This window comes from Nicotiana tomentosiformis, chromosome 1 (assembly GCF_000390325.3).
Source record: "Nicotiana tomentosiformis chromosome 1, ASM39032v3, whole genome shotgun sequence".
NCBI lineage: Eukaryota > Viridiplantae > Streptophyta > Magnoliopsida > Solanales > Solanaceae > Nicotiana > Nicotiana tomentosiformis.
In genome coordinates this window covers 144,289,745-144,361,833 of record NC_090812.1, presented here as the reverse complement: position 1 = coordinate 144,361,833, position 72,089 = coordinate 144,289,745, and the positions used below count along the sequence as shown (strand labels likewise).

The 72,089-nt window shown below is 38.4% G+C and overlaps 3 protein-coding genes across 3 annotated transcripts; 2 read left to right on the top strand and 1 right to left on the bottom strand.

Annotated features, from left to right (window-relative positions):
• Nucleotides 1-14,633: 14,633 nt before the first annotated feature.
• Nucleotides 14,634-22,950, bottom strand: LOC104105460 (NADH dehydrogenase [ubiquinone] 1 alpha subcomplex subunit 6-like). The gene is made up of 3 exons (XM_009613771.4): nt 22,816-22,950; nt 22,478-22,738; nt 14,634-15,011 (listed from the first exon to the last, which is right to left on the bottom strand). Exons 2-3 carry the CDS (start codon nt 22,688-22,690, stop codon nt 14,826-14,828), a joined length of 399 nt encoding a protein of 132 aa, XP_009612066.1. The 5' UTR covers nt 22,691-22,738; nt 22,816-22,950; the 3' UTR covers nt 14,634-14,825.
• Nucleotides 22,951-31,166: 8,216 nt separating this feature from the next.
• On the top strand, nt 31,167-32,378 carry LOC138910787 (uncharacterized). The gene is made up of 2 exons (XM_070202010.1): nt 31,167-31,331; nt 31,974-32,378. The coding sequence occupies exons 1-2, from the start codon at nt 31,167-31,169 to the stop codon at nt 32,376-32,378; spliced, it is 570 nt and encodes a 189-aa protein (XP_070058111.1).
• Nucleotides 32,379-33,586: 1,208 nt separating this feature from the next.
• LOC138910786 (uncharacterized) lies at nt 33,587-59,247 on the top strand. Its single transcript, XM_070202006.1, has 2 exons — nt 33,587-34,038; nt 59,049-59,247. The coding sequence occupies exons 1-2, from the start codon at nt 33,587-33,589 to the stop codon at nt 59,245-59,247; spliced, it is 651 nt and encodes a 216-aa protein (XP_070058107.1).
• The last annotated feature ends 12,842 nt before the right edge of the window (nt 59,248-72,089 follow it).

Sequence of the window (72,089 nt, the reverse complement as noted above, 5' to 3'; positions counted from 1 at the left end):
TGTTGAGTCAGTTATAAAAACTTTTCGCTGGGTTTGCAGATTAGTCCTTTATCTTTCTTTATTTGTTTCTTTATTTACCTTTTAGTCCTCTAATTTTGGGGTATATCAGCTTTATACGAGTCATTTGGTAAGGTATGAATGAGAATAGTTATCTTTTTTGTTGCTTAGATCTTCTTCTTTCTGCATTTTCTTCTAGTGTTCTTCCTTCAATCATTCGATTGTGTATCATGATTATACATGGAGGTCAAGAAATGCTGCAATCTCTTGAAAGAAAAAAAAATTACAAGCACTGCCACATGAATTAGAGGAGGTGCTAAATGTAATTATGATGGAAGGTGCAAAATGGAAGATGTGAGGACAAAAGTATTACACAAAGGAGTACGGAGGGAAAGACGTGATTCCTCTATTCTTAACCAAAGGTTGTTGGGAAAATAAATATATCCCGCCGAGAAATAATATTTACGTCAAATAATAACAACACAAGAGAGTAATAATAACACCAAATCTTTTAACGGGGTAAAATACAATACTCGAGCGGAGCAATATTACCACTATAATATTACAACTTAGTAGTATCAAGAGACTACTACAACTTCGAAAGAAATAACACTCTTTATTTAAAAACACATCACTACAATAATATTGTCACTCACTATTTATCTCACATACAACAATCTTTGGATTACTCTTACTGCTTTGCTTTCTACTTATCTTCTCTTTGTTTTTAGTATGTTTCAAAAGAGAAATGGAGCCTGCTATTTATAGAAAATACTTGTCTATCATTAGACCAATCAGAATTGTTTATTCTTTGCAATTTGCAGTGCAAATTGTCATCGGTTGAAACACATTTTTGTGACTTGGCCACCCAACTTGCCAATCTTTTTCCAGCCACCCAACTTGCAACTTTTTCTAACTTTTTCTTTATTTCTTTTAGATTGGTCCCACAAATCTCCCCCTTAATTTTGAATTTTCTTGGTCATTCCAAGTCTTGATCTCAACCTTTGAAAATCTTCAAACTTGAGAGGCTTTGTGAAGATATCTGCAACTTGATCATGAGATCTCACATACTTGAGCTCGACTTCTTTCTTGGCAATGCATTCTCTGATGAAGTGATATCTTGTATCTATATGCTTGCTTCGATCATGATACACTGGATTCTTAACAAGTGCTTGTGCGGATTTGTTGTCAATACAAATCTTTATAGCTTCAATTTGTGGCAAATTGAGCTCCTTCAATAATCTTCTCAGACAAATAGCATGACACGTACAAGATGTTGCTGCTATATATTCAGTTTCACAAGTTGAGAGAGTAACAATTGATTATTTTTTTGAACTCCAAGAAATAACAGAATCACCCAAGAAAAACACAAAACCAGTTGTACTTTTTCTATCATCAATATCTCCCGCATAATCACTATCACAAAATCTCATAAGGTTGAAATTACTAGAAGAAGAATAAAAAAGCCCAAAGTCAATTATACCTTTTAGGTAACGAAGAATTATTCTAGTGACTTTCAAATGGGTTGAGGTAGGAGCTTCCATGAAGCGGCTTACTACTCTAACTGTAAAGAGTATATCTGATTTGGTACACGTCAAGTACCTCAAACTTCCCATAAGACTCATCAAACTTGGACAATTTTGTCCCACTCTCCATCGGTGTGTTCACGGGGTTGCAATCGAGCATGTTGAACTTCTTCAAGATCTCCTTCGTATATCTTGCTTGAGAGATGAAAATTCCATCCTCCATCTGCTTCAATTCTAGGCCCATGTAGTATGGCATGAGTCCTACGTCTGTCATCTCGAACTCACGGGACATATCTTTCTTAAAAACTTCAAACAAACTTGGGTTATTACCCATAAAAATAAGATCATCAACATAAAGACAAACAAGCAAGATATCTCAATTAATATGAACTTTAAGGTAAAGAGCATATTCATGGAGACAACGAGTAAATCCATTGTCTTGAAAATACTTGTCGATGCAACTATTTCAAGCTCGTGGGGATTGCTTTAATCCATATAAAGTTTTTTTCAACTGCAACACTTTATCTTCATGGTTTTTGACCACTAAGCCCAATGGTTGTTCAACATAGACTTCTTCTTCAAGATAGTCATTCAAGAAGGCGCACTTGACGTCCAGTTGATGGATCTTCCACTTCATTTGCGCCGCCAAAGAGATCAGCAAACGAGTCATCTCCATGCGGGCAATAGGTGCATAGACTTCTTCATAGTCAATGCCTTGACTTTGCTTGTATCCTTTAGCCACAAGTCGTGCCGTGTATCTCTCTACATCTCCATCAGCATTCTTGTCTTGTATACCCATTTTACTCCAATTGCGCGATGACCCTTGGGAAGAGTTGTTAACTCCCAAGTGTTGTTCTTCTCTATTTACTCGATCTCCTCCTCCATGGCTTGTCTCCACCTTTTTTCTGTAACAGCTTCATCAAAGCTCATTGGTTCATTATCAGCAAAGAGACAATATAAAAAATCAAAATTAGTAACTTCTTCCGTGCCATCATAGAGCTCTTGAATACTCCTTGTATGTTGCAGTTGTTCATTTAAACTTTGTGGAGAAGAAAGAGATGCAACATTGGTTAGAGAAGGAGGTGGAGTTGTATCATGCACAAGTTCCACGGTCTCTGGTTCTTATTCATCGCCAAAGCATGGAAGAAAATCATATGAAGTTTCTTTCTGAGCTTCCCAATTCCATGCCAATTCTTCATCAAATTCAACATCACGACTCACCACCGTCTTACCGCTACTTGGGTTGTATAGCTTGTAGCCTTTTGAACTCGTATCATAGCCAACAAACACATGCTTGACACTTCGATCGTCAAGCTTCGATCTCTCTTGATGTGGCACTTGAGCATATGATATGCTCCTAAAGATTCTCAAGTACTTAACACTTGGCTTTCTTCCACTCTATGCTTCTTGAGGGGTTTGATCTGTAACATTCCTTGTTGGAGACTTGTTGTTCAAATAAATTGTACAAGATACAGCTTCTGCCCAAAATTCCTTGGGCATACTTTTAGCTTGTAACATACATAGCCATATTAAGAATCTTTCGATTCTTTCTCTCTGCAACTCCATGTTGTTGGGAAAAATAAGGTACCGTTAAAGGGCGACGAATTCTATAATATTGACAAAAGTCATTAAATTCTTTTGAAGTGAATTTGCCTCCTCTATCGGACCTTAAACTTTTATTTCATAGCAACTTTCTTTTTCTACAAGTACTTTGAAAATTTTAAAAGCAGCAAAAGCTTCAGATTTTTGGTTCAAGAGAAAAACCCAAGTCTTTCTACTAAAGTCATCAATGAAGAGTAGAAAGTATTTACTTTTACCAAATGAAGGTGGATTGATTGGCCCACATACATCAGTGTGAACATGCTGGAGCAGTTTGGTTGATCTTGACATGGACTCCTTTGGAAAACTCCTCCTTGCATGTTTTTCAAAAAGGCAAGCTTCACACAATTGATTGGGATGGTTGATTAATGGTATCCCATGCACCATGTTCTTTTCTCCCATTGATTTGAGCGCTTCAAAATTCAAGTGCCCAAATCGCATGTGCCAATACCATGATTCATCTTGAACATTAGCCTTCAAACACTTTGCATCAATTGATTTAAGATTCAGAGAAAATAATCTATTCCTTACCATATGGACTTTAGAAATTAGAATTCCACCTGAATCTCTAAGCCAAAGATGCATATTTTTCATGTGGATGTCATATTACTTTTCAAGAAGTTGGCCCAAACTCAAAATATTACTTTTTAATTTTGGCACATAATAAACATCTTGAATTAGCTTGTGACTACCATCTTTACGAGATATCAGAATCGTACATATCCCTTCGATTTAAATCCTTGAGTCATCTCCAAAGGACACATTACCTCTCACCGTGTTATTGATCTCCACGAATTTCTCTTTGCATCCACACATATGATTGCTTGCTCCATTGTCCAAATACCACGAGTTACAATCATCCATGTCTTCTTCCTTGAGTGTCATCAATAACGTTGACTCATATTCTTCTTTCTTATCGTCAACAAGGTTAGCTTTTTCTTCAACATTGCTACGACATTCCCAAGAGTAATGGCCAAATTTATGACAATTATAACACTCAATTTTTGATTTGTCATACCTTTGTCCATTATTTTCTTGGTAGTAGCCACGTCCTCTTCCTCATCTATGTCCACGACCACGACCTCTGAATGTCTGGTGGGTTTTAACTTCATTGTTGAAGTTGTTACCGTTACTTCTTCATCTTCCATGACCTCCACGGCCTCGTCCCCGTCCATTCCCTCGATAACTCTTTTCACCTCCATAATCCTTGAAGGATGCCTCAATTTTAAGAAGTTGCTCCAACGGCACTTGTTATCTCCTTTTGATCTTTTCTTCGTGGGCCTGTAAAGATCCCTCCAATTGCTCTACCATCATAGAGTCTAAATCTTTAGACTCCTCAATAGCGCACACCACAAAATCAAATTTAGGTGTTAAAGTGCGAAGGATCTTTTCTACTACACGGACATCTTCAATGTCCTCCCTGTATCTTCTTAGTTGATTTACAACAGCCTTCACTTTTAAACAATAAGACGAAATACATTCGGATTCTTTCATTTTTAAAACTTCAAAATCAACCCTTAGAGTTTGAAGTTTTACCTTCCTCACCTTGTCAACTCCTTGAAGAGAATTTTATAAAATCCCCCAAGCTTCCTTTGAGGTGGTAGCATCTGTCACCTTCTCAAATATGGCATCATCCAAATATTGGTGGATGAGCGTTAGGGCTTGTTGATCTTTCTTCCTCGTCTTTGCCAAGACCTCTTTTTTATTTTGAGGCAGAGCTTCCTCATTACCGGGTTTTGCATACCCTCTGTCTGCGATTTTTCATACATCCTGAGAGCCAAGAATGGCTTTCATATGTAGACACCACTTCTCATAATTATCTTTTGTGAGACGGGGATACTGAAAAGACAGCGTACCATTATTTGTCATGGCTCTGATACCACGTTATTGGGAAAATAAATATATCCCGCCGAGAAATGATATCTACATCAAATAATAATAACACAAGAGAGTAATAATAACACCAAATCTTTTAACAGGGTAAAATACAATACCCGAGCGGAGCAATATTATCACTATAATATTACAACTTAGTAGTGACAAGAAACTACTACAACTTCGAAAGAAATAACACTCTTTATTTTAAAACACCTCACTACAATTATACTGTCACTCACTATTTATCTCACAGACAACAATCTGTGGATTACTCTCACTGTTTTGCTTTCTACTTAGCTTCTCTTTATTTTTGGTGTGTTTCAAAAGAGAAATGGAGCCTACTATTTATAGAAAACACTTGCCTACCATTAGACCAATCATAATGGTTTATTCTTTACAATTTGCAGTGCAAATTGCCATCGGTTGAAACACGTTTTGTGACTTGGCCGCCCAACTTGCCAATCTTTTTACAGCCACCCAACTTGCAACTTTTTCCAACTTTTTCTTTATTTCTTTTAGATGGATCCCACAGAGGTCTCGAGCTTTAAAAATAGAGAAACCCTGGTAGGGAGTGCTTTCCTCAATGGATCCTATGCGGCGCAAATCTAAATTAGTCAGATCAGTTTGTTCCTAAAATCAGATAGTTTAAACCCAAATGGATCCTACGCGGCGCAAATCTAAATTATAAGGAATACTAATGAGCTGCCCCATATTGCTTGAAACAAGAAAAAATTACTGAGCAAAAGCCAAAGCACTAGTTTTCTAATGGTTTCCTCCGTGTGCAGGTAAATATATTCTATGTTAGGTTTCTGTTATTATTCAGGGAAGCAAATAAAGTTGCTCACAATCTTTTGATGCACACAACCACTCTGCCTAATAGTTAAGAAAGATGTTCCACAACTACAACTCACTCCTTGGCAACACTGAATCTTGGCTTATACAAACCACTGAAGTGACAGTCCAAAAATGAAAGTCTAACATTCTGAAACATTCATGAACATCAAAACAAAAATATTAAAACATTTATAGCACCGATGTAAATAAGTAGCGGTGCAGAAGCTACAAAATAGAGTTAGATAGAATATAGAATAACGATATACAAACAAGAATTCAAACCAAATAACTAAGAAGCTGCATAAAGGCGACAAGTTAGAAGACACTCGACAAGATTGAGATCTTGCCAGGCCTTTTCACAGCCACCTTACGAAAAGAGGCTGTACATGTGTTATAAGTGATCTGCACTGTGTATTGATTAAGAAATAATTTTAGCATCATAGAGTAAAAAAAGATTATCACTCAATCACACGGCGTGGGAAAAATAAATAAAGATCACGTCATATTCAAAATGAACTGTACTTAAGGTTACTAGTCCCAAAGAATTGTCGAGGAAACTAAACTTTCGACGTGCAAAAGTGAAACTCCGTGAATTCCGTTCATGGGAACTTCGTCCAGGCAATAGTCTGTGGCTTCATCTTTCCGCACATTGTACTCGATCAAATGATAACCATCATTATCAACCATTTTGTATAGTATATTGCCGTTGGCCTTGAGAAATATGAAGTCACCCCACGTGGGCTTTCCAATCAATGATCCCAAAGTTGGAATCTTCGTGATGTTATTCCATGTCAAGCCAGTTTTCCCATCTTCCTCTAATGCCCAAATTGAAATTTTCCCTTCGACCATCCAGGAAATGCAAACACGATTAGCAAACGTACGCAATTTCAGTATGTTAGGATCGGGTTATCGAATAGTGCGGAATTCAGCCAAACAACGTTATAATGACAATAACAATGATAATGTAAGTTGATAATAACGGCAATTAAAGAAGATAAAGAAGACACAAATTTAACATGGTTCGGTCAAGGTGACCTACGTCCACAAGCGGAGAGGAGCAATTTTACTATACCAACAAGAGTACAAAATTAGAGTAAATACTCTAATTAATCCCAAATACCCCAAGAGAATAACCTCACAAGATCACTCCAAAGAAAGGGTTCACACAAGTGCTTCCCAACACTCACTCTCTTACAAAATACTCTATAATGAAATAAAGGAGGAGAAAGAAAGGCAAGAGTGAAAAGTTCTTGAATTGGTGTGTTTACAAATGAGGAGAAGCTCCTCTATTTATAGCAAGAAATCCTTGGCCTAATAGTGAATATTATGTCATGGCAAATGTCATGAAAATTTGGCCCCCACTTAAGAAGAAGCCAAATTAATGGTCATATTACAAATCTCCACCTTGGTCTAATTTCGGCTTATATATAGTAAATTTGCTCCACCTTCTCCGCAAAAACCCCAATGGGCAAAATCATTCTTCATAAATGCCAATCAAGTTCAAGCTTTCTTGGACACTGGAAGTGGTTTTGTGAATATGTCGGCAGGATTGTCTCTAGTGTTGATCTTCTGAACATAGACTTTTCCTTCGGCAATGGTTTCTCTGATGAAATGATACTTTATATCAATGGGTTTCGTCCTCTCATGATACATATGATCTTTAATCAAGTGAATGGCACTTTGACTATCACAGAAAATGGTAAGACCATATTGGTGTGAACCGAGTTCCGCAAATAGACCCTTCAACCATAAGGCTTCTTTGATTGCCTCGGTCACTGCCATATATTTTGCTTCGGTAGTATATAAAGCTACTACATGTTGTAATGTAGCTTTCCAACTAATAGCGCAACCACCAATGGAAAATACATAGCCTGTCAGTGATCTTCTTTTGTCAAGATCGCCTGTATAATCTGAGTCTACAAAACAAACCAAAGTGTTAGTATTTATCCCAAACTCCAAACGTGTGTTTGAAATATCTCGCAAGTATCTGAGAATCCATTTCACAGCCTGCCAATGTGCTTTACTAGGGCAAGCCATATACCGACTTACCACGCTCACTGCTTGTGAAATGTCTGGACGTGTACAAACCATTGTATACATAATACTGCCGACTGCACTGGAATAAGGAACTTGTTCCATGTACCTCTCTTCTTCCTCTGAATGCGAGGACTGAGCAACTGATAACTTAAAATGAGCAACAAGAGGGGTACTAACTGGTTTAGTATCTTTCATGCCAAACCTCTTCAAGACTTTCTCCAAGTACTTCTTCTAGGTCAAGAATAGCCTGTTGGCTTTTCGATCTATTTTGATCTCCATGCCAAGGATTTTCTTAGCTGCTCCCAAATCTTTCATCTCAAATTCACTTTTCAACTAACTTTTCAAATTGTGAATTTCTGTTAAATTCTTAGCAGCAATGAGCATGTCATCAACATAAAGTAATAAGTACACAAATGCACCATCATTTAACTTCCGGAAGTAAACGCAACTATCATACATGCTCCTCGAATAACCATGACCCAACATAAAGGAATCAAACCTTTTGTACCATTGTCTTAGAGACTGCTTTAATCCACACAAGGATATCTTCAACAAGCAAGCATGATCTTCTTTTCCTTCAACTTCAAATCCTTCGGGTTGATGCATGTATATTTGTTCCTCAAGTTCGCCATGTAAGAAAGTTATCTTAACATCAAGTTGTTCTAATTCCAAATCATATATGGCAACGAAGGCAGGTGAGACACGAATAGATCTATGTTTAACAACAGGTGAGAAAATATCATTAAAATCAACTCCTTGTACCTGACTATAGCCCTTTGCAACTAATTGTGCCTTATACCTCGCATCTTCAACCCCTGGAATGCCATCCTTTTTCTTGAAGACCCATTTGCAACCAACAATTCTTTTTCCTGATGGCGGCTTCACAAGAGACCAAGTACCATTCTTGTGGAGAGACTCAATTTCTTCATTCATTGCAATCAGCCACTTAGCTGAGTCAGCACCAGAAACTGCTTCTGAATATTTTGATGGTTCTCCAATTTTTTCAGTTTCATGTGCAACTGAAAAAGCAAATGCAACATAATCTCCAAACCTTAATGGTTGTTTACCTTCTCTTCTTGGTCTATGTTTGGCTATAGAATACTCCTCTTCTTCTGGTTCAACTTCAGGAGTCTCAACTTCAGGAATTTCAGCTTCTGTCTCAGCTTCAAGAGTTTCAACTTTATTTTGCTCCAAAGTTGATGAGCTTGGCTCAGAAGGAATGCCAATCTCAATCTCCACCTATTCTGTGCACTCTTTCCTTTATCTGTATTACAAGAACTAGAAGACTCTTTTCTAGAATGTAACATTGAGGATTCATCAAAGGTTACATCTCTGCCAATTATAAATTTTGGTGTCGTGAGATCAGGATACCATAGTCGGTATCCTTTCACCCCCAGATGCATACCCAAGGAAAATGCACTTTTTAGCCCTTGGCTCTAATTTTCCATCATTTACATGCATGTATGCAGGGCAACCAAATATCTTTAAATCAGAATAATTAGCAAGAGTATCTGACCACATTTTCTCTGGAGTCTTAAAGTTCAAAGGTGCAGAAGGAGTTCAGTTGACAACATAACAAGCTGTAGAGATAGCTTCTGCCCAAAAGACGTTTGTCAACCCAGCATTTGAAATCATGCAACGAACCCTTTAAAAGAGTTCTATTTATCCTTTCTGCCACACCATTTTGCTGAGGTGTCATTCTCACAGTACGATGTCGAGCAATTCCTTCATTCTTGCAAAATTCGTTGAATTCATCATTACAAAATTCCAAGCCATTATCTGTTCTAAGCCGCTTAACTTATTTTCCTGTTTGCTTCTCAATCAAAAATTTCCATTGTTTTAAATTTAAGAAAACATCACTTTTATTTTTCAGAAAATAAACCCAAATTTTTCTTGAATAATCATCAATGAAAGTTAACATATACCTGGCACCACCTTTTGATGGGGTACGTGAAGGACACCAAAGATCTGAATGAATGTAATCCAAAGTACCTTTTGTTCTATGAATCGCTGGAGATTTGAAGCTGACTCTTTTCTGCTTCCCGAACACACAATGTTCACAAAACTCCATATTTCTGGTACTTTGGCTGCATAAGAGATCTCTTTTACTGAGGATGGAAAGACCTTTTTCACTCATATACCCCAATCGCATATGCCACAATTTGGTGATGTCAGAATCTGATTTATCTGATATTGAAACTGCAGCAGCACCTGTAACAGTATATCCCAAAAGAGTATACAACGTACCAGATCTGTGTGCTTTTATGATCACAAGAGCACCATGAAAAATTTTCAGAACTCCACCTTCACCTGTGTACTTGCACCCAAGAGATTCTAGAGTGCCCAAAGAGATGAGATTTTTCTTCAAGTCAGGAACATGTCTAACATCGGTGAGAGTTCTCACCACACCATCGTGCATTTTGATTCAGACTGTACCTTTTTCAAAATCTTTGCAGGCAGCATTGTTGCCCATCAAGACAACTCTACCCCCAATAGATTCAGATGTGGTAAATAAATTCCGACTGGGACACATATGATAAGAACAACGCGAATCTAAAATCCACTCATTATTATATCTGAAACTATTATTAGTTGCTAAAAAAATAATTCCCTCAGTCTCATTAGAAGCTACATTTGCTTCGGCAGTGTCAGTATTTTTGTGCTCATTTTTCTTTTCTGTATGTTTTTCTTTGTTTTTCAATTTAAAGCATTCAGAAATAATGTGACATTTCTTATGATAATATTTGCACATGACATTTCTGTATCTGGATTTTGACCTTGATTTAGGTTTCTCACTACTTGAATCTTTCTTATTTGATCTACCTCTTATGAATAAGCCTTCCCCTTGGTTCCCACTAGTTTTCCCAGTAATATCTCTATTTATTTGTTCTTTTGATTTCAAAATAGATTTGATATCTTTATAAGAGATATTATCCTTTCCATAAAGCATATTATTTCTTATATGTTTAAACGATTGGGGTAAGAAAACAAGCAATAACACAGCTTGATCCTCACCTTTGATTTCAGCATCTATATTACTTAAATCCATAAGAAAAGAATCAAAAGTATCAAGATGTGTAAGTATAGAGGTACCTTCAGCCATACGAAAAGTGTAGAGTTTTTGCTTTAGGCAAAGCCTGTTTTCTACTGTTCTTTTCATATATATGGTTTTAAGTTTTTTCCATATGCCTTTGGCTGAGCTTTCTGCTGCAACTTCACGCAAAACCTCATTTGAAAGATTTTAAATAATACCTGCTTTTGCCTTTTTGTCTATGACGGCAAACTCCTCGTCCGTCATTTTATCCGGCATTTTCTCCTTTCCTTGCAGTACCAAATCTAAGCCATCCTGATTTAGGATTGCTTCCATATTTAATTGCCACATTCTGAATTTTACACTTCGGTCAAATTTCTCGACATAAGACTTTGTTAGAGTCATTTTGGCTATTTAAACTAACTCGGTTAGATCTGGCTCTGATACCAATTTGTTAGGATCGGGTTACCGAGTAGTGCGGAATTTAGCCAAACAATGTTATAATGACAATAACAAAGACAATACAAGTTGATAATAATGACAATTAAAGAAGATAAAGAAGACACAAATTTAACGTGGTTCGGTCAAGGTGACCTACGTCCGCAAGCGGAGAGGAGCAATTTTACTATACCAACAAGAGTACAAAAACGAATACAAAATTAGAGTAAATACTCTAATTAATCCCAAATACCCCAAGAGAATAACCTCACAAGATCACTCCAAAGAAAGGGTTCACACAAGTATTTCTCAACACTCACTCTCTTACAAAATACTCTATAGTGAAATAAAGGAGGAGATTTAGAAAGACAAGAGTGAAAAGCTCTTGAATTGGTATGTTTACAAATGAGGAGAAGCTCCTCTATTTATAGCAAGAAATCCTTGGCCTAATAGTGTCATGGCAAATGTCATAAAAATTTGGGCCCCCTGTTGAGGTTTTTTGTTTATAAGATGAAATAGTCTTAAAATGAGGGTGAATGGGAAATGGAGGGAAAATAAAATTTTTGAGTAAAATTTTAAGTTTCCCCCTCTTGACAATGAGACATTGTCCCATATTGGAAGAGGAAAAGATTTTTAGTGGGTATATATATAATTGTTCTTCTTGTAGCTCTTAAAGAGTTAAGAAGAAAGCAAGCCTCGCGCCGTCGTCGTCGCTCGCTCGGCTCGGCTTCGGCTTCGGCTTCGGCTTCGGCTTCGGATTTGAATTTGGTCAAATGATTGATTGATTAATTTTTTGGACCAAATTTATTTGTTAATAGTAAATATTAACGTAAGATTATCCGCATTTGTAACGGATATTTTTTAATCCGTGTATTGACCACCAGCTGCAATAGCAGCCGCCTAATGCTCTTCCCACCATGAATAAGTGCTTGCTCCACAAACAAGCTAATGCTTGCTCCACCATGGAGGGTGGACGATTGTTCTTCTTCAACACTGGCTGCTATATATATATATATGTGCAGCAGCTGTTGAAGAAAGACACACACAATACACAAGACTGAAATCGCTCAACAGATTTGGCTATACATTGCACTCCTTCCTCTCAGCATTTCCATATGATTTTTTGAGTTTCTACTCCTTCGTTCTGCATTGTTTTTAACTTCAAACAAAGCAACTGTAAGTGTGATTTGCTACCGAACTTTGTGTTCGCTGAAACACTGGGGTTTGAAGTACCGCTACACCAGTGTGTGATTCGTTCTATCCTGGGAGGAAATAATCTATTACCTTGGGTACTAGGAGGGGATTAAATTCCTTGAGGAAACACTGTGAATTCAGTGGGCTCGAATTAATTACTGTTTCATTACGATAACTTATATTTTGCATAATTATTATTTACAAATACAGTAATATTGGCGGGACTAACACCCCCTTGAGAAGAAGCCAAATTAATGGCCATATTACACCGTATATCCCTATGCTTACCTGGAACTGGCGTTATAGCGAATTTTTCATCTGCTAAGTATAAGGATATGATCAAGTATTCAGAATCTTGCTTGGAATTTCCTATGTTTGAAATGACCATAATGTTAATTGTACCATTTAATGAAACAAGATCTTGGTAGAACAACTGAAATCCACGGGGAATAGGAATATTGTCAATCCTTTCCAAGATTGGTTATTAACCGAGAATATTCCAGCAATCATGTCACGCGGATATTTTCCAAATTTTACACATACTACCTTGTAATCATCAGCCACTAAATCATAGGCAAAACCAAATAGTGCGCGGTTATACCACGGTAGCAACTTATCATCAGGCTTGGGAAAGAATTTGTATTTTCGAATTGCCGGATTCCATAAGATCATATTAAACTCAGTTTTCATAAGCACCATTTCTTGTGATTTACACTGTTACACTTACCTCCCTTATTTTGATTTTTTGTTGTAACAATTCTTAACATATATTTATTATTATTAATATAAAAACTATAATATGATGAATTTACCCTTTCTAATATACTCTTTTATTTGGTTAATTGCAATTTTCTTTTCTAAAAATTTTATAGAATAAGAACGTGATACATGGACTAGATAAAAACCCACTTTCTCTATCAATACATTTATGACTTAAATACTTGAGCTTTTGTGGATTTCATGATAAATTTCAAGAATGTGAATTCTTCTTTTCTCTTTTTTAGGTCCAAACTCATATACAATAAAAACCAACTCTAGAAATATGGATGATTTTTGCTTTTTTCCGTTCTTCAACATCATTTATTTCTTTTTGCGAAACTTAAAATATGAAAAGAGAAATACGGTACAAAAGAAAAGGATCGAAACAACAACTTTTTAGCTTAATTTTAAATATGAAATTACTTTTCTCTTAACATATGAAATTAAATGTACATAGTATAACATGCCCTTCTTAATAGCCTAAACTCCCAAACCATCAGCCAGGTCAAGCAAATGAAGTGTGTCTAACTTGAGAAATAGTAATGAAACAACTACTTTTCTTCTTCTCCTTTTTCTTTCCGATAACTATTTTGTGTTGGTGTACCTTGACTATTCCACCGCGTGCTACCTCCCACCGGTATAACTCTACCACTAAAGGTTAAGTAAAAAGAAAGAAATCACCTACTCGATTTTGATCTTTACTAAAATTTGAACCCTAATGTCACATGATTTTTACCCACTTCAGTGTGACAGTTAGACTTTATACCCTTTGGTGTAATAATGAAAAATCCCTTAAGTGATGGATTATGAAGGCAGATACCTTAAACAAAGCATGCAACATGACACGGAGAGCAAAAGCGACAGAATCCTACAAAAGGAATCTAAAATTGGTAGAAACTTACCCGCACTATGTATACACCAAACCAATAGAAGCGTAGTATTTGATTGCACATGGAAGTCTATCACTTAATCATGGTTAATCAATGCATGATTTTACTATATATATATTATTTATTTTTTTATAACCGTGGTATCCGGACCACCAAAGCTTGGATAGATGGGAAGAAATCACCTAGTATTTGATTCCGCTGGAATTTGAACCTGAGACCTCAAGATTCTCACTCACTTTATTGACCACTAGGCCACACCCTTGGATGCATGATTTTACTATATTGAACAACTTAATCATAGTAAGCTTAATTGATTTGGTGTAAACACCCGGTGCGGATAAGTATTTATTTGTCAATTGGTGACACCGAAGCCATGATTAATTTTTGCGCTCATTACACATTATGTAATGTGGCTATCCCCAGTAAAGACTTGCAGCACTTGGCCGTAAATTAGTAGAAAATACCCTTACCAATCAAAACAAAATTGTCAGTTGATGGTTCTTGACTCAGACCATCCATCTCCAATTAAAAAGGGAAAAAAACAGACAAATGTGCATCCAAGTGTAGGATGCAAGTACATGTTCATCATTATTGTGAATCTTACTCACCAGAAAATCCCCACAAGGTACATAGAAAGGTGATCTAGGAGTAGTTGCTGCTGTAGAAACTTTTCAGGAAACCAGAGAGACCTTGATCATTGGGTGCAAGGTCCTGCACAAGACCTTGGTTACCAACGACGTATTGGCCAATAATATGATGTCTCTGCTTTGAATGATCCACGATGTTCTTCAACTCTTCCATGCCCTTGAACAACAGCATGTCAATTACCTGCAGGATAAAGATGAGTTAAGAAGAAAATAGATAGACTGTCTTGCTAATATTAATACGAATGAATTGTTAAATAAGGATAAGAGTGTATTCACGTGAAAGTATGATCAATAGCAATAAGCATCTTGACAAGAATATCACATAGGTCCAACTTCCCAGAACATGTCAATATACAAGCCAGAAGTGTAAACCGTTCGTGGAAGCTTCTCTGGTTTCTTACCTTATTTTTGTTTTTCCGGGCTTGGGGCTAAGGAGCAGGACATTGTTTTAAGGAAGGTCAAGGGCTGCAAAGCTTGATATTCATGTTCAGATAATGCAATCAGGAGCTTAATCAAAGTCATTCCACTTAGTAATGAAGGACTGTGCAAGGTTCTTATTGCACATGCAATTATGTACAGATGAAGCTTCCTCATCTATCAGAGAAGGCGGTGTATAAGGACTGCAAATTTTGTATGATATTGAGATAGGAGCACCGGATAATTTAATACAGGGCGTTGATATCTTAGATTCTTTTTTATTGTAGACATGGTAAGCTATTTGGAAAATTTATGGAAGAAGTGTTTTAAAAAAAAAAGAAAGGAAAAAACAAGTTCGTGAAAGAAAAGTGAATTCGGATAGTTTTATTTCTTCTGAAGTTCCGTGAGTTTTTTTAATGAGCAAGAAGCTTTTGCAGTTCAAAACGTGAATGTGGGCACTTCACACAAAAAATATTTAGAGAAAATCTTTTACCAAATAAAGTATTCTTAAAAAATTTCAAATGGTTAGGGAATTTCTTTTGTCCAAGTGACTCCAAATTTTCAAAGAAGACACCTTTTAGCACAGGAAAAGCAAACTTTTGGAAATAAATTCAAAATAGTCTGTAACACGGGAAGAAAGGAGAAAATTTGCTCCCAAAAACTCAAAAGAATGTTGTCAAAAGAGAAAGGAAGAAATAGCAATAGTACATATTTGGCATATAAGACTACAGCCCAAGGAAACAACCTAATTCGGGAAAAACATTATCCCCGTCCTACACGGACAGAGAAGTAAGAAAAATCAACCTTCAGACCACTTATTGCACCACAAGGCCATAAGCATCTTAGTAAAACATCTCTATGTCACACAACAACAACATACAGTGTGATCCCACAAATGGGTTCTGAGGAGGGTAGGGTGGACATATACCTTACTCCAACCTTTTGGGTGTATAAAAACTGTTTCCGATAGACACTCGGCTCAAGAAAAGTATTTTTCAATACAGGTTTGAAAATACAAAAGTATAAAAAACTATATGAAAATAACATAGTACAGAAAAGTAATGACGGGAAAAAATAGTAAACCTAACCAAAGTAAAAGAATTATCAGTAGCAATAAAATTGAAGAATAAAATAAAGATAGCATAATAACAATAATACTTGGAAGGAGAAGAGGGAGCAGCTAAGGTGCTCTGAACTAGATCTATGTTCCCCTTCAAAGGAATCGCTAGACTACCTACTAACTTTCTACCTTAATCAATCGACTTACTACTAACATTCTACCCTAATCATCGGCATTCATACTCTCCAATCTAGGATCATGTTCTCGGTGAGCAGGAGATGTGTCATGTCCTACCTAATTACCTCTTCCCAATTCTTTTTCGCTCTACCTCTAACTCTCTTTAGACCTATCACTATCAACCTCTCTCACATCCTCACTAGGGCATCATGCTCCTTTTCTTCACATGCCCGAATCATCTCATTCTTGCTTCCCGCATCTTGTCCACCACTGAGGCTACTCCCACCTTACCCCATATATCTGTGTTCCTGATCTTGTCTCTCCTAGTATGCCCACGCATTCATCTAAGCATCCTCATTTCCGCTATGTTCTCTATATCACATGATTCAATAAATATTAAGCCTCAAAATAACTTGCGGAGAATTGCCCAAATAATTGGGGTACATATGACCATTTAAATGATGTACTTCTTGTTGCATCAAGTCTCTATGTATACACTTAGGTAAGACGTACAGTCCTATTTTCATATTCTTGCTGCAGACCACACTGCCTAAATAATTGTCTAAGAGAGAAAAACAAACAACTCAAGTCCCCATTGCTCGTGAGAGAGTTAATTCTATTGAGATCCTATAACCAACTACCAATTATACTAATATTACTCTTTTTTTGGTAAAAAAAAAATCATTCACTTATTTGAAAAAATGATGGAACTACCGATTCTGATGACAGAAAGAGCAGAAAAAATCGAGCTCCTTATCAGCATCAAAAGCTTAAATAGATTCTAGCTCATTTACAAGAAAACAAGCCACATTCAATAATTTGAGGTTCTCTACAACTTCTCTGCATTTTTTACTGACACAAATCTAGAGAAAAGTTAAGAAGACTCCTGCAAACACTAGATCTAGCATACACATACCAACATGACTAAGCCTTAAGTCCAACTAGTTGACATCGTCTCAATGAATTTGCTTCCAATTAATTCTATTTTTTGCTAAGACTGCATGAATTTGGAGAATTTCTGGATATTTTTAGAAAAATTCCTTCAATATGATTTAAGGTCTTACCCAACTCCTTTTACCATCTTCAGCAATCATGGATTCACAAGTATAAATTGGTGCATTTGAACGTAAGCAGGATATAGCTAAAATCCTTGGGGTGCGGCCTTTCCCCATACCCTACGTGATCGTGGAATGCTTCCTGCACCGAGTTGTCCTTATGTGTGTCAGTTGCACCTTATGTTTAATGTAATCGTTGCAATTTTTTCTGTACATCCATCGTAACCTTCGCATTTTTACGATACTCATCTTGTGAAAATGTGGGACCTTGAAGTCCCACTATTCAATCTCATAGAACATTGTTGATCTTAGTACCGTGCTACAGAACTTGCCTTCCATTTGGTAGGCATCCACCTAGCGCATAATACTTTCATATTGCTTTTCCATTTCAAAAATCCCCGATTCTATATGTTACAACTCATCTATCATACCACTCTTAGAAAATCAAGACCTAAACATTTGAATTGTTTGTATTTGGGCACTGCAATCCTTCTAATCTCATCTAAATTTAGCTCTTATGCAAAAGACAGCATAATAATATTAAAAGAACAACAACATACCCAGTATTATCCCACACCGTGGGGTCTGGGGAGGGTAGTGTGTACGCAGACCTTACCCCTATCTTGTGAGGATAGAGAGGTTGTTTCCAATAAACCCTCGGCTCAGGAAAGCATAAGCACTACATTAATGAAAATATAGACAAGGGACAGTACCAAAAAGCCATATAAAAAATCAGAATAAAAACAACAAGACAGTAAGGTGATCAACAATGAAAGAAAACAACGGTTAGTCATAAAAATCTACTACCAACAGAAAGCGAGACCGCGCGCCAATACTACTGTTATAAACACTCTAGACTACCTACTCTACTACATTAATCACCGACCTCCATACTTTCCTATCAAGTGTCATGTCCTCGGTCAGCTGAAGTTGCGGCATGTCTTGCCTAATCACCTCTCCCCCTCTCAGACCTCCTCACCGGGGCGTCTGTGCTCCTCCTCCTCACATGACCAAACCACCTAAGTCGCGCTTCCTGCATCTTGTCCTCAATAGGGGCCGCACCCACTTTGTCGCGAATAACCTCATTTCTTATCTTACCTAACCTGGTGTGCCCGCACATCCATCTCAACATCCCCATCTTTGCTGCCTTCATCTTCTGGACATGAGTGATCTTGACTGGCCAACATTCAGCCCCATACAACATCGTTGGTCTGATCACCACTCTGTAGAACCTACCCTTAAGTTTCGGCGGCACCTTCTTGTCACACAAAACACCCGAAGTGAGTCTCTATTTCATCCATCCCGCCCCAAATACGATGGGTGACATCTTCATCAATCTCCCCACCCCCTGAATACTGAATAATAGGCCCAAGGTACTTAAAACTCCCTCTCTTAGGATGACCTGCGAGTCCAGCCTCACCTCCCCTTCCCCTCCTTGAGTCTCTCCACTGAACTTACACTCCAAGTATTTTGTCTTGGTCCTGCTCAACTTGAAACCTTTAGATTCCAAGGTCTGCCTCCATACCGCTAATTGCGCGTTCACCCCGTCTCGCGTCTCGTCAATCAATACAATACCATCTGCAAATAGTATGCACCGCAGCACCTCCCCTTACATGTGGCCCGTCAGTACGTCCATCACCAGAGCAAACAAAAAAGGGTTGAGTGCCGACCCCTGATGCAACCCCATCATAACCGGAAAATGGTCTAAGTCCCCACCCACCGTCCTCACTCGGGGCTTTACTCCATCATACATGTCCTTAATCAACCTAACGTAGGCAACCGGTACACCTCTAGCCTCCAAACATCTCCACAAAACCTCCCTCAAAACTTTATCGTACGCCTTTTCTAAGTCGATGAACACGATATGCAAGTCCTAATATTAAAAGAACAAAAAGACAAAAATACAATACAAAACAAAACATAAAAATGAAAGTCGAGAAATAGACATCATTATGTTGTTCAAAATCATTAATCTTCTACGAAACTTTGTTTTTCCTTCTTCAAGAGGATTCGGCTCTATATTTTGTACTCAACTCCCTAAAGGAAAATTTTCTTTTGTTATTTATAAGGAGAATAGTGTGTGCATTTTCCAAGTCTATTCTACATGGACTTAGGTATGAGTACGAATCCCTCACAAGTACTTTAGACCTGTAGTAGCTTTATATTGCATCTTAAAATTCTAATATTCCATTGAACTTTGTATATTCATTCTCCATGTGGAAGCCAATGTTGTACTCCACTCCCTAGACCACAAAATTTTCTTTTTGCTATTTAAAAAACAAATCCTTCATTTTCCAGGTCTACCTTGATGGTACAAGTATGCATCCCATGCAGGTACATTCAATTTTTAGCAGCTTTATAGTGTATCCTAAAAGATCCATATGATGTATGGGCACCCAATTATCGCTGAATTCTAAAAGATCCATATGATGTACAGTACCATTACTCCATCTCTTTGCTTTTTTTCCCGATAAGCACCATTCAACATGAGTTTGTTAAAGCAAAATGCAGTTTCCATGTCAAATGGCTGTATGCCAAATTTGAAGAGGGAACAAAGCATAGTGTGAATGTTTTTGTAAGAAAGAGCGCATCCACAAAATGTAGTGTTTCAATAGTAAGCTAAAATGGGTGCCAATGAGAGATGCTAATAGAAATCGAAAGTTATGAAAATGCAGATATTGGATAATATTTGACTTTTCTCTTTCTGCAGGGATATTTGTATCCTAGTTCCCAATGATCATTATAAATATTCTCTGCTATCGATGTCCCAAAGCAGAAGTGGTAAAATACTAAAATCAAGAGAAACATTATGATCGTAAGAAAGAATGAACCAAGTTCTGAAAGGTACAATAATCAAAGAGATGGTCCACAATTTCTTTAACTGAAAACCGATCTATTTCCCAAATTATTTCTTACAAAAAAGCATAACCATGGGATGTGGCCACAGAAGAAAAATAAAGGCAGCAAATTTACTGTCTCCAAACCTTAACAAGAGTCCCTGACCAACAGTTTTTATGTTCTAACATAAGTACAACCCCATTTGCACCTGTTCCTTCATATGTAGCTCCAGCTCTCATGATATTCAATAATAGTATTACTTTCACAATTTTTTTAAATTTTTTTTTTGTGATAAGGTATTAAGGTAAGGTTTTTTTTTTTGGTGAGAAGATAAGGTAAGGTATTTTTATTAATAAAAAGTACCAAGGAGGTACTATAGAAGTACAACAGAGAGGATCAAGAGTATCATAACAGTTACAGCATCATATCCTAGAAAAATACTTTTACAATTTTATTTAATCCAACAAGCAATATCTCCAAGAAGAAGCAATCTCGACTTCATCAACTATCTAAACAAATCTATTCACCAAACAATAAGGTAGTAGTTATGAAGAGTCAAAAGTCTCAAACATAATTTAGATCTAAATGAATAATCTCCATTCTCCAGAATCCAGATTTCTAATGAGTTAGCACAGCTATTAAGATTTACTTGATTCACCTGTCTATTAGTTCGAAATAGTAATTAATCTATAGTCTTGCTCTTAAAGTCAGCTCAAATCAACAGATTTATGATATAAATCTTTCTCTTATACTTAAATTGAATTAAAGTATATTTCAGAAATTTGTTTCTAACTAAGGTAAATTCATATAGGGATGGCAGTGGGGCGGGGCGAGGGCGGGGCGGGTTTAAGGCTATGCGGGGCACGGCAGTTTTGCAGGAACGCGGGTGCGGGGCAGGGCGGTTTTGCAGGAACGCGGGTGCGGGGCGGAGCGGGGTGGGTTACACCAATTTTTAAAAAAAGAATATTAGATGGAGCGCGGGTTGTGGGTTGGGAAATCCAATCTGATGAGACCCAAGTCTTAAACTAAAACCTTATTACCTGCTGCGTCTCTCCGATTCTCTATCCTAAAGCTAGTTGAAGCAGAAGTAATATGTTTTCATAAAGGTTTTAGACTAACTGTTAATGGATTAATAAATTTTGATTAGTTAAAACTAACTGTTGAAAAGTATACGTTGGTGGAGAAAATATCAAGGTTTAATTTTGATTAGTTAGCCAACGAAGCTTTGCTTTAGTTAAATGAACTTCTAATTTCTGGAATTTGTGAAGAAATAAAAATAAATAGTTTGTTATGGAATTTTCAGATATTTTACCACAAACCAAAATTGACGATGTGGAAGGGCAAAATAGTGATTTAAATTTTTTTAATCTTGCTGAGCTTTATCTAAATATCTCATCCGGAAATCAAACTACAGGCTAGAAAACTGGTAATAAAAAAAACTAAGTACTATAGTAAAAATAACAAAAATATTTTTAAAAAATTAAGCGGGGCGGGGCAGGTTGAAAACATACAAAAGTGTTATGCAGTGCGGGGCGGGTTAAAAGTTTTGCGGGTTAAGGCTCAACCCGCCCCGCGCCACCCCGTCCCACTGCCAGCCCTATATTCAGATGGTTATGATAAAGCTAAAACACTTCTATTCAAGTAAACTTCAACCTAACTTGCTTAAATGGCCTTCAAAAGACTTAAAGTTATGTGAGAAATACAAGAAACTTCATATCCGTTTTTTGTTGTTGTGCATCAATGTGATTCTTGTGAGATTATGTTGATAGGTCTTAAAGTCTATTACCATTATGATATATTTAACAATTACTCCTTAGACTATGATTAAGCTTTGTGGTTACCTTGGATGTCTTCTCAAATATTATATTATTTGTAATCCATCAGTTCTATCAATCTACTGTGCAGCATTTACCTATGTGTGTTTGTTTCATCATCTAGATCATTTCCAAATATTTGCCATAACATGAAAGATCAAGTAACAATTCGGGCGAGCATAAAATAGTCAAATCCCAAAATAGAACGGAAATGGATATAAAAGATTCACATAACGACCCCAATTAATTTGGGATTGAAGCCTGATAAAGGATCAAAAGAAAGTACCCTAGGGTTCGTGACACCAGCGTTCTTGCGAACGTGGGCGGCAGCTGCAGAACGGAGTTGTGAGGGTGAAACGACGTCGTGCAAGTTGTAGATTTCCATGACTTGAGGTATGGATCTGCAACACATCCTGAAGAATTCAAAAGTCCGAGTGCGAGCTTCTTCCAAACTGGCTGAGTTTTGTGGTACCCTCAAATTCCTCAGCATATGGGCCATTTCTCGATTTCCTTTCTTTCTGCCTTTTGGTGGATAGGGAATGGGAATCTGCTGAGAAATGACAAGTTTTGAGGAGGATAAAAATGGAAGACTATACAGATACTGTTGAGGTTAAAAGGCTTTACCTGGAATGAAGACGAGGTTGAATCAGTGTGCAAAATGGAGAGATTGAGGGCGATAATTTCAATGCCAAAATATATGAGTACTAAAGTTGCAAATTTATTCTATCATGTAAAATAGCAGAGTATTTCTTTTAGAATTCGAAGGTTCATAAGTTTGACCGTGATTTGACTTTGAGGCTATCGGGTTCGTATTATTATTCTAGAACTCTACAAAGGTTCATTTTGTTATTTGGGACTTGTGTGCAAAATTTGGTTATATTGCGAGTTGGATTGGTATGAATAAGACGCTTGGTTGTGAATATTTGAAGTTCTTGAACTTGAAGGCATGCATTATGTGTTTTGGTATTCGATTCTTTGTTATGCGTGTCATTTTGATCTTTTGAACTTGCGAGCGAGTTCATGTGCAGTTTATATACTTGTACGGATATTTAGTGTAGGATCCAAGGGGGCCGGACGAGTTTTGGAAGATTGGTGATTGTTGGTGCTGCAGACATCGCATTTTTGAAGTACACATTTGCGGAATGTTGATCGCATTTGCGATGCTTGGCTGTGAAGGCCAACTTCTTATTTGCAAATTTGGTGTCGCTATTGCAACATCCATATTTGTGAATGGTGCTTCGCATTTGTGACGCTTGGTCGCATTTTCGAGGATCGCATTTGCGAATGTGAGGCCCCGTAAAGTTTACCAAGGAATTTAAGGTTTATGGTGTCGGGGTAAGCTAACGTGTTGGAAAGTTGTTATGGACATTTTGGGTTGTGCAATGCATTGTGGAGTTGGTAATTTTTTTTTGCAGAAAATGGCGTTTCTGTAGTTCATTATGCGATAACAGAACTGTTCCGCAGATCGCAGAATCGTCGCGAAGTTGAACAGGAGAAGCTTAATTTTAGAGGTCATTTTGTGGTCAATTATGCGGCCGCATTACTGTTTTGTGGACCACACTTCCATCGCAGAAACGGCATGAGGATTTGTTTGAGGGAGGTTTCGCGGTCCATTTCGCGACCGCTGACGAGTGCAAAACACAACACGAAATTGATGCTTGCTAATCAAAGATTGTATAGTATAATATCGTCTCCATAGGGATTGGATTTAAACAATGTTCAAGTAATTCCTGATTTAATTGCAATTCAAGAGGATCAACACTTGAGTTAAATGATTATGATCTAAGTTTAACTATTAAAATAACGCAATTGAGAGTTGACAGCGAGGACTTGGAGATTCGCATAGTGGTTTCTTATCAATGTGAGGGATAACGGTTTGACAGGAAAGGTGCAAGATAGCTATTTGAGATTTAACTCTAGTTTAATTCACTTTAATATTCTAATGATTCTCACGAAATCACTCGATGATTAGTTCAAACGTGTAGTCAAGACCCCTCTCTCGATTAAATCTTAACTCTACGAGGTGAACTAATATAAGCAATGTGAAGTATGCAAGCATGCGTTAATGGATTGGTCCTTAGGAAAACATCTCTCGAATATTCTCCTAACTTTATTTAATCAACAATTCAACAAGCTCTTCCGATTACTTAAGAGAATCAATGAATTAAATCAAACAAAATAATGCAAAGATAATCACCAAGATATTCCTCTTTCGATTAAATAAACTAATGAATAAAGTTGCAATAATTCAAAACTCCATAAACGAATTCAAGCACGAACTAGAGTTAAAATCCACAAATATTTATCGACACACCAAATCCGTCAAACCTTACAGGAAACTACTCCATAATCATGGAGGAATCATCACAAATATAATTAAAGAATGAGAAAGCATCAATCTAACGTTACAATCCAAACTCCCGTATTGAATTGATGGCAAGATGATGAAATCTTGTGTCTTCTAGCCTCCAATGCTCTCCCAAAGCTTCCAAGGTCAAAAGTCTCCTAAAAATGTCTTTTTGTGTATTTATACCCTATAGGAGTGGGCCCAGGAAAAATTACCTTTTCCAAGCAGAAACAGGAAAGTACTCTAAGAAAATTACACAAGCGCGTCGCGTATTGCGCCGCCCCATGTGGGGCGCTACTAGGGAAGTTTAGAGAGCATGTTCTGACAGGCAGTAAGAAAATTACACTACCGCGTCGCCGTCGCGGCGGCAGTGGAGGTTTTACAGAGTTACTCTTTTTCTTCGTGTTTAACATCCATACTTGGCTCCCGACTCCCGGACGCGATCCCAGTTTAATCCCTTTGGCTTTTGCTCAGACTTCTAAGCTCCAACTTGTTCAATTTAGCTCCTGAATATTTTTTTTAACTTGAAATCACTTCCTGCAAGGCATAAAACATATAATAAGTTCAATACACTAATATTTAAGCTCAAACACAATAAAATACCGTAATTAGAGTGCAAATTATGACTAAAATACGTGATTCTAGCCTACCCTCAACCACAGAACGACCGATGTAACGACTCGACCAGTTATTTTGCTTTCTAGGTCCTCATTCCCCTTATTAAGACTCCTCGTATGTCTTTACTGTTTATGAATTTCGGGGACGATTGGTTTAGGTTTGGAAGGGCTCAGGTTGAAATCAGAACACTTAGTTCCTTAATAGTGGCCTATGATGACCAAGTTTGAATTTTGACAAGTTTGACCGTAGGTTGACTTCAAGGCTATCGTATTTGGATTTCTGTTTCGGGACATGGAATAAGTCATTTTTTCATTTGTATTGTCACCAAAATTTGGCATCATTCTGATTTGATTTGATAGGAATCGGACACGCATTAGTATTTTTAGAAGTTCTTGAGTTTCATGTTGAATTCAAGTGTTTTGAGGTCCGATTCGTGATTTCGGATGTTATTTTGATGATTTGATCGAGCAAGCGAGCTCATATTATGTTTTTAGACTTTTATTGATATTTGGTTTGGAGCCCCGAGGGTTTATGTGAGTTCCGGACGCATTTTGGAATGATTGGAAGAGATGGAAAGCTGCTAGTGTGATCTGGTGCCTAGGTCTCACATTTGCGAGTTTTTAATCGCAATTGGGATGTTAGGCCAAGTTTACTGGGTTAGCATTTGCGAACCCAATGTTCGCATTTGCGATGGGCGCCTGGGGGGAGTTGGTTCGCACTTGAGCCCCTTATGGTCGCATTTGCAAAAATCCGATGTTCGCAATTGCGAACAATATGTCGCGTTTGCGACTGTAGCAAGGGTGTGAAGGACTTCACTTTTGCAATGGTTTCTTCGCATTTGCGAACCCCATGTCGTAATTGTGACACTGCCACTGTACATAAGAGCTTAGGGACGGATTTTGTTCTTATTTTTTCATATTTTGGAATCCTAGACTCGGTAAGAGGAGATTTTTGAACACAAATTTTTATCTATAATATTTGGGTAAGTAATTTTGTTCAATTTCCAACTATTTTACATGATTACACATGAGATTTAGCATCAAAATCATGAGAATCAAAGTGAAATTTTGAGAAAATTTGTCTATGATTTGAGAAATCAGAAATTTAGTTTTGAGAGTCGAATTGGACTCGAATTTTGAAACAAAACATATGTATGGACTCGTGAGGTTATGGGTAACATTTATTTATTAAAATTTCCGAAATCCGGGCACGCGGGCCCGGGGGTAAATTTTTGGGGTCTTCCAATTTGGGTTGGGTAATTATCCTAATAGTTAAATTATTAACTTTTGAACGTATATTATTTAATTTATACGATATTTAGTTAGTTTTGGATTGCATGCCACCGATTTGAGGACCTTAGGGTGAATTTTGGACCGAGAAGAGGACTTGGAAATGAGATAAGTGGTTTGCCTAACGTTGTAAGACGGAATTTTTCCCGTAGGTACTGTAAATGATTGGTTGCTAATAATTGTGGGTGCTACATGTGCATGATGTGACGAGAGTCCTCACGTAGCTAAAGTCATGCCTATGTCCGGGTAGTTTTAGGACTCTATCAGGTATTACTTGTATTACTTGTATTATTTGTACTCAACTTGTTAGTTCAATTGCTTAAATTATATTTGATATTAGATAAAGGATTTGTAAATTAATTTGAGTTTTGGTGGGTTACTTGACCGTTATTGGAAATTATGCATTCTCTGAGTACTATTCTTATGTAGTGGCCGTTAATCGGAGCCCGTAGAGTATTCTCTATTCCTGTGGATCGATCTGAATGCCTCGACAGTATAATAGATTCATATATGGTTCACGTCGATCGACCATCGGCAATGTACACATTATTCTGGATCGGGCCATACGGCCTCAGCATAAATCGTGTGTGATATTGCTCGGAGTCCAAATATACTTGATATTTCTTCCATGACTTGAGAATTTATAATCACTTAATGACTCTTATTTGTTTAAATTAGTATGTGATAGTTGGAGACTCTAACCGATATTTAGTTAAAGAACCACTTATTTGTTGTTCATTAATTTGTTATTATTGATGTACTCCCTGCATATTTATAATTTGTACACTTTATTTATTGACCCTTAGTAAGTATCGATGTCGACCCCTCGTCACTACTTCTTCAAGGTTAGACTCGATACTTACTGGGTACATGTTGTTTATGTACTCACGCTACACTTCTGCACTAATCGTGCAGGATCTGAGGCAGGTGCATCTGGGGGCCATTCGAGAGCGTACCCCCGTTACCCAGAGGCTTAGTGGTGAGCTGCTATTGATGCCCGTTCTGCAGTGCTCGGAGTCTCTTCTTATTGTATTTATTTTCTATATATCTTACTCCAGACAGCAGTCTACGATTTTACTCATGCACTTGTGACACCGAGTTTTGGGAATATACTAGTAGACATTTTATAGTTTGAGTATTAAATTCATTATTTTACTCTTTCGTTATTTTATGCTTTACTTTACTATAACTACATATTAATCGTTCTCTTATTAAAGAAAATCAACTACTTTAAAAATGTTAAAAGGAACAAATACATGGATAGTTCACAGTTGGCTTGCCTAATCGCGATGTTAGGTGTCAGCACGACCTATAGTAGGAATTGGGTCGTGGCAGCTTGGTATCAGAGCGCTAGGTTCACATAGGTCTCACAAGTCATCACCGATCGTAATAGAGTCTTGCGGATCGGTGCAGAGACGTCCGTACTTATCTTAGAGAGGCTATGGGGGGCTAGAAAACTTCCCTTTCTTCATCTCCTATCGTGTAGTTGATGTTGTGCTAAGTATCTTTCTCTTATTCTGTAAGGCTCCGTAAAATTTCTTAAAGGACTTTAAGGTTTTGTGGTGCCGAAGTAGGCTTACGTGTTTGAGGATTGTAGAAATTCTTCGCGGCTCGGACTTTTTGGGTTCAACAATGCGCTGGGGAGTAAAGGAAAATATTTGGCAGAAGAAGACATTTCTAAGGCCCACTATGCGGCCGCATAATCACTCTGCGGATCGCATAATGGCCGCAAAGTAAAGCAGAAACTGGGGAAGTTTGGATGATATTTTGTGGTCTACTATGCGATAGCAAAACAGTTTCACGGGCCGCACATCGACCGCAGAACCATCATAGGAGTTTTCCGAAGGAAAGTTTTGCGGTGCATTATGCGACCGCAGAACAGCCGCAGACCCAACACGTATTTTTCTAGTTCTGGGGCACCAATTGTGCGGCCGATTTTTGGACCGCATAACCATTCTGCGGTCATTAGGCGACCGCAGATTGTGTTTCGGAGCTTCATTTTTCTGATTTTTGTAACCCGATCCTATTTTGATAAATAGCCTTTGAGGGTCATTTTTAAGGGTTTCATCTGATATCTTTAGAGAGAGGTGAGAGTATCTTATAGAGATAAAGAGAAGAGTTAGCCATTTTTCATCAATTCTTGCTCAAGGCTTGAAGATTTCACAAGGATCTTGCTAGGGCTTCATAGAGGTAAAAATTTCTTGCCTCAATTCTTCAATTTCGAGTTTGTGGTAAAAGATGGTGATTGGGAGTATGATTCTTTAGTGTGAGAGTATTATGTATACGTGCATGTACCAATAAGATTTGTGGGAAGATTGTTGAGCTTAAATAAGTAAAGATTGGGTTGTGGAATGAAGAAAATCTTGTAGAAGAACCTTGTAACCAAATTTGCACATCTAATGTTTGATAAAATGCTCAAATGAACTGAAACCGTGAATATCTTCTTAATTTGTGTTCAATTTTGTCATATCTCTAAATAGATCGAAGTGGCTAGAATTTTCAGAACGTTGTAGTAAATTGAAAGGCTTGAAGCAAGGTATGTTAGCTAAACTCCTCTCCTAGAATTGAATCCCATGGTATTCATGTAATTTATGTAAGTTCCGAGTTGTTCATTATAAAATTGGCTATTCTGAATAAGCTTGTATTGAAAGATATATGTTCAATATGTATACAAAGTGCTTTTATCATGTTATGTTATCATTTGACAATGTATTCAAAGTATGGGTTGTGCATTAAAGATGTTTCGACTTCAAGTCAAGTTTAAACGAAGGCTATTATGCCAAAATTTGTGAAAAATCTCTATGTGTTTAAGACTCTTAATTGCTCGCATGTGTACTAAAAATCTTGATTTGAAATACCTTGTTGTTGTTGTTGATGATGATGATGTTTGAAAGTGAAAAGGGTGAGCATAAAATATTAGATACGACCGACATGCCAAGAATGAATTTTATAATTGTGGCCACTAGTGCCAATGATATGAAAAGGTCTGAAAGAAGTATGAAACGAGATGATTGGTATAAAAGGATGATGTCTCGAATGAGACGGCCTAGCCAATCGGGTCATGATCGGATGCCATGCCGCATACATGGTGGTGATTGTGATGGAAATTATAATTGAAATTGTGATTGTGGTTGATGTCTCGAATGAGAGGGCCTAGCGGATCGAGTCGTGATCAGACTCCGTGCTAAAAGTACGGTGGTATTGGTGTTGTGAACGGTGGTATTGTGAACGGTGGCATATTGGTACTAAAGATCTCCAAAATTAAGATATGGAAATTACTTTGAACACACTCTTGATCTTAATTTGAGATTTGATGTTGTTTGAGTCTTCCACTGATATTGTGATTGTTTTTGCCTGTATTATTAATTGTTCTATTGAGAGGGTGTTTTGTCATTCATACTAGTACTATTCCATATGTACTAATGTCCATTTTGTCGGGGGCGCTACATCTTCAATGGATGTAGGTGGTTCCACAGCAGGAGACATCGATCAGTGATAGCGGTACACCCTCTTCCCAGCTGACTTGGTGAGCCCCACTTCATTTCAGGGTCATGTATCTTTTGTTCCTTGTGTATTGTGTTTGAGGTATAGCCGGGGCCTTGTTGCCGACATTATCATAGTACTCTTTTGTACCCATTAGAGGCTCCGTAGAAAAAGTGTGGGTTGTATATTAGTGCTGGGAAAGTAAAACAAGTTATGTTGTGTTTGGATTACTTGTTCCACTTCAGACCATGAAAATATATGAAATTTGAGACTTTAAAATGAAGTAACTTATGGTAATGAATTGGTATTGTATACATGGTCTCCCAATCATATAATTAATGAAAATATGTATTCTCTGTATTTATAAGTGAGTTTGGGTAAAAAGTATCTAACATGCTTGCTTGACCGAGTTCACTCAGTTGAGCGTCGGTCGTGCTCCCCAAGTTCGGGGCGTGATATATTCTCGCACTGATGGTGAGAACGCACGCGACAGATATACCTGGAGGTGGAGGAGCTTCTCCCTATGGTGCTAGAGGCTGAGGGAGGGCTCCAGCTCCTGCCAGAAGACGAGGGCATCCGAGAATTGTCCATGTTGTGCCACCAGTGGAGGGTCCTATTATTGAGGAGAAGAGCAAGGTACCTGTAGTAGAGTCGACCCCGACGGATTTCATGTTCGCACCGGGATTCCAGGAGGTCATGGATGGTACGATGTAGTTCATGGACTCTATGACGCTTATTGGTTTATTTCCAGCGGACCCAGCCACATCTCAGACGGGAGGGGGAGCACAGACCCCTACCGCTCAGGCTCCAGGGCATGTTGTTATCGTATATTAGACCCCAAATTCACTAGCCTGGGCAAGGCTCAGCTAGTTGTAGCGGCTATACCAGAGCCCAGACCAGTCGCGACCGGCGAGCCGCAAAAGTTATTGGATAGATGGACTAGGCTACATCCTCTTGCCTTTGGAAGTGAGAGAAATGAGGACCCCCAGGACTTTATTAATCGTTGCAAGGACAGACTGCACAACACGAGAGTATTGGAGTCCCACTGGGTGGACTTTACCACATATCAGCTGGAGGGCAGGGCCCATAGATGGTGGTAGTCATGTCTTCTCAACAGACCAGTAGGTTCTCCTCCCTTGACTTGAGACTAGTTCACATATCTCTTTCTGGAGAGATATATCCCACCCTCTCAGAAGGAAGAGTTATAGGGTCAGATCGAGCGGCTCCAGCATGGTCAGATGTCTGTGATCGATTATGAGGCGAGATTCTCTGAGTTGTCTCGTCATGCACTTATGATACTCCTCACCGATGCAGAAACAGTGCAGAGGTTTATTACGAGCTTGCACTATGGTATGCAAGTTACTATGGCCCGCGAAATTGAGATGTGGACTCCTTACGAGCAAGTTGTGGAGATAGCTCGGAGGATAAAGGGTATTCATCAGTAGAACCGAGAGCAGACGCCGAGGGACAAGCAGCCTCAATATTCTAGAGGGTTCAGTGGTACTATGTCTAGGGATAGAGATCAGTTCGTAAGGGTCCAGTCTAGCCAGCCCACATATTTAGCACTGCTGCCTTCTCGAGGTGCTCTAGTGCGGCCCTATTTTAGCATCATTCCAGAGAGCTCCTACCGTCCACCAGCTAGTTAAGGTTTTTCCAACGGGTATTCAGGCCCCCAGGGTCAGTCATCTTCCACACCGAGAGGTTGCTATGAGTACGGGGAGCTTGGACATGTGAGGAGACTCTGACCCAAGCTTCGGGGCAAGGTAGTATAACAGGGCTATCATCCCATGATCATCGCACCAGCTGCCGCACTAGCCGTTCGGCTTACCATAGGTAAAGGGCAGGTGTGTAGGGGTCGCCCCAGAGGTGGAGGCCAGATAGGTGGTGCTTCAGCTAGGTTCTATGCCTTTCCAAATAGACCAGATGTAGTAGCCTTAGACGCCGTGATCACATGTATTATTTCTATCTGCGGTAGGGATGCTTTGGTACTATTTGATCCAGGGTCTACGTATTTGTATGTTTCATCTCTTAATTTTCATATTTAGGGTGTTTCTCGTAAGTCCTTGGGTGATCCTGTATATGTGTCCACGCCAGTGGGCAATTCTATTATTGTGGATCAGATTTACTGGTCCTGTATTATGATTTTCTATGGTTATGAGACCAGAGCGGATCTTTTGTTGCTTGACATGACCGACTTTGAGGTCTTCTTGGGCATGGACTGGTTGTCTTTGTGCCATGCCGTTCTTGATTTCCATGCCAAGACTATTACCTTGGTGATGCCAGAGTTGCCTAGATTGGAGTGGAGGGGTTCGTCTATCAGTACATCTAGTCGAGTCATTTCTTTTGTGAAGGCTCGACATATGGTCGAGAAGGGTTGTTTTGCCTATCTAGCTTATGTTCAGGATACTACTGTAGAGACTCCTACGATTGATTCAGTGCCCGTGGTGTGAGAGTTCTTCGATGTGTTTCCTTCTTATCTACCAGGCATGCCACCGGATCGTGATATCGATTTTTGTATTGTTTTGGCATTAGGTACCCAACCTATCTCTATTTCACCATACCGCATGGCTCCAAAGGAGCTGAAGAAGTTAAAAGAACATCTTGAGGAGTTGCTAGCAAAGGGGTTCGTCAGGCAGAGTGTGTCACCTTGGGGTGCACCGGTGTTGTTTTTGAAAAAGAAGGATGGGACTATGCGAATGTGCATTGATTAATGCCAATTGAACAAAGTTACCATTAAGAAGAAGTACCCGTTGCCGCGTATTGATGATTTGTTTGACCAGTTTCATGGTGACAAAGTGTTCTCTAAGATCAACTTGAGATCTGGATATCATCAGCTGAAGATTCATGCTTTGGATGCTCCGAAGACGGCTTTTCGAACTAGGTATGGTCACTATGAGTTTCTAGTGATGTCCTTCGGCTTGGCCAATGCTCCCGCGACGTTTATGGACTTGATGAACGAGTGTTCAGGTCATATATTGACTCATTTGTCATTGTCTTCATTGATGACATATTGATCTACTCGCGTAGTATGGAGGAGCACGAGTAACATTTGAGAGTTATGCTTCAGACCTTGCGGGAACATAAGCTATATACTAAGTTCTCCAAGTGCGAGTTCTGGTTAGATTCTGTGGCATTCTTGGGGCACATGGTATCAGGTGAGGGTATTAAGGTGGATCCCAGGAAGATCAAGGCAGTCCAGAGCTGACCTCGTCCTACCACAACGACCGAGATCAGGAGCTTCTTGGGGTTAGCAAGTTATTATCGTCGGTCCGTGGATGGCTTCTCATCTATTATGACGCCTTTGACTAGATTGACCAAGAAGGGTGTTCCGTTCCGATGGTCCAATGATTGCAAGGCGAGCTTTCAGAAGCTTAAGACCGCATTGACTACAACACCAGTGTTAGTGTTGCTCTCTGGTTTAGGGATGTAAAATGTGTATTGCGATGCTTCACGTGTCGGACTAGGTTGTGTATTGATATAGGAGGGGAGAGTTAATGCATATGCTTCATGTCAGTTTAAGCCCCACGAGAAGAATTACGGCGTACATGATTTGGCGTTGGCCGCGATAGTTCATGCTCTCAAGATCTTGAGGAATTATTTTTATGGGCTGTCCTGTGAGGTTTACACTGATCATCGCAGCTTGCAACATATGTTCAAAATGAGGGATCTCAATTTGAGGCATCACAGGTGGCTTGAGTTACTAAAGGACTATGATATTACCATCCTCCATCATCCGGGCAAGGTGAATATCGTTGCAGATGCCTTGAGCAGAAAGGCAAAGAGTATGGGTAGCTTGACATTCATTTTAGCGGAGGAGAGGCCATTTGCTTTAAACATTCAGTCCTTGGCTAACCGACTTGTGAGGCTGGATATTTCAGAGCCCAGTCGAGTTCTTGCATGCATTGTGGACCGGTCTTCATTACTTGAGCGGATCAAGGCTCGTCAGTACGATGATCTGCACTTGTTGGTTCTAAAGGAGACACTACTACAGGGTGGTGCCAAGGAGGTTACTATCCGTGAGTATGGTGTTCTTCGGCTCCAGGGTCGCCTATGTGTTCCTAATGTTGATGGATTGAGGGAGAAGATTCTACATGAGGCACACAGTTCTCGGTATTCTATTGACCCGGGTGTTATGAAGATCTATCGCGACCTGAGACAGCATTATTGGTGGCGGCGGATGAAGAAGGACATAGTTGTCACGCCCCAAAATCCACTAGTCGTGATGGCACCTAACCCACCCCGCTAGGTAAGACAATTAACCACTAACCAATTCCAATAAGAATTAATAAAGCGATTAAGTAAAGAAATATATTAATCTTATACATTCTCCAAGGACTGGTAGTACAAATCATGAGCTTCTAAGATTTGAATTTACAAAGTTGGTGTGAAATAAAATACATCTGTTTAAAATATACATGAACAAATTAATAATTCTAAAGCTACCAAGAACAAGGTAGATGTGACTATATCGCAGGTACATCTTCAATGCTAGCTCCCGCCATGCACAACAACATCAACATCCAAAATCTGCACGCAAGGTGCGAAGTATAGTATGAGTACAACCGACCCCATGTACTCAATAAGTAACAAATCTAACCTTAGGTTGAAAGTAGTGAGGAGCTTGTAGCAAGGTCAGAGTCCACACCAATATCTAGTAACATCTCATAACAATCTAATTAAAGCAGCACAGAGAATAACTCAATAATAAAATGCTCAGCTCGTTCACAATTCCGGAAAAATAAATATTTTCTTTTCAAGTATAATAGTAAAACTCAATTCTTTTCACTGAAATCACCGACATATGAGTAAGTCTGAAAAACTGTGATTTTTTCCAAAAACTTTCTTCCACAATAGGAAATTTCATTTTCAAATGGCATGAGGAAAGTACATATATATATATATATATATATATATATATATATATATATATATATATATATATATATATATATATATATATATATGCCTACATGTCAATGTGCATGCCAATGCAATACAACATAGTTATAAAACCATATGCATACTCTCAGAGTATCAATTCACTCAGTCCTCCCAATCACTCAATCCTCACAGTCACTCATGCCTCACAGTCACTTAATCCTCCCAAATCACTCGGCACTAGCGCTCGACACTCGCGCTCAGTAGGTACCTACGCTTACTAGGGGTGTATACAGACTCCGGAGGGGCTCATTTAGCCCAAGCGCTATAACAAGACAATCATGGCATAAATCAATAAAACATGTTGCGACGTGCAGCTCGATCCCATAAACATCCTCACCATCAGGCCCTTGGCCTCACTCATCCATCAATCTCTCCAGTCTCTCAGGCTCAAAATGTCATGAAAATCAGCCCAAAATGATGATATGATGTATCAATAAATAAAAATAGAGACTGAGATATGATTTGCAATGAATGAACATGACTGAGTATGAAAATTATAATGTAAGCAAATAACTCAACAACAACAACAATAATAATGACCTCAGTGGGGCACATTAGGATAAGCATATAGTCAAGTCGTGGTTTCTAACATGAATCACAACTCTATAACTCTAGTACGTAGAGATTTATGATTACAGATAAGTTCAGGTAACTACACAGTACCACAGAAATAACGAAGTCATGGTTCACACAGTGCACACCCACACGCCTGTCACATAGCATGTGCGTCACCTCAACACCAAATACATAACACGTATAATCAGGTTTCATACCCTCAGCTCCAAGATTAGAAGAGTTACTTACCTCGAACAAGCCAAATCCAATACCGAGCAAGCTGTATAATACTCCAGAAATTTCATTTCGCACGTATCAACCTCTAAACGGCTCAAATCCTGATGATTTCCTTGAAAATCCCTCGATAATAAGATAGCCACAAATCGAGCTTTCTTAATTCAGCTCTTTAGTGATATTAAAAACCCTCACTACTCTTACAACTTCAATCTACATCAACATAATTCAATTGGACCAATATTAATAAATAATTTCCAGATTTTTGGTCATTCAGACATTTTAACAAATACTTAGTAGGCTTCCAATCATAATACCATAAGTTCTAATACTTAATTCATACTCATATTCCCATAACCTTTGTACACTGCTGATAATAAAAGAAACACACAGAAATTTCATGACTCCTTATCAGATTAACAAGTCATGGAGCTCTCTCGCCCCAACCAGAACCATAATCACTTTCTAAGCCAACTTTTAATATTATCATCCTGAATATACAGTAATCAAACCTGATAGTGCCCATTCTAGGTCCAATGACCTTATATTATTAAACAAAACTATCCAACAGACACGCGACATCAATATAACTCAAGCCATAACTGTGCAATTTGTGTACCCAAATATGGGAAATGTCTCAAGGATGAGAACCGTATTGCAAGTTTAACAAGAACCACCACAACCGCAATGTGACAACCAACTCCTCAAATTTTGTGAAGAGGATAACCGTAGGTATATGTGCCCAATTGTAGAGGAAGGAAATTAATGAATCAGATAAATTATCATAGAAATAAAATTCTCACACACATAACGGACAACTTACGTGCCAATAATATAAATGGCCTGGCATGGTCACATGCCTCCAGTCCCAGCATATCGTACATGAGCAATTAAACAAGTACACATGTATATGATAATGAAATAAGATTCTGATACTCCTGGACTGGTATAAATAACACGCCATAGTGTAAGCATGTGCAAAGTCTCCTATCACACTTCAAATCGGCAAGTTAATGCACAAATAGTAACTACCCCATATTCAGGGAATTAGCCACTTTGTAACCTCAAATGTATCCCAGATAGTTCTCAACAAAGGTACGAACATGAGAAATATTATAAGTTTATGCTTAACAGTCAACTCTAGGTATATCATAACCTAAGCATTCTTTCGAGTATGAATACTTGCTTTGATGCCCGCACATGGGCTCAAACCTCACATATATGCGCACTCATAGCGCGTAGCTATCACAAACAATTAGCGCAACTAGTGCCTCCACCGAGTTTAATTAAAATACTCACCTCAAATAGGTCGCAACCCTGAAACAATATGCTTCTGAGAACTCCCAGTCTCCAGATTCATAGAATGCATAAATCACAGTAACCGATCCCTACTCCAGCAGTAGAATGACTAACACATCTTTCATGCATGATCATCCTACGAGGAATACTTCTAGAATTCTCCCGTGCCACATAGCAAAAATTTGATTATCAACAGTATATCAACCGGGTGAGTACCGCAATACTAATGAACATCTGTAAGTCAAACATAATGCACCTTCTTAAAATGCGCACCCTTCTCATGAATTACTAAGCAATTATAACATTCATCTAATTATCTGAAACTGGCCATGTTGTGCAAAATTCATGGCCTCCCCTTCAAAACTGAGTTGCCACCTTGTACATGTAAATCTTAATCTCACAGGACGCACCACCTCTATTAGGCCATCATACGAAACATACAAGAATCTCATAATCAACTTTGGGTCACCAGCAAATTACATACCCAGTTAGTTAGAAACAGTCCATTTGCTCCCATCCAATTGGAAATAACAATACACAACACGTTCCTCACACAAATAAAAAATATCCGGCTCAAACCATGGTAGAAACTATCAAGAACACTTTGAAATCTATTTGCACATAACCAAGCTATCAAAATTGAATTGCTCTAACTCGACCAAGCCACGTAGTTTACCAAACCCAAGAATATTGTTACCAAGATATCTGTAGAGCCTCACCACATAATAATTACCCTCATAAATACCACAACCGAGACACCCACTCTGAAAAGAACCTTATGTGGACTTAAAACTGTTCTTTTATCTTTCTTATACTAGAATGTAGAATCTATAGTTATATAGAATTACCGCAAGTCCCCGCACCATTAAATCTAAATCTCAGATTCTATCCATACACAAATCCGGAAAATTTCTTGATTGCTATACATAAATCTCAAACCCATTAGAACCTTCTTGGGAGTCACCCACTTTGCTCAAATCTAAATTACACCGCCCAAACAAGTTGAAATATATGTGCCCTATTAGCACACCAATATTCAAAGAGGTAACCCTACATTAACACCACCTATCAAATTCATACTCCATGCGCACTACATTCTTCACAAATAATAACTCACTCATCCCATGATTTTCATATACTCAAAAAGCGCAATATAACCCGTATTTAGGAATTTCAGTACTCGAGCCATCCTCGATCTCAACCTCTGCAAGTCATAATTAATCCACAAGTATGCCTCAAACCAAAACTAAAATTTAACATATAACCATAAAATTGAATTGTCAATAGCAGGCTCCCCGACTTGGCTCAAAGCCATAAATTAAAACACATGATAACCCACAATACCCATACCGTATTACTGCCAAGATACTACAGTCAGTTCAACGAAAATTCTTCTCAAGCTCATACAACGCCAACCATAAAAATATCCCAAATCATCCGCTAAGCTCGCATTCATTCTCTTGACACTCAAGTCGACTTTCTCAGCCAGATTCAAATTCAAATCTCAACACATACGCCCCACTGGCAGAAAAGAAACTCTTCCCTCACATTAAAAGGAAAACACCTATGTAGATTACTCCGCAGGGGATAACCCACCTGCTTAGCCTCAAATTGGTATCTTGTTATACCCTTTCGCAGTTACTATAACTATGGAATCACTTAATCTTTTTGAGTCCAAACTTATTAACCAGACATAAGAATTTAATTTGTCCCAAAATTTAACAACGTAAAAGATCCTTTAAAACATTAATACTCGAGACTATACGTTACATCAAAACGAAAATCAAACACCCAATGGCCTTTTCTTTATATTTCAAGGAAACACTTTTCGTCACATTCAAATCATCTTAACACATCCCGCAGATACATCATACTCATCACAAGGCCATTCCACCACTCATCGAGCCACAAATTCTACTCGTAGGGACATTACCACACGTATGAGTCCAAATATACAAGTTATAACTGAAGCTACCGAGCTTAAGCTGCGGTCTAACCATGGCCTCAAGTCCTCCAGACTGGCCCATCACCAAAATACAGAATACACATCTCAAACCTCATTTATAGAATCATAAGTCGGCGATACACAACTGATACCGAGCGCTCATGAAAGCGTGAAAGGAATTCAAAGAGTTATATTTCAAGATAAATCAATTCCGCACGATAAGGAAAGAAAGATGGAAAATTATCCTAAATTCCCTGTAGCCTCTCGAAGATAAGTATGGACGTCATCATACTGATCCGCAAGACTCTACTAGACACTTGCTTGTGACTTGTAGAACCTATGAACTTATGAACCTAGAGCTCTGATACTAACTTGTCACAACCCAAAATCCACTAGTCGTGATGGCATCTAACCCAACCCTCTAGGTAATCCAATTAACCACTAACCAATTCTAATAACAATTAATAAAGCGATTAAGTAAAGAAATATCTGAATCTTATACATTCCCCAAGGACTAGTAGTACAAATCATGAGCTTCTAAGATTTACAAAGTTGGTGTGAAATAAAATACATCATCTGTTTGAAATATACATGAACATATTAATAATTATAAAGCTACCAAGAATAAGAGGCAGTTGTGACTAGATCGCATGCACATCTTCAATGCTAGTTCCTGCCATGCACAACAACATCAGCATCCAAAATATGCACGCAAGGTGCAGAAGTGTAGTATAAGTACGACCGGCCCCATATACTCAATAAGTAACAACCCTAACCTTAAGTTGAAAGTAGTGACGAGCTTGTAGCAAGGTCAGAGTCCACACCAATATCCAGTAACATCTCATAACAATATAATTAAAGCAGCACAAAGAATAACTCAATAAGAGAATGCTCAGCTCGTTCACAGTTCGGAAAAATAAACATTTTCTTTTCAAGTATAATAGTAAAACTCAATTATTTTCACTGAAATCACCAACATATGAGTAAGTCTGAAAAACTGTGATTTTTCCCAAAAACTTTCTTCCACAATAGGAAATTTCATTTTCAAATGGCATGAGGAAAGTACATCTATATGCCTACATGTCAATGTGCATGCCAATGCAATACAATATAGTTATAAAACCATATACATACTCTCAGATTATCAATTCACTCAGCCCTCCCAGTCATTCAATCCTCATAGTCACTCATGCCTCACAGTCACCCATTCCTCACTGTCACTCATGCCTCACAGTTACTTAATCCTCCCAAATCACTCAGCACTCGCACTCAGTAGGTACCTGCGCTCACTGGGGGGGTGTACAGACTCTGGAGGGGCTCCTTCAACCCAAGCGCTATGACAAGCCAATCATGGCATAAATCAATAAAACATGATGCGACGTGCAGCCCGATCCCATAAACATCCTCACCATCAGGCCCTCAGCCTCACTCAGTCATCAATCTCTCTAGTCTCTCGGGCTCAATATGTCATGAAAATCAGTCCAAAAATGATGATATGATGTATCAATAAATAACAACAGAGACTAAAATATGATATGCAATGAATGAACATGACTGAGTATGAAATTTGCAATGTAAGCAAATAACTCAACCACAGTAATGACCTCAATGGGTCCCATCACGATAAGCATATAGTCCAGACATGGTTTCTAACGTGAATCACAACTCGATAACTCTAGTACGTAGAGATTCATGATTACAGATAAGTTCAGGTAGCTACACAGTACTATAGAAATAACGGAGTCACAGTTCACACGGTGCACGCCCACACGCCCGTCACCTAGCATGTGCGTCACCTCAACACCAAACACATAACACGTATAATCAGGGGTCATACCCTCATCTCCAATATTAGAAGAGTTACTTACCTTGAACAAGCCAAATCCAATACCGAGCAAGATGTACAATACTCTGGAAATTCCATTCTGCGCGTATCAACCTCCGAACGGTTCAAATTCCGATGATTTCCTTGAAAATCCCTCGATAATAAGATCGCCACAAATCGAGCTTTCTTAATTCAGCTCTTTAGTGATATTAAAAACCCTCACTACTCTTACAACTTCAATCTACATCAACATAATTCAATTGGACCAATATTAGTAAATAATTTCCAGATTTTTGGTCATTTAGATATTTTAACAAACAACTAGTAGGCATGAATCTCTACATATATTAACCATAGAATTCATTCATCCAACTACTACCATTTACCAATAATTTATCCCACCATCATTCTTAAACAATTCATAACTTCCAACATCACATACATGACCATCCATCCACAACCAACCAATAAATCAAATAATCACCTTTCAATCTCTACAATGGTTATGTATTTAAATTGGGAACATATGGCTTCCAATCACAATACCATAAGTTCTAATACTTAATTCATACTCATATTCTCACAATATATCCATACATGTAAGTCTAAGGGTGTAGGATTACCTTTTGGAAAAAATCTTGCAAAACCCCCCTTTAAGTTCTTGAAGAAATTTGTTGAAGATCTAAGTATTTTATGTGTAAATTTCATCAATACTAGTGTAGAAATGATGGAATTTCACATCAAGATAATGGGGATTTCCTACCTTAAAGAAGAGGGGACTTGGTGGTCTTGAGAGAGTGGAGAAGAGCTCCAAAATCTGTCCAAGTGAAAATTGGGAAAATGAGCCCCGAATTGGCTTAAAAAGAGCTGGAGCTGGGGGCGCGTCTACTCTAGCGAAGTGTGCCTCACTTCGCTGTCCACTGCAGGCACAAGATCCGTGTCTGGTCTGGCGAAGAGAGCTTTGCTTTGCTGTCCGCCAAATTAACTAGGTGGTATAACTTTAGTAATTTGATCATAACGTTTAGTAGGAATATCCAAATTTTGAACGATTTGATGCGTTAGAAACTAGACTCAAAGGGCTACACTCTAGGTGCAAAATTTATGGAAAGTATCTTTACATTATGAGAGTTATATCAATTCAAAAGTAGGTGTTGTGCATATTAAGACACCTTTTCCACTTAATATTTCCAACTTTCGCCAATTAGTGCTGAAACCTTCTAGACTTATCCAAATGCAAATCCGGGCATACACCCAAGTCCAAAATAACCATCCTGCCCTAACAGAACCATAAAGATTCTGACCCGAGGTCGAATACTAAAAAGTTAAATTTGGTCAACTCTTTCGACTTAAGGCTTCCAACATGGAATTTATTCTTTCGAACATGTTTCGAAACACCTGAAAATAAAAACGATGATTCATACATGTCATAATACATCATATGAAGCTATTCAAGATTTTAAATAGTTGGAAGGAGCGTAAATGTTCAAAACAACAAATCAGATCGTTACAATAGTTGAGTATGTAACGAGATGCCTAAATTGTCAACATGTTAAGTATGAGCACCAGTAGCCAGGTGGCCTACTTCAGTAGATGTCTATACCGGAGTGGATATGGGAGCGCATCACTATAGATTTCATAGTCGGGTTTCCACGGACGTTGAGGAAATTAGATGCCATTTGGGTCATTGTCGACATGTTGACCAAGTTGGCACACTTTATTCCATTGATGACTACGTACTCATCAGAGAGGTTGGATCGGATTTACATTGAGGAGATTGCCCAGTTGCAAGGTGTGCCTGTTTCCATCATTTCAAATAAAGGCCCTCAGTTTACTTCGCATTTCTAGAGAGCAAAACAGAGGGAGTTGGGTACTCGGGGTAGAGCTCAGCACGTCCCTTCATCTGCATACTGACGGGTAGTCAGAGCAGACAATTCCGATTCTGGAGGATATGCTCAAAGCATGTGATTAACTTCAGAGGGCAGTGGTATCGATTCTTGCCTTTTGCCGAGTTTGTTAAAACAACGGGTATCGGTCCAGCATTGAGATGGCTCAATTTGAGGCTTTATATGGTTGGTGATGTCGTTCGCCCATCAGATGGTTTGAGCCTGATGAGGCTAGGTTATATGGAATTGACTCGATGAAGGATGTCTTGGAGAAGGTAAAGTTGATTCGGGTGCGACTTCGCACAACACAGTTAAGACAGAAGAGTTACGCAGATCAGAAGACACGTGATTTGTCATTTATGGTGGGCGAGACGGTCCTCTTGAAAGTCTCGCCGATGAAGGGAATCATGAGGTTCGGGAAGAAGGGCAAGTTTAGCCCAAGGTTTATTGGCCCATTGGAGGTGTTGAGGCGAGTTGGGGAGGTTTCTTATGAGCTTGATTTGCCTCCCAGTCTATCGGGAGTTCATCCAGTCTTCTACATGTCTATGCTCCAAAAATATCATGCCGACAGGTCGCATGTGTTAGACTATAGCACGGTTCAGCTAGATGAGAGCTTTGTAATGTGGAGGAGCCAGTTGCCATTATTGACAGGTGTCGTACCCCTTTTTCTCTCGAAAGTAGGTTTCGGCATGTGACAACTATTTTAAACGGGTACTACAAGAAAAGAGTTTCCACCTAACGGTTTAAGGTGCGTTAGGGCCCTACTTGCAAATAACTTTGTTTAACTAGTCTACGTCATCAAAGATCGGGTAAGGGCTCAAATTACCTCAAAGAGAAGGTGTAAGGCACTCTTCGAGGTTCATAACTATGGGTTGCGGCCAAAGTTTACGCTATGTGGGATTATCGAATTACCATTGTCCTATGTGATCGTGTAAGCGAGGGAAGATGGGGAATTTAAAAGTTCTACTATGATGTAATTAAGTATAAAGAGAATTGCACAAAATTAGGTTGTATATAAATAATTAGTACAAGTCTTGAGAGGTTACATAATACAACTTAATTGTTCTAAATTCAAGAGACGAAGTGCGAACAATAAACGTATAAAGGAGGGAGGGTCCTAAGTTTTTAGCCTAAAGGATTACCCCGTGCAACATAAATAATACTTCGCAACTCCCTTGGGGTAGGGGTTGCTCATATTATTCAGCAAGCACAGACTATCATCTCCTGCTACCCTATTACTATGTTAAAGTTATTTACCTAAAGCGCTCTAATTCAATTCTAGATCGTGTCATTTGCCTGCACTACCCGTCCCATACCTATGATCCATGAGGCTTTGTACCTACTATTTGGGTGGCTCTAGACTTTACTTAGGATACTCAAAAATGACAAAACTAAGCGCACATTCAAAACATAAAGAGCTACACATAAAGGTAATAGGCGTCCTAAGTTAACCTCCACACATAAGCAACAAATGCATGTGGGCAGATTCTTATATTAGGCAGTCAACAGTTCCTGAATTAAGATGCATTAGAGTCGTTAAGTCCTATTGGCATGGATTCTATGTGATTCTGATTGCAAGCATCCTACATGCAGGGTTGTTGGTTTAGACTAATGAATTTGTAGATTAAAAGTATTACAAACCCTATAGACATGATCTTTAAATTGTTTGCGCAACGAGTCAGTAAAACAGTTCGAGAATTCAGAATAACCAACGTTGATTTTATAGATAGGCTTTCAAGGCGAGTAACAGTATCTTACAGGCAAGATTTCTAACAGTTGGCATTTGAACTTGATTTTATCACATTTATCCCTATAGGCATGTAATCTAGGCGGGGCAGTATAATGAAAGCAACAAAAGCAGTCGATTGATTAATTAAAATACTATAGTCATGATATCTAGATGAGCATTAGTGAAGGCATGTATTATTGCATCCTATAAGCATGTTGTCTAATAATTAAATAAATAGTTATTGGTGTTTGATTCCTATAGGCATGTTGTCTAATAGCGCACAATAGCAGACATGGGAACATGCACAACATTTACTCAAACTAACATGCTTTTGGGTAGTGTACAAGTATTAGTCAAATTAAGTGGAGTGTATGATTCCCTACGGGCATGATTCTTATGTATAGCATGTCGAGCTAGGGGTGGGCGCCGGTGCGGTTTGCAAGAAGTTCGGTTCGGTTTGCTCAATGTTTGGTTATTGATTTTGTGCACCGACAACCAAACCAATATAACTTCGGTTGGTTCAGTGTTTGAAACTACGGTTCAGCTGGTTTTCAATTTTTTGTTCGGTCGGTTATTGTCCTAGTTTATCAACATTAAGCATAAATTAATTACCATATGTCATGGGCAGAATGTAGATTAATATTCGATTTTTTGAACTATTTATGCATCACGTAGTGTACGTAGCATCAAATGTCAGAAAAGGTCCTCGTAATAACTCTTCAGTAGAACTATTTTTGCATTTTTGCTTATTGTTAGACCTTGTCTTCACTCAATTATCCAAACAAGGCGCCAAAGATTTGCGTGAAACAAAATTCATTACAACTTTCTTATTGGATTCTGAAAGACCCATCTTCCATGTAGATTAGGAACAGCTTCATACAACTTCATTTGTTCCTTGGTAAGCAAATGACATAAACATCATGTGTGTGTTTGGGTAAGAAAGCAAATAGAATTTCTCGGTTTTTCGGTTAACCGAACAATCGAGGCACTAAAATCGTAAACCGCACCGAACACCGAAACATAATAATTTTTAAACCGTACACCGATCGAATAACCTATTAAACCGAAACCGAACAACAGAAAGTTATGGTTCGGCCGATTTTTTGATTCAACCAGTATTATGCTCACCGCTATGTCGAGCAAACAACAAACAATGCAATTAAATCCTAAGGATAGGTTTTCTACCCGTTTATGTAAGAATAGAATATACCCGTTTCTCCAATTTCACTAACCCCTCAATTGTTTGTTTACAAATTATTACAGACCCAAATAATGAGTACAAGTACAAATATTACACAAAGAACAATTGCAAGCCTAAGAACAGGCCCAAACGAAACCCAATACTGATTGGGCCATCAACAACCTCACTATTCACACAACCAGAAGACCCAAATCCGAGGCTTAGCAGAACAATAGAGTATGCCTGAATCCGAAACTCAGGCCCAATAACATATATGGCCCAATACCGGGCATAGGATACATGACTTACTAAAACCAACTGATGCCAGACTTAACCACGCAAGTGACAACTACTTAGGGAATTAATTAAATAGTTTTTTCACACTTAAATTCTTAATGTTATAATTAACAGCAGTTCTAACCAAGACATATAGACAGGATCACATAAAGCTTTGGAAAATACACAAGACATAGATAAGGTGGGCTCATGTTAGGTTTCAAAGTGACAAGATCGAACATCATAAGCTAGCAAACTACTTTAAATAGAGTTTCAAAGCAAAGCATAGCCCAGAATTAGTCTAAAGGACTTCAGACAATTATCATGAGAATCTAGCAAAGTCATAGACATGAACAAGTAGGTGGCAGTTTTCACATGAAGGTTTTTAACATGAGAGCCTAATGAGAATGTGATCATAAACAACATAACAACAAGCTAGTGGGCATAGTTTACAATAGTTGGGAAACATGTAACATGAGACTTAACATATTGAGTATCAATCATGTCACACCTCTTTTTACCCCAAAACGATATGTATGTCATGGATTGTTGTGGGTTAAAGAGTTTTTCCAACTGAAGTGACATATTTAAAATAGGGATTATTTTAATGTTTAGAGACGCCACTTGGAATTGATTTTTAGTGTTCCAAGTCACATTTTATTTGAATCTCTGTTCAAATGAAGATTTGACTCTTTTATTATTGGTATGCGAAAACAGAATCCGGATAAGGAATTCTGTTGACCAGGGAGAAGGTGTAAGGCATTCCCCGAGCCCGGTGGTTCTAGCACGGTCGCTTTGTTGACTATGACTTGGCTTAAATTAATTTTGGACAAACTGTGATTTATAAAATTTTTATGTTTTACCAACCCGCTTTTATTTCTTGATCATTTAGAATTATTAAAGAATAGTTTTGGATAATATTACATTGTCATAACCACGCTACCAAGTGAATGTGTGATTTAAACAAAATTTATTAATTTATCATAATCGCGCTTCACAAGCGAATCCGAAATCATGACAATCAATTATTTGTAGTGCTTTTACTTTTGAAAAAAAAAATACTACATTCAAAGAAATTAATTAAATATCAAATATCGCGCTACGCAAGCGAATTCGTGATTTTAGTAAGGGATTAATTAAATTAGAAATTAATTAAAATTATTGGATAAGGCAGGAGATTATTGTTTTAAAAAATATTAAACATCACTTTATGCAAACGAGTATGTGAATGGAAAAGTTAAAACACGCATACTAGTTGTCTAACGTTTAAAAATAAGTTATCAAAAGATTATTTAAAAGAAGTTCAGTTTTATTGGATCTTGTTGGAAGTAAACTGATTTTTAATCAATTGGGTCAGCTAATGGTTATCTCAAAAATGGGCCAGCTGAAATACTCAATTGTTATTACACGATATATGGGCTTTACTAGCCGACGGACTGCTGAGGTTTATTTGGCCCACTTCCTTTTTTATGTTGATTTTTAGTAACACGAAACCAATTATTTTGAGGCCTACATCCGGGTTAGCTAATAAACGAATGGTCCACATTTCTACAATTTTAATAGATAACTAATACTTACTATTAAACTAAAGAAGAACTTTAGAAAATAACTAATTAAATATATAAATAAAACACAAACGAGCAGTCAACAAAAAAAAATACAAAATAATAATAATTTTAGACTAATAATATATGGATAGTTCTCCTTTTACTTAACAACTTGTTACTGCCCAAATCAAACCACCCCAAACTCATTTGCTAAAAGAGAAAATGCATATACACTTGCTAAGATTATATACTTGACTAACCTATTAAAGTTAATTAAAATTGGAGACCAAAATAGTTTACTCCAACAACCGAAAGTCGAACTTAATGAACTATGCTAAAATCTATCAACCTTCAAACACCTCTCTTTTTAAAACATGTTCACTCTAACCAATTCAACTTGAACATTGGTTATCAATTTTCGTTTAGCTCTAGTATCCGAACAGTGATGGCATGAGCCTCCCAGAAACATAAAAGTAGTATATGCTTATATACCCCTCCTCTTTCAAGAATCAAACAAAGTAATCATGTTAAAACCATAATGGCTAGCCTATGATCTTTTCCGTGACTAGAATGGATTAACAGAGTGCTTTAACTAAGATTTAAGTAAAAATAGAACTTCAAGCTATCAATTACATATTCACATGCTTGAGCCATACATAAGAACGTTAAAGCACTTAAACAAGCTCATAAAATGAATTCAACTCTATTCCGGCAGTCCAAACAGGTTCAAATCTTGATTTATTGCTATGAAAATCTGAATTACAAAGGTTCAAAGGTTACCTGAATAGCATAAATACGATACAACAGTGAAAAATGGCAGAAAAATAGCAGCAAAAATGAGTAAAGACGGCAGCGAAATGAACCCAGAATAAACCTAAGAACTCAATAACTTCTAGTGAAAGAAGAACCAAGAACTAGCTTCAAGAACCTTTATTTTTTTTTTTGAAGTGTTCTCTCTCAAAAAAAACTCACTCTAAAAACTTTTAAGTTTTAGCTTACTATTGGATGTTTTAGCTGTTGATTTTTTCTCTCAAGTTTTTTTTTGCTGTAAGAGATTATGGCTAAGTGTTTTTTATATAAGTGAGAGAGAGTGGGAGTTATTAAAGAGGAAGAATAGAGTGTGAGTTGTTAAAGAAAAAGAGTGGAGAGTGTGAGAGAATAATTGTGTTGGTGGTAAGATGTGTGCTAAGTGACGTGAGTGAATTGAGGAAAAGGGGTATTGGTGAAATGAGTGAGATATAATTTTCTTAAGTAATAATTATAAAAGGTGAAATAAGAGCTAAAATATGTAGATTAAACTTAAAATATATTTACATACTAAAAAGTGATAAAAAAATTCAAGTATGGTCAAAAATTAGGTGCTCACAAATCATAGTACAAAGGTTCAAAAACAATACCAGAACTCATGATAGGTAAAAATATATCAACTCTAGATTAACAAGACATGTAGACACTAGGTCTTAACCACATATAAGAGAAGAGGCTAGATATTGAATCTCATTCTAGAAGTCTTAGGCAATATTAAAGAGCACAAGATTGAACAAATTAAGGAGCACACGTTAAGTAGTAGGAAAACTTGGTTAGCTAACAATAAGATCAAGAATTAACTCTAGGAAAGCATTAAGTTATACATGAGTGATTCAACAAGAAGTAGAACACATTCTGGGCGTGAATTGGTTTATCACAAGAATCCATCACAAGGCAGAAGATGAACTCACGACAAGTAGCAGATATAAGCATTCAGACATACACAAACACACTAGGCAAGGCATGTTTTAAAAAAGCTAGAATTAGGGTTAGAATTTCGACAAGCTCAAATACGAGAATAATCTTAGAGAAAATAGGGCTGCAAATAGAGATGACATAGTAGCATATTGATTCACAAAGGTTTCAATAATATAGATATAAACAGCATGAACACAAACGAATAGAGAATGAATCTGCAAGGTCCAAAGGCACTTACCAGTTACAAATTAACGGACAAGTAAGTAAGAAGAACAATTTCTAGCAATACTTTAATCATCAATAGCAAAAGAACAGCAAAATCCCCAAAATCTCAGTGCGTCAGAGTTCCCAAGGGTTTCAAGTGAACCCCGGGCAGTGCTCGCACTGAGAAAAGAGAAACAATCGAATTCTCGTGGCCTTGGCTTTCAGCCGACCAAGGTCTCAAGTTTAGAATAGTAGAATGAGTGAGAGTGAGAGAGTAATAGTAGTAGTTCAGTAATAATTGTTATGACTTGAGGGGAACGGGAAAAGGGGGCATATAGTAGTAGAAATTGAACGAACAAACAAGAAAATATAATCAATCAACACAAATAAGGATAGAGAAATATGCAAAAATCAATTCAGAATCAATTTAGGAGAAAATAGGGTAAACCCTAGTTCTATATGGAGAACAAAATAGTCGAAGAATCTCACTGAATCAGATCCATATAACCTTTCTATGGATGCATACAAACGAAATATCATCCAAATCTTGAAGATCTGGAGGCGATTGTACTTGATTCAAGACCTGGTACTTGCCAGAGATAGGCAAGTACTAGGTGATACCATAATCGTATAAGTAACGAAGATATCGAGCATATATGGAAGGAAAATCACGGAGATATTCCATATTAGAGTGGGAGTTGGAGAGGATAGGAGAGGCGACTGCTAGGGTTTCTCAAAAGAGAGAAGGGGAGAGTTGAGAGTGTCTGGGGGAGGCGGTTCGGAGAGAAATGGTGTTAGGGTTTGGGTTTGGTTAATTAAAGAGGGGAGATGGAATATGGGCCGTTAATCTCTGAGATCAATGGCTAAGATGAAAGAAAGAATGGAGCAGGTCGTTCAAAACGGGTCACGACCGGGTTAAATGAAGAGGACGTTTGGTTTGGGCTGCTGAAATGTTAAATGGAGATGGGCCAAATGTTTTGGGCCTGATTTTGGTCCGAAATTAGCCCTATATTGGGTTATAAATTTAATATACGAAAATTGTTAAAAATAATTTATAAAAAGTAAGTAATAAATATTAAAAATATTACTTATGCAGTAAAATCATTGAAAATAATAGCTTAACATTATAAAATTATAAAAATACTATTTTAGCATAACTAATGTAATAAATATAATTATGTATAGAATATAGGCTATTATTGCAAAAATTGTATAAATAGCTAAAAATAAAAATATAATTATATGAAATGAAGTGAAAATGTCATAAAACACACATGTGGGTATAAATAATAAAATTTGATGATTATGTCATCACAAAATACTTTAATAGGATAATTAATAAATATTTGAACAATTTAAATGCAAGAAAATTAATTTTTAAAGTTTTAAAAATTATTAAAAATTATAAAAAATACTTATACGACTCTTGTAAATTGGGTAATAATGCAAAATAATATTTTAAAAGTATATATAATATTTTATAAAATATGAGGACAATACTGGGTATCAATAGCTGCCCCTCTTTACTCGGGAATGATGAAAGAGTTGTCGGATAAAGAAAATGATGATCAATTTTGTCCGAAATGAGTGAGGATGATGTGTTTTTGAAAAAATGGAGACCAAACCCTGGTTCTTGAGTATCTTACATATCCCTGGTATTACAGAAATCAGGTCGCGTGTAGTTTTGGATCCAACGACGAATGAAATCGATGGAGTTGTTATAAGGATGGTTATGTGTTTCGAGGAAAGATCTTCTGTATAGGACGGTGTCATGAGTAACAGATAATTTTTCCTGAGCTATGAATGTGAATTTGAACGTTACGGATATTCGAGATAAGCGTTGGAGTGGTTAAGGGACAAAGAGTAAACAATTGTTGATTATCAGTTACTTTTGAGATAATCAAAGGATGTGAGCATTGTGAACGGAAATCGGAGCGAGAATTGCTCCCGTTTGTAGAACAGTTACCTACTGAGTTACCTACAAAACTTAAAACACGATGCACTCGAATATATAGGGTTATTGCGGAAATTTAAACATGATGTGAATTCTCATCGGACCATAAGAGTTACCTTTGGACGATGAGGATGATGTCCTGAGACCATGACGTCATGGGCTATGAAGCGTATAATAAGGGATTCACATGTCATGATGGTGTCCTCGGGCACTAAGTATTGTGTCACCGGACTATGACGCCTTTGAATAATGATATGCAGTTTCGAGAGATCCTCAGGCCATGGCATGAGGTCTTCGGGCTGTGAGGATGATTCCTTCAGACTATGATGCCTTCGGACAATGTGGCGATGTTCAACCCATGAAATGCAAAGATGCGGTGATATCTATCATTTGATAGAGGGAACATGTGATGCTTATTTATATGCGAGAACGAGACAAGACATCGCTTAGCCTTGTATGTGATGAGGGCAGTGCTTAGCCCTATGTAGAGGAAGGTAACGTTTAGCCTTATGCAATAGTGGAGGCAATGCTTATCCTTATGCAAATGTAAGAGAGACAGTTCTTAGTCTCATGCAAAGAATGACAATGTTTAGCCTTATGCAATAGTGAAGGCATTGCTTAGTCTCATGCAATGTAATGGAGACAGTGCTTAGTTTCATACAAAGAAAGGTAGTGTTTAGCCTTATACAATAATGGAGACAGTGCTTATCCTCATGCAATATAATGGAGACAATGCTTAGTTTCATACAAAAAAAGGCAATGTTTAGCCTTATGTAACAGTGGAGGCAGTGCTTAGCCTCATGCAATGAAAATGAGACAATGTTTAATCTCATGCAGAGAAAGACATCGTTTAGCCTTATGAAATAGTGGAGCCAGTGCTTAGCCTCATGCAATGTAATGGAGACAATGTTTAGTCCCATACAGAGAAATGAAGTGGTTAGCCTTATTCAATAAGAGAGGCAATGCTTAGCCTCATGCAATGTAATGGAAACAATGTTTAGTCTCATGCAGAGAAAGGAAACATTTAGCCTTATGCAATAACAGAGGCAATGGTTAGCCTCATAAATGAGGGCAGTGTTTAGCCCTATGCAAAGAATAAGGGCAGTACTTAGCCCTATGCATAGAAAGGCAGTTCTTAGCGTTATGTGATGATGAGGGCAGTGCTTAGCCCTATGCAAAGAGGGCAACGATTAAATGTGAGAGGGAAAATGGTCCTTAGCTTGACGCTTTTGTTCTTGGTAACTTCCGTCAGTGGAGTTAGCATTCTTGTTATGTATTTGTGGACATGTTTGTCATGTCTGTTATGACTGCATCCAAAGAAAAATCGTGAGTTTTTTTGGGGGAAGGCTGGTCCGTGCTTTTGATTCCTCATTTCGTCTTTGCTACTTTTCTTGATGTCTTGTTCGAGTCACCCTAGGTAACATCCGGCTACTACAAAAAATGAAATTTTTGAAAATATGCATTTGTGATAAATTATTTGTAAAAAATGCAGCTGTTCAAAATATGTGATGATGCATAAAACAAATACTTTTTGTCGAATCGGAGATTGTGACACGTTTCGAGGCATTACAACCTTCTCAACTCGGAATTTTGATGACCCTCCTCAAAATTCTGCCCTAGTTCATATACATACTTCCAACAATACACTTCTTTGTGATCCTTGACGTAATGAGATCGACGACACTAGAAATCTCACCCCAGTTCCTGACCATAGAGGGGGCTACATATGTATCCCTCTTAAGCAGGAATCAGGTCTAGCATAGTTCTGGTTATATTAAAGAAAGCGCATAATCTTAAACATAATATCTCTTGACTTCGTCTGAATAGATAGGTTTTGGCCATATATCTCTATCCATCTCTGCAAGTATAAGTACTCTTCCTGTCATCACTCGGTGAACCATGTAAGGGCCTTGCCAGTTAGGTGAGAATTTCCCTTTTGCCTCGTCCTGATGTGGGAAGATCTGTTTCAATACCAATTGCTCGGGTGTGAATTGCCTTGATCTAACCTTTTTTGTTGAAATCTCTTGCCATTCTATTCTGGTAGAGTTGGTCGTGACACACTGCGTTCATCCTCTTACCGTCATGGGAGCCAGTTGGTCATACCGGCTCAGTATCCATTTCGATCGCTGAACTCGGGCTCCTATATGATTTTTAGGTAGGGAATATCTACCTCGGTATGTATAACAACTTCAGTACCGTAGACCAGTAGATAGGGGATTGCCCTAGTTGATGTACGAAATATGGTGCGGTACCCGAGCAAAGAAAATGGTAGCTTCTCATGCCATTGCTTGTAGTTGTCCACCATCTTCCTTAATATTTTCTTTATGTTCTTGTTGGCGGCTTCCATGACTCCATTCATCTACAGCCTATATGTTGTATAATTTCGGTGCTTGATCTTGAATTTTTCACACATGGCTTTCATTAGATCCCTGTTGAGATTGGCGACATTGTCGGTAATTGATGGTAGGTTATAATCTCGTGTTTTAGTCACTTATTGCACTTTGATTTACTGCACTTTTATTGTGTTTGAGCTTTAATCGCTAATGTTTTGTACTTATTGCGTGTTTATGTCTTGTAGGAGTGATTCTGAGTGATGTAGATGTTATGGAATGAATTCGAGTGATTTTGATCTTTGAAGTCTGAGTAGAAGCCAAAAGGATCAAGCAGGTATCGTGTTCGGAGGTCGAGGACTAAGTCTGGACGTCAAAAAGCAAGGAAAAATTTGTACTATGAGAAACCTCCACAGCAGCGGTGCGCCGCGCTTGTACAAAATTCTGGTTGCCTATCAGAACTAGCTCTCAGGATTTCCCCACTAATGCCCCACATGGTGCGTCGCCCCATGCGGCGTGCCTGTGCAAAATTTACAGAGTAATTGTCCTATTTCGCGTAGTAAAAGGTAATTTCATTTGGGCCCGATTCTACTTAGTATAAATACATGGAAAGTGTTATTTTCTAGACTTTTGACACATATTCGACCTAAGGAGGCTAAGGATGAGTTGGAAGAACACAAGGATTTCATCATTCCTTCCTCACTCAAGACCGGAGTTTGGATCGAATTTATGTTTTCCTATACTTTAACTTTATTTGTGATGAATTGCTCCATATATATGGAGTATTTCTCTTTATGGTTTGATGGATTTGGTGTATTGATGATTGTTTGTGGATTATAACTCTAGTTTTTATGTATTGAAGCGTTTTTGGATGATTTAATTATCGCATCTATATTCACTTGTTCATTTAATCGAGAGAGGCATAACTTGTGATATCTTTGCATTACATTGTTGGTTAAGTTCATTAATTCTTCTTAGTGATCGAAAGAGGCTATTTGAATCATTGATTAAACATAGTAGGAGGATAATCGAGAGAGGTTCTCCTAAAGACCAATCCACTACGCATTCTTGCATATCTTCAAGGGTTTAATTGGTTCATCTTGTGAAGTTAAGACTTAATCGCGAGAGGAGTTTTGTTGAACGTTTGAACTAATAATTGAGTGAATTTAAGAGACTCACTTGAACATTAGAAGTGAATTATCAGGAGTTAGATCCCGAACAATTATCTTGCACCTACCCTATCAACCCATATTTTATCCCACTAATAACTTCCCTGCTTACCTTTTTTCGATTGTCATTAGTCAATAGATTTAACTTCTTAGTTAATTTTAGTTGGACGTCTTATAATCTCAATTATTGATCATCTTGGATAGCAACCAAGCTAGAAACTACAAGAACACTATTAAAATTCAATCCTTGTAGATACGATATTATACTATCCTATATTTGATTAGCGAGCATAATTTAGGTGTGTGTTTCGAGCTCGTCAGTAATGATTGACTCAGGTACTCCGATTACGAGCAACTCCTAAACGTTCATGTCGATGGCCAATCTGATTCCCAAGATGCAAGCCTTGTATTCTGCCATATTATTGACACACGGGAACCTGAGCTTCACGGATACTAGATAATGTTGATCGATTTCTAATACTAAAATAACTCTGATTCCCACTCCCTTAAAGTTTGTTGCTCCATAAAAAAACATCCTCCAACCATCATATGTTTCGGCAATATCTTCCCCCACAAATGACACTTCCTCATCGGGAAAATACATCTTTAATGGTTTTTATTCTATATCTACGGTGTTCTCTGCCAGGCGATCGGCCAATGCTTTCCCCTTGATCTCATTCTGAGTCACATAGATGATGTCGAACTCACTTAGCAATATCTGTCACTTTGCTAACTTACCCATAGGCATGGATTTTTAAAAGATGTATTTTAGCGGATCCATTCTCGATATGAGGTATATAGCGTATGCACAGAAATAATGTCTCAACTTCTGGGCTATCCATGTCAAAGCACAACATGTGCGTTCCAACAGAGAGTACTGAGCTTTGTAAGGTGTGAACTTCTTACTCGGATAATATATCGCCTGCTCTTTTTTCTCAGTTTCATCATATTGCCCCAGGATGCAACCAAAAGCTCCATCCAGCACGGACAGATACAACAACAAAGGTTTCCTGTCTTTGACGAGACTAGCACAAGTGGCTTAGACAAGTATTCCTTAATTTTGTCGAAATTCTTTTGACATTCTTCGGTCCATCTCGTCGCAACATCTTTCCTCAGCATTTTGAAGATTGACTCACATATCACCGTTGACTGTGCTATAAAATGGCTGATATAATTGAGGCATCCTAGAAAACTCATCACATCCTTCTTTTTCTTTGGCAGTGGAAAGACCTGAATAACTTTGATTTTTTTCGGGTCTAGCTCAATAATGCGGCGGCAGACGATGAAACCCAGAAACTTTCCAGCAGGGACTCTGAAAGCATATTTTGCACGATTTAGCTTCAGGTTTTACTTTCGAAGCCGGTCGAAAAACTTCCTCAGGTGTGCTCTGTGATTCGAACTTCTCTTAGATTTGATGATCATGTCATCCACGTACACTTCTATTTCTTTGTGTATCATGTCGTGGAAAAGAGTTGTCATGGCCCTCATATATGTAGCCCCAACATTCTTCAAACCAAATGGCATCATTTTGTAACAATATATCCCCCATGGCACGATGAAGGCTGTCTTTTCGATATTTTCTTCATCCATCCAAATCTGGCGGTATCCTGCGAAGCAATTCACAAAGGATTGGAGTTCATGCTTAGCGCAGTTGTCGATCAGTATGTGTATGTTGGGCAATGGGAAATCATCCTTAGGACTTGCTCTGTTCAGATTCGATAGTCAACACACACTTTGACTTTCCCATCCTTCTTTGGAACTAGCACAATGTTGGCTAGCCAGGTTGGGTACTCGACCACTCGAAGCACCTCGGCTTTGATTTGCTTGGTAACCTCTTCCTTAATCTTCAGACTCATATCTGGCTTGAATTTCCTAAGCTTCTGTTTTATCGGCAGACATATAGGGTTAGTAGGTAGCTTGTGCGCCACTATGATATGCTTAATACAGTCATGTTGTCGTAGGACCATGCGAAAATATTCTCATATTCCTTTAGAAACCTTATATACTCTTCCTTATCTAACGACGATAGATGGATGCCTATGCGAGTTTCTTTGACTGTTTCAGAATCCCCTAAGTTAACTGTCAGTTTCTCCAAATTGGACTTTGGTTTGTTCTCAAAATTCTCTACCTCTGAAAATTTCCTCAGGTGTTATATTATCTTCCAAATCTTCTGAATCACTTTCCTTATTTTGTGTTGTCTCATTACTTGTCACAGTCGTAGGTTCATTAATAATTACACTGAAAAAGAATGTAGAAAGGTAATAATAAATAAACGAAAAACAATAATGCATTAATAAAACTTAAAATTGTCAACAAGTACGACTCGATGGCTTGAGTAATTATTTCAAAATAAAACACTGAAAATGTCTTAAATTCCCAAAAATAATTTGAAAATAAATCATGCTAATTCTGCCAAGGCTACCAAGGTACTTGGCGAGCCCGGGATGGTACAATAGTCCAGTTCTTGAGAACGGCTCCTTCTCCCACTATCTGAATGGTAAGGTCTTCCTCCTCCTCCTCTAATATTGCACTGCAGTCCATATCTTCCTCGTCCAAAAACAACTTCCTCATACCGGCCAGAACCTCGTCTTCCTCGGATCCCCAAATCACATCAGTCTGGCGGAACGTCTAGTGCAGCGGTGGTATGGATTGTACCAATGGATAGTAAGAGTCACGCCACAGCGGTGTCCAATCCTGGTATTCTTGCACGGTATATTCATACCCGAGACCAAAGGTTGTTCCATGATATTGTGGTTGTATCGGTTCCGTGATCCCTTGAAGTTTTAGGCCAATACCCTTGCCTGGTTCATACCCCAACTACATCAGTATGCTTTCTATCTTATTGTTCACCATCGGCATTTCTCAATTGCGTTTACTCGCTCAATGTGGTGGTATGTTTCCTCTCCCAATTTTCTCTTATTCTCGATAACTGGTACAGTCTGGTTGGTGTAGATAGGGTTACTTCCATCTCTATGAATAATCACCTCTTGATGATTCCACTCGAACTTCATAACCTGGTGCAAAGTAGAAGTGGCTTCCCTAACTGCGTGTATCCATGGTCATCCCAATAACAAGTTGTAGGTGGAGGATATGTTTAGCACTTGGAATTCGACATCGAATCAGGTCTGACCCATCTGTAGATCAAGGTTGATTTATTCGATAGTGTCTCTTTGAGGTTCATTGAATGCCTTCACATTCATGCTTCCCATATGTATCTCATGCAAGCCTTTACCCAGGTTTTTCAGAGTAGTCAAGGGGCATATGTTCGGGCTCGAACACCCATCTATCATAACTCTGGAAATGAACTTGTCTTCATATTCCACAATGATGTGCAATGATTTGTTGTGACTTAACCCTTCCGGTGGTAGTTCAACTTTATAGAAAGTAATCTTGTTGTTCTCCAGTACCTATCTTACCATATTGGCCATCTCCCCACTAGTGATACCAGTAGGCACATAAGCTTCACTTAACACCTTCATCAAGGCATTCTTGTGCGCATTTTAATTTTGCAACATCGATAAGATGGATATCTGGGCGAGAGTCTTATTCAAGTGATCAACAATAGAGTATTCCTTCGCATGTACCTTCCTCCAAATATCATTAATGCCTATCTCCACGACAGGTGGCTTAGTTATGGTCTCTTAGCTTGTTCCTCCAAGATTCTCAGGTGTATAAACTCTTCCAGTTATGGTCATTCCTTGCGCAACACCTGTCTCTTCCATCTTAGCTTTTCCTTTTCTTCTCGCCTCCGCCACATACTCCCATGGGACAACATCAGACTTATAGGATGGTGTTGGAGCTACCATCACAGTTAAAGGCGTAGCTACCTCGACCTCAAATGGTGTCTGGGTTTGCACCACAATCGGCGAGACAGTGATAGGAGATGTTTTAAGATCATCCCCTTCTCGAATAAGTCAAAGTTTGGTCATAGCTTTGGGTAGTTTTGGAGGGCGGGAGGAGGTGAATGGTAATATGCAGGTTGGGTATTATAGGTATGGTAGGTGGTGGCAGGGTATTGGTATTTTGGAGGTGAGGGTTGATATGTGGGTAGAGGTGTTTGGTATGTAAGGGAAGACTTAGGGCCTTGGGCTGCCATCACAGCGCCCACTTCTTTCTTCTTCGAGATACCTCCTGATTACAAGGATTTATTGGTGGCTTGCAGTGCCTCGAAATTGGTCACCATTCCGCTCTCGGTCCCTTCTTCTATCCTTTCCCCTAACTTGATGATGTCTGAGAACTTGTGATTCTTTATAACCATCAATCTTTCATAATACTGCGGATCCTGAGCTTTGACAAAGAACTTGTTTGTTTGTTCTTCTTCAAGTGGTAGCCTCACCTTGGCGGCCTCAGATCTCCAACGTATCATACACGTAAAAGGTTTCTGTCGGCTTCTTCTTAAGGTTCTGGATATAGAAAATGTTTGGCGCATTCTCTGTGTTGAACCTGAATCTATCCATAAAATCAGATATCATGCTCACCCAATTTTCCCATTTCTTCTGATTCTGGCTGATATACCAAGATAGTGCATCTCCTATAAGACTTCTCATGAACAGTTCATGAGGATTTGTTCATTCTTTTTCACTCCCATAAGCCTGTCACAGTAAGTTTCAAATGCGCCTTAGGATCACCGGTGCCATGAAACATCTCAAACTTGGGAGGTTTGTAACCCTCCGGCAGTTCTACATCTGGCTGGATACACAAGTCTTCGTAGTTCAAATCTTCAACATCCTTCCCGCCTTTAACACTCTGGACTCTCTCTGTTAGTTTCTTGAGTTCCTCCGACATGTTTCAGATGAGGAGGTCCTTCTCGGTTGGTTCATGTATGTATAGGATTTGTTGCGGGGTATGGGGTAAGGTTTCCACATATATCGTATTGCCTTGGTGAGTTCCTGGAATTTGGGTATATGGGTGATCATTGATCAAAGTTGGAGGGTGATCAGGGGTGAGTTGTGGTACATTTTGAGGAGTGTGATAAGTGGTAGTTTGTGGATATTGGGTTGGATAATGGTGGTGTTATTGATGGGTTTGCACTGATGGCAGGTTAAGGTTTTGAGGAGGCGTGGGATTGAGATATTGGTGTGTTGCGGGAGGGTTTTGTGGAGCTATAGGTGGTGGATTTTGTGTTTGGGTGTTTTACAATTGTGTTTATTTCTGAGTAGTTATGTTTTGATGGTTGATGTCAGGAACATTTAGAGTAAGGGAGAGGTTTGCAAGATTTCGGACCTGCTCAAGCTTACTCTGCAACTCCAAGATTTTCTGTTCTAAATGTAGGACCAACTCATTCTGTCCCGGTGTACTTCTTCCATCTGAGGTTTCAACGTTTTCTGCCATGGTAGCATTTTCTTTTCGATTTCCACTTATATCGTCCATCTTCTCTTTGCTTTTGCCTTTGCTTTTCGGGTCACTAAGTGGAGGAGTAGGTGGAGGACCTCTAGATCTAGTGTGGTATGCTGATGATGCCAGAATGCACGAACCAACCTTTAGGGATGGGAGCAATCAAAAGAAAGAAAGAAAAACAAAAGGTAATCAAGTCAGTAAGACGAAGTAAAATAGTGCTTGCACTATTTAAGCAGATACCATGTAAGGTCATGCAATAATTCACGTCCTAATTTGGTGATCTCATTGTGCCTGAGGTAGGCCTAAGCGACACATAGACTTGGAGAAAAATTCATGCCAACGTTGCCTCATTCCATTAATGCGATAATAAGCCAAGTCAATCTTTCTCTAAATCAAAATAATAATTATAAAGTCACTAATGGCATTAAGCCTTATTACATCATAATCTAACAAAATATAATCTAGAAAGTAGTAAAGAATATTATCTCCTAGTCTACTTGGTCCTAGAAGGACCTTCTCCATGCTTGGCTCTTTTGACTCCATCAATCACATTTTCCAGATCGCGCATGTCAAGTAGCAAGTAAGCCTTTGCCAGCTTCCCTCTTTCATCATCGCACATGCCTTGACAATCCCAAAGCCTCTTTATTATCTTCCCCTCTAGCTCCATCAATCCTTACTCTAGATACTTTAACCTCTCTGTCGACTTATTTACAATGTCCTTCCATTCTCCGATCGTCTCCATATCCACTTTATGTTGTTCCAGATTCTTAGCTTCAAATTCGAACACTCTTTTACGTAGCCTCTTGTACTTCACTTGTGCCTCAACCACCTCATCTATGATCCTATCTTTCAAATTGACCCTCGGTTTGATTTCCCCGGCTATGTTATCTTCCAACCATGAGAGATAGTAGTACATATGAATGGCGTGATATCTGTCTCGCTCAATAGTCTCTCCCTCCACGATGATCTTTTGGTTCCACATGTGTTGGGGTGCAAACTTGAACGGGATGACAGTTCCTTTGAAATCTGCCTTATACTGAGCCATGTTGGAAACCAGAGGTATGACTTGTTTCCTCCCAACTTGCCTCATTAGCCTTCTAGGAGCGTAAGGGTAGATGCCTTGCAGCCCGATCAATACTAAGTGTGTGGTCCCTTTGGACCTGATGATGAACTCATTACTAGGAAACCACTCAAACATCCAATGAATTTGCTCGTCCGTCAGATTACTAAAGAAATGCACCCAGCCTACTACATTTCCAGGCTTTGTGAACCTGTCTGGAATGAATTTCATCTTCTTTGGAAGATCACTGGCTATGTAGTCATTCATCGGCCTGCGTAGAAGATCATGGAGATAATCATCCCTATGAAAGTGTTCCAGCAGCCAAACTTGCAGCAAAAGGTTACAACCCTCGAAGTATCTGAACCTATGCTTGCACCGATCCAGAGCACATTACATCTCAACTAAGATCATCGGGATGATAGTGTATTTCTGTCCCTCAATATCCTCCATTAAGGTCCTAGCGACCATGGCTAAGTGAGTATGAATCCTCCACCTTTGCATTGGAAAGATAAATAAACCTAAGAAGTAGGCTATAAAGACATAGACCTGGCGATGTACCCATCCCGAAGAGGTGATGGCTAGCTCCTCATGATGCAGGCGATATGATTTTCTATGCATATACTACTCATAGAGAAATTCAAAGGGGATGTATGATTTCTTCAAGCATACTAGTTCGTCGTTCTTCTTAAAACCCAGCATCTCTAGGAAACCGCGTGGGGTGCGATTTTCTGGCATCAATAGACCTGCATTATCCCATGGTATCTTGGCAAAACCCCATATTTCTTCCAGAAGAGGAGTCATTTCTATATTGCCAAATCGAAAAATAGCTCTCTTTTTATCCCAAAATATGGTGCCTGTCTCAATTAGTCCCTTGTTGGTATGAATATTCAGCAAAGATAGTAGGTTACTGTAAAGCCCCGTAAACAAAAATCACAAAGGACAAATAATGTTTCGTGGTGCCGAACTAGGCTTACGTGTCTAAGGATGTGTATTGACTATCGGCAGCTTAACAAGGTCATAATCAAGAATAAGTACCCACTGCCAAGGATAGATGACTTGTTTGATCAATTGCAAGGTGCTAGGTCCTTCTCCAAGATCGATTTAAGATTTGGATATCACCAATTGAAGATCGGGGAGCAGGATATTCTGAAAACAACCTTTAGGACCCGGTATGAGCATTTTGAATTTCTGATGATGTCTCTTGGGCTAACAAATGCCCCATCAGTTTTCATGGATCTTATGAATCGAGTCTTCAAGCCTTTTCTTGACTCCTTTGTGATAATGTTTATTGACGATATCCTTGTATATTCACGCAATCGAGAGGACCATGCCGATCATCTCAGGGTAGTTCTACAAACCCTATATCAGCACAAGTTATATGCAAAGTTTTCAAAGTATGAATTTTGGCTTAAATCTGTCACATTCTTGGGTCATGTAGTCTCTAGTGAAGGAATTATGGTTGATCCTCAAATAATTGCGACTGTGAGGAATTGGCCGAGGCCTACAACTCTAACAAAGATTCACAGTTTCTTAGGCTAAGCCATGTATTACAAAAAATTTGTGGAGAGGTTTTCTACCCCTGCCTCTCTGTTGACTAAATTGACTCAGAAGGCAGTTAAGTTCCAATGGTCAGATGCTTGTGAAAGGAGTTTCCAGGAGCTGAAATCAAGATTGACTATGGCACCGGTGTTGACCTTACCAGAGGGTGCATATGGATTTGTGGTGTATTGTGATGCTTCAAGAATTGGTCTTGGGTGTGTATTAATGCAACATGGAAAGGTTATAACTTATGCTTCTAGGCAACTCAAGAATCATGAAAAGAATTATCTAACACATGACTTAGAACTTGCGGCAGTGGTATTTGCATTGAAGATTTGGTGTCATTACCTTTATGGGGTCCATGTGGATATATTCACGGACCATAAGAGCCTTCAATATATTTTCAAGCAGAAGGAATTGAATTTGAGGCAGATAAGATGGCTTGAGTTACTCAAGGACTATGACATTGATATTCTATATCATCCGGGGAAGGCTAATGTTGTGGCAGATGCTCTTAGCTGAAAATCTATGGGTAGTTTTGCACACTTGGAGGCATATCAAAGGCCATTGGCCAAGAAAGTTCACTGATTGGCTAGTTTGGTAGATCGTCTTGCGAACTCTAGTGATAGAAGGGTGATTGTGCAAAATAGGACTGAATTATCACTTGTTGTTGAAGTTAAGGAGAAACAATAGAACGATCCATTATTGGCACAATTGAAAGAGGGGATTCATAAACATAAGATTGTCGCCTTTCCTCTTGGCATGGGTGATGGTACACTAAGGTACCAAGGGCATCTATGTGTTCCAAATGTAAATGGTCTCCGGGAGAGAATCATGATGGAGGCTCACACTTCTAGGTATTCTGTGAACCCAGGTTCTACAAAAATGTATCATAATCTTAAGGAAGTCTATTGGTGGAATGACATGAAGAGGAATATGGCGGACTTTGTGGCAAGTTGTTCGAATTATCAGCAAGTAAATGCCGAATACCAACGGCCCGGCGGGTTGGCACAAAACATAAAAATTCCAATGTGGAAATGAGAAATGATTAATATGGACTTTGTGGTAGGATTACCGCGCACTCCGCGCAAGTTTGACTAAATTTACGTGATTGTGGATCGACTCACAAAATCAGCACACTTTTTATCGGTTAAGGCTACCGACACAGCGAAACAGTATGCTCAATTGTATATCAAAGAAATAGTGAGGTTACATGGCACTCCAATTTCTATCATATCTGAATGGGGAGCACAATTCACTGCTAATTTTTGGAAGAAATTTCAGCAAGGTCTGGGTACTCAGGTGAATCTTAGTACAACCTTTCACCTGCAGACTGACGGGCAGGCATGACGGACTATTCAGATGCTTGAGGATATGTTGCGTGCTTGCGTTCTAGACTTCAAAGGTAGCTAGGATGATCATTTACCACTCATAGAATTTGCCTACAACAATAGCTATCATGCTAGCATTCAAATGGCACCGTTCGAGGCTTTATATGGTAGGAGATATAGATCTTTTATTGGGTGGTTAGAAATTAGGGAAGCAGAGTTGATAGGGCCAGACCTCGAGCATTAGGCTATGGAAAAAGTTAAAATCATTAAGGAGCGGTTGAAGACTGCTTAGACTCGTCAGAAGTCCTATTCAGATGTTCGTCGTAGGGATTTGGAGTTCAAAGAAGATGATTGGGTATTCTTGAAGGTTTCCCCATGAAAGGTGTAATGCAATTTGGTAAGAAAGGGAAATTGAGTCCGAGGTATGTCGGACCGTATAGAATCATTTAGAGGATCGGTGAGGTGGCGTACAAGCTTGAGCTACCACCTGAAATGTCATTAGTGCACCTGGTGTTTCATGTGTCTATGTTGAAGAAAGTAGTTGGAGACCCGACAGTCATTGTTTCAGTTGAGACTATTGAGGTTAATGAGTAATTGACTTATGAAGAGATTCCAGTTTCTATTATTGATCAGCAAGTCCGAAAGTTGAGAAATAAAGAAATTGCCTCCGTGAAAGTGCTATGGTGAAACCAACAGGTTGAAGAGGCTACTTGGGAGGCCTAGGAAGAAATGAAGAAAAAGTATCTTTATTTGTTCGAATAGCCATGTATTTATAAAGTTGTGTTCTATGAAAATTCTAAGGGTTACATTCTATGAATTATGTATCATTTATACCATTGATGTTAAGGGTGTTCCTTTTCTGGTAATATATTGCTTGTGAGGCCATATCTTGTGTTGTTTTGTGTTATGTTATGTCGTTGGATTATGTATATGTTGTTAGGATGTGTTTCTGGGGTTTTCTGGCAGGTGGATAGGCCTAGTTACAAGGGAAACTCTGACAAAGGTTTTGAAAATTTAGGGAGTTAGTCAATTATGGGGCTGTTGGCGTGTGGTAGGGAAATTGAGTCGCATCAGGAGTTAGTCAATTTTAGGGTTGCTGGTGTGAACAATGCGCTGAGAAGTAAAGAAAAATTTTTGGCATAGAAATGCGTTCTGCTGTCTATTATGCGACCGCAGAAGCACTCTGCGGACCGCATAATGGCTGTAGAGTGAGGCAAGTACGAGCCGATTTTGGATGCCATTCTGCGGTCGACTATGCGACCGCAGAACTGTTCTGCGGTTCATTATGTGACCGCAGAATATGTCTGCGGGCCGCATAGTGACCGCAAACCCAGACATATTTTTTTTAGTTTTGGACACCAATTGTGCGACCGCAGACCCTGTTCTGGAGCTTCATTTTTGGGTTTTTATAACCCGACCCTACTTCGTTAAATAGATGATTTGGACCATTTTTTGAACAAAAATCTGACGTTGTGAGAGTGAGAGAGTGCCCTAGAGTGCGAGAGTGATCTTCAACAATTTGTTCTTCAATTCTTGCTCGAATCTTTGAATATTAACAAGGAAAACTCACGAGGTCTTCATCCTAGAGGTAAGATTCTACACCCTAACCCTTAATTTCGAAATTTATCTAAGAATGGGTAATTAGCAAGACAATTCTTGGGTATGGGAGTTGTTTATTTTGATTACATATGTTATCAAAAGGGTGAAGGAAGATTGTGAGCTAAAAATGGTAAAGAAGGGGTTGTGGGATGATGGAATCCTCCATAAGAGGACCTTGAAACCTTAATGCACACTTAGTATTTGATAAAATGCTCAAATGAGCTAGAATCATGATCATCTTCCTAATTTCGGTTCAACTTGTTATATTTCTAAAATAGATTGAAGTTGCTAAAAATTTCGGAATATTTTAGCGTTTAAGGAAGCTCAATTGAGGTATGTTAGCTAAACTCTTCTTTAAGAATTGGAACCCCCAATATCCTTGTAAGTTCCAAGATATTTATTACACATCGAGTATTTCGAATAAGTTGTGTGAAAAAGATATATGTTCAATTTGTGTTTCAAATGCTCCTATCATATTATATTGCAAATTGAGGATGTCTTCCAAACTATGGATTGTGTATCTACATGTTATGATTCCAAGTCGTGATTTATGTGGAAAATTATTATGCCAAATTGTGTAGAGATTGTGATTGGGATTCTACCTCCACCCGCATACATTGGGGTGAGGCAGCAATGCTGCTTTGTGTACGATTTTGGTATTGTTGTTGCACCACCACCCATATATATATATATATATATATATATATATATTGGGGTGAGGCGACATGACCACTTTTTGTAGGTATTGGTATCGTTGATGCACTTCCACCCGCATATATTGGAGTGAGGCGGCATGGCCGCTTTGTGTAGGTTTTGGTACTGTGGTTATACCTCCATCCGCATACATTGGGGTGAGGCGGCAGGGCCGCTTGAGTAGAGTTTTGGTACTGTGCTTACACCTCCACCTGCATACATTGAGGTGAGGCGGCGGGGCCGCTTTGTGTGAAAGTGGTTACATGGGATCTCATTTTAAATTCTATAAATGTTAATGGCAGCTCTTGATAAGCTTGCTTTGGTTTAAACGACTATTTGTGCTATTCTATTGTCACTCTGGTTCATCATATTCATATTGTATTTCCGAATTCTTAAATTGGTATTTGGTTTTCATACTAGTATTATTCGACGGTACTTACGTCCCTTTTGTCGGGGGTGCTACATGTTTAATGTATGCAAGTGGTTCCACAGTAGGAGACATTGATCAGTGATTGTAGTACACCCTCTTCCCAGCTGACTTGGTGAGCCTCACTTCATTCCGCTGTCATGTACCTTTTGTTCATTGTGTATTGTGTTTGAGGTATAGCTGGGGCCTTGTTGTCGGTATTATCATTGTACTCCTTTGTATTTGTAGAGACTCCGTAGCCATAGTGTGGGTTGTGTATTGGTGGTGCGAAAGTCAAACTATGTTATGTTGTGGTTGTATTACTTGTTCCATTTGAGACTTTAAAATGATGAAACTTTTGGTAATGAAATTGTATTGTAGAAATGATCACCCTTTTGTCTAATAAATGAAAATATGTACTATCTCCATTCATGGATGAGTTTGGGTAGAATAAAATCTAACATGCTTTCTCGGTCGGGTTCACTCAGTTGAGCGTCGGTCACACTCCCCGATTTTGGGGGGTGACAGTTACCCAGTACTCTCCTCACATGGTTTCTGTCACATGGTGCAAGGTCGTTCCACTAGTCAATTAGCAGAGGCTGGATATTCTGGACCATACCAAACTTGGGGATTTCGTGCTTCATTTTCTGAAAACAAATAAAAGTTAGCCCTTTCCTCCTCCAGATTGTACTATTTACGCAATAATGATCAGCATGTTAGCACGTTTTCTCCAAGTAATGCACATAATATGATGGTGTCCTTTGGGATTATGGAAACCCCGTTGGACTTTGGACAAGGTTTATCTAAATGGGTTGATGCCTCAATGACGTCTCAATCCACATTGGGTTTAGCACGATACATGTACATTTCAAATCAAAGTATGGTTTCTAGCAGGGTCTAGACTGATACTCTCAAGTGGATAACTTGAGAGGGAAAGGCACGGGACTGTCGACTAAATCGTTGATCGACTAGTCTACCGCTAATAAGCCTTTCTAATTTAAATGGTATTTTTAGGAAAGCGCGGACACTCATCAAGTGCCGCTATGTTAATAATAAGCAGGAGTGGAGTATGATGTTGAAATCATGCTTTATGAAAAATAGTAGCACGTTGCTAGATATTTGCATGATGAAAGTATGTAAAAACAGTAAATAATATGAACAAGAGAAAGAAACGAAAAATAAAAGACAAAAGAGAGAAGTCAGTTTAACTCATGAAAATGTGTGGAACGTAATTAAATGAAGCAAATGGGGAGATATGGACGGGAGAAACATGATATAGCAGTTTTAAACAAAGATAAAGGAAATAGGGAGGGGAGGTTCATGTCATAGCAATTTAAGCAAATAAGAGAAAATAGGAAAGGGGGTGTACCTGTCATAGCAGTTTAAACAAATAAAGGGAAATAAGGGAGGGGATCTCTATGTCATACCAATTTAAACAAATAAAGAAAAATAAGGAAAGAGATGTACATGTCATCAAATAATCTGTTAAACAAATAAAGGGAAATAAGGGAGGGGATGTCTATGTCATACCAATTTAAACAAATAAAGAAAAATAAGGGAAGAGATGTACATGTCATCAAATAATCTGTTAATCCACATAAGTCAACTTCATTATGGTAAGAGCCTAAGTATTTTCCCTGTAGAGTCGTCATGCTATCACGCCCCTTTTTCCCTCGAGAGTGGGTTTCAGCATGTGACAACTCTTTTAAATGAATACTACAAGAGAAGAGTCTTCACCTAACGGTTTAAGGTATGTTAGGGCACCTATTTACAAATAACTCTGTTTAATTAGACTACGTCACCAAATATCGAGTAAGAGCTCAAATTACCTCAGAGAGAAGGTGATAGGCACTCTTCGAGGTTCACAACTATGGGTCCCAGCCGAAGTTTACGTTATGTGGGATTATCGGATTACAATTGTCCTATGTGATCGTGTAAGTGAGGGCAGACGGGGAATTTAAAGGTTCTGCTATGATGTAAATAAGTATAAAGATAATTGCACAAAATTAGGTTGTATATAAATAATCAGTACAACTTAATTATTCTAAATTCAAGAGACGAAGTGCGAACAATAAACATATAAAGGAGGTGGGACCTAAGTTTTTAGCCTAAAGGGTCACCCTGTGCAATATAAATAATACTTCGCAACTCCATTAGGGTAGGAGTTGCTTATATTATTCAGCAAGCATAGACTATCATCTCCTACTAACCGATTACTATGTTAAAGTTGTTTACCTAAAGCGCTCTAATTCAATTCTAGATTGTGTCTTATGCGTGCGCTACTTGTCCCATGCCTATGGTCCAAGAGGCTTTGGACCTACTATTTGGGTGGTTCTATACTTTACTTAGGATGCTCAACAATGACAAAACCAAACGCACATTCAAAACATAGAGGACTACACATAAAGACAATAGATGACCCAAGTTAGCCTCTACCATAAGCAACAAATGCACGCGGACTGATTTTTATATTAAGCAGTCAACAGTTCCAGAATTAAGATGCATTAGAGTCATTAAGTCCTATTGGCATGGCTTCTATGTGATTCTGATTACAAGCATCGTACATGTAGCGTTGTTGTTTTAGACTAACAAATTTGCAGATTAAAAGTATTACAAACCCTATAGGCATGATCTCTAAATTGTTGGCGCAACGAGGCAATAAAACAGTTCGAGAATTCAGAATTACCAGTGTTCATTTTATAGATAGGCTTTCTAGGCGAGTAACAGTATCTTTAGGCAGTATGTCTAACAATTGGAATTTGAACTTGATTTTATCACACTTATCCTTATAGGCATGTCATCTAAGCGGGGCAGTATAATGAAAACAACAAAAATGGTCGATTAATTAATTAAAATCCCATAGTCATGATATCTAGATGAGCATTAGCGTAGGCATGTATTATTGCATCATATAGGCATGTTGTCTAATATTTAAATACGTAGTTATTGGTGGTTGATTCCTATAGACATGCTGTCTAATAGCGCACAGTAGTAAACATGGGAATATGTACCACATTTACTCAAACTAACATGCTTTTGGATAGTGTACAAGTATTAGTCAAGTTAAGTGGGGTGTGTCATTCCCTATGGGCATGATACCTATGTGTATCATGTCAAGCAAATAGCAAACAAGGCAATTAAATCCTAAGGACAGGTTTTCTACCCGTTTATGCAAGAATAGGATGCACCCGCTCCCCCCATTTCACTAACTCCCCAATTGTTTGTTTACAAATTATTACAGGCCCTACTAATGAGAACAAGTACAAATATTACACAAAGAACAACTACAAGCCTAAGAACATGCCCAAACGAAAGTAACCCAGCACTGACTCGGCCTTCAACAACCTCACCCTTCACATAACCAGCAGGCCCAACAACATATATGGCCCAATATCATGCCCAATATACATGACTTACTTAAACCAATTGATGCCAGACTTAATCACGCAAGTGACAAATACTCAAGGAATTAATTAAACAATTGTTCGCACTTAATTCTTAAAGTTGTAACTAACATCAGTTCTAAGCAAGGCATATAGACAGGATCACATGAAGCTTTGGAAATTACACAATACATACATAAGTTGGGCTCATGCTAGGTTTCAAAGTGACAAGATCGAACACCATAAGCTAGCAAACGACTTCAAATAGAGTTTCAAAGCAAAGCATAAACCAGAATTAGTCTAAAGGACTTCAAACAATTATCATGAGAATCTAGCTAAGTCATAGACAGGAACAAGTGGGTGGCAGTTTTCACACGAAGGTTTTTAACATGGGAGCCTAATGAGAATGTAGTCACAAACAGCATAACAACAAGCTAGTGGGCATAGTTTACAACAGTTGACAAACATGTAACATGAGACTTAACATATTGAGTATCAATCATAGTACAAAGGTTCAAAAACAATACCAGAACTAATGATAGGTGAAAATATATCAACTCCAGATTAACAGAACATGCAGACACTAGATATTAATCACATATATGAGAAGAGGCTAGATATTGAATCTCATCCTATAATTCTTAGGCAATATTAAAGAGCACAAGATTAAACAAATCAGGGAGCACAAGTTAAGTAGCAGGAAAACATGTTTGGCTAACAACAAGATCAAGAATAAACTCTAGGAAAGCATTAAGTTATACATGAGTGATTCAACATGAATTAGAACACATTCTAGGCATGAATTGGTTTATCACAAGAATCCAGAATAAGGCAGAAGATGAACTAAAGACAAGCAGCAGATATAAGCATTCAGACACACACAAACACACTAGGCTAGGAATGTTTTAAAAAATCTAAAATCAGGGTTAGAATTTAGGCCAGTTCAAATGCTAGAAAAAGTATAGAGCCACGAGAATAACTTTAGAGCAAATAAAGCTGCAAACAGAGATGACATAGTAGCATATTGATTTATAAAGGTTTCAGTGACATAGATATACAGAGCATGAACACAAACGAATAGAGAATGAAACTACAAGGGCCAATGGCACTTACCATTTACAAATTAATGGACAAGTAGTAAGGAGAACAATTTCCAGCAATACTTTAATCGTTAATAGAAAAAGAGCAGCAGAATCCCCAAAATCCCAGTGCGTCAGAGTTCCCAAGGATTTTTAGTGAACCCCGGGCAGTGCTCGCACTGAGAAAAGAGAAACAATCGAATTCTTGTGGCCTTGTCTTTCAGTCGGCCAAAGTCTCACGTTTAGAATAACAGAATGAGTGAGAGTAAGAGAGTAATAGTAGTAGTTCAGTGATAATTGTTAAGACTTGAGGGGAACGGGAAATGGGGGTTTATATAGTAGTATAAATTGAACAGAAAATAAGGAAATATAATCAATCAAACACAAATAAGGAAAGAGAAACATGCAAAAATCAATTAAGAATCAATCTAGGAGAAAATCGGGTAAACCCTAGTTCTAGATGGAGAACAAAATAGTCGAAGAATCTCACTGAATTGTACCCATATAACCATTCTATGGATGCATATAGACGAAACACCATCCAAATCTTGAAGATCTGGAGACGATTGTACTTGATTCAAGACTTGGTACTTGCCAAAGATAGGGAAGTACTAGGTGATACCATAACCATGTAAGTAACGAAGAGATCGAGCATATATGGAAGAAAAATTACTGAGATATTCCATATTAGGGTGGGAGTTGGAGAGGATAAGGGAGGCGACTGCTAGGGTTTCTCAGAAGAGAGAAGGGGAGAGTTGGGAGTGTTTGTGTCACGCCCCGACCTCGGAGAGCGCGACCGGCGCTCAACCAAGATACCCCGGTCAAGCAAGACTTTACAATACCTGCTAGCCAACTCACCCATAAATAAAGAGAAGAATACATTTCATTAATAAGTCAGTAAGAAGTCATGTGAGCAACACCAGTCCTTTTTTCCATTA

Coding starts and splice junctions, on each gene's coding strand:
- LOC104105460 (XM_009613771.4), bottom strand. CDS start 22,690: ATGGCCCATATGCTGAGGAATTTGAGGGTACCACAAAACTCAGCCAGT. Junction 15,012..22,477: donor CTGGTGTCACGAACCCTAGG/GTACTTTCTTTT, acceptor TTTATCCTGCAG/GTAATTGACATGCTGTTGTT.
- LOC138910787 (XM_070202010.1), top strand. CDS start 31,167: ATGTCTGTGATCGATTATGAGGCGAGATTCTCTGAGTTGTCTCGTCAT. Junction 31,332..31,973: donor TGTGGACTCCTTACGAGCAA/GTTGTGGAGATA, acceptor TTTCATATTTAG/GGTGTTTCTCGTAAGTCCTT.
- LOC138910786 (XM_070202006.1), top strand. CDS start 33,587: ATGAGGGATCTCAATTTGAGGCATCACAGGTGGCTTGAGTTACTAAAG. Junction 34,039..59,048: donor CATGAGGCACACAGTTCTCG/GTATTCTATTGA, acceptor TTCTTCTTCAAG/TGGTAGCCTCACCTTGGCGG.